The 71,892-nt window shown below is 43.9% G+C and overlaps 2 protein-coding genes across 3 annotated transcripts in view; one reads left to right on the top strand and one right to left on the bottom strand.

The window, feature by feature from the left end:
• The window catches only part of ITGB5 (integrin subunit beta 5), a 115,027-nt gene extending 100,110 nt beyond the window's left edge, over positions 1 to 14,917 (top strand). For both annotated transcript variants that reach the window (XM_021692611.2, XM_021692612.2), the window contains 5 exons: positions 4,273 to 4,495; positions 8,550 to 8,653; positions 12,134 to 12,253; positions 13,565 to 13,731; positions 14,372 to 14,917. In XM_021692611.2, coding sequence (XP_021548286.1) covers positions 4,273 to 4,495; positions 8,550 to 8,653; positions 12,134 to 12,253; positions 13,565 to 13,731; positions 14,372 to 14,467 — 710 coding nt within the window. In that variant the 3' untranslated portion in view covers positions 14,468 to 14,917. The remainder of the gene's footprint in view (positions 1 to 4,272; positions 4,496 to 8,549; positions 8,654 to 12,133; positions 12,254 to 13,564; positions 13,732 to 14,371) is intronic.
• Positions 14,918 to 26,916: 11,999 nt separating this feature from the next.
• On the bottom strand, positions 26,917 to 58,350 carry UMPS (uridine monophosphate synthetase). The gene is made up of 6 exons (XM_021692428.1): positions 58,166 to 58,350; positions 48,778 to 48,931; positions 46,060 to 46,731; positions 44,465 to 44,640; positions 42,694 to 42,808; positions 26,917 to 27,303 (listed from the first exon to the last, which is right to left on the bottom strand). Exons 1-6 carry the CDS (start codon positions 58,319 to 58,321, stop codon positions 27,134 to 27,136), a joined length of 1,443 nt encoding a protein of 480 aa, XP_021548103.1. The 5' UTR covers positions 58,322 to 58,350; the 3' UTR covers positions 26,917 to 27,133.
• Between the last annotated feature and the right edge of the window lie 13,542 nt (positions 58,351 to 71,892).

The following is a 71,892-nucleotide window of genomic DNA, read 5'->3' as shown; positions in this document are numbered from 1 at the left end:
GCCCTCTGGGTGTTGTTAGCCAAGATCAAGTCCCCAGTCCCCCATTTAGTTTTACTGGTGATTGGTAGGTTATCGATCCTTGGGATGGGGCCAGATGACCCTTGTTATTTTAATAACGCGTTCCTTTCCTCCTAGGGCACTAGGAGAGTCTAAGGGCTGACCAGATGATGTGGGGAATCTCCATGCATGCAGGTTGAGGGAAAGGTGTGTTGAGGCCCAACTGCAGGATCTAAGACATTTTAGGGCTAGGATAAAGTGTAACCAGATGGACCTAGTTTTTGAAGACCTATATGGGTCACACTTTTTTTTTTTTTAAGATTTTATTTATTTATTTGAGAGAGAATGAGATAGAGCATGAGGGGGGGGAGGGGCAGAGGGAGAAGCAGACTCCCTGCTGAGCAGGGAGCCCGATGCGGGACTCGATCCCAGGACTCCGGGATCATGACCTGAGCCGAAGGCAGTCGCTTAACCGACTGAGCCACCCAGGCGCCCTGGGTCACACTTTTTAAAGGAGACTTGGAAGCTTTAAACCATGATGGCCAGTGGTTGTATGTTGTGTGCTGGCTCCCCACGGTGGTGGAACCTGCCTGGAGTACTGTGTTGGTCAGACGGAGTGGTCTGCCACAGGTGGGAAGGAGGACATGGCAGTACGTGCCACATCTTTGCTCTGGCTGCTTCAAGCTGTCTTCAAGAATCGAACTGCTTTTGGGCGCCTGGGTGGCTCAGTCGGTTAAGTGACTGCCTTCGGCTCAGGTCATGATCCCAGGGTCCTGGGATCGAGTCCCGCATCGGGCTCCCCGCTCTGCGTGGAGCCTGCTTCTCCCTCTCCCACTCCCCCTGCTTGTGTTCGCTCTCTCGCTGTGTCTCTCTCTGTCAAATAAATAAATAAAATCTTTAAAAAAAAAAAAAAAGAAAGAAACTGCTTCACAAACTGGGGCGATCAGGTGAGCGATCAGGGGAGCCAGCGAGCTACTGACGACAAGCATTCACGAGATTTCAGCCGTGACGCCAGGCCAGGAGCTTGTTGGGACTTGGCTTTGGAGTTGTCAAACATTTGAGGCCAAGAGCCACATAGATAAGGAGTTTCTGTTGTCCCACAGCCCCTCAGTAGTTCCCCAGGTGCTTGCTCACCACACTGGACGGGGCTGGGGCTCTTTGTGCTTTGTCCATTTTATAGCAGTCTTGCACACCGTTTCTTGTCATGTCCTTGCTGGTCAGGTGTTATGGGAGGCTTTCGGGAGGGGCTCATGTCTCTGGTGGTGAGTCCTGTCCCTCTCTTGCCCTTGACCCCTAACTCGCCCTGCTTGAGCCCTAGGTCTGACCCTAGCCCTAAAATCACTGACCTCTGGCTGGGCCTGCATGGTATCGGACGTGCCCAACGCAGCCAGGCTTATGGCTGGTCTGGTGGAGAGTACAGCGCAGCAGGCACCGTTGCCGACCTTCTCAGCAAGCAGATCCTATCACTTCCGTGTCTAGTCGCCATGGGGAGCAAGTTCCCCCTTCAGCACATACACACGCTTCACCTGAAACCCAGCTCTTCAACAGAATAGTAGCCTACCTCTTCTCTAAAATGTTGGCCCTTTGGAAGACGATGTCAGGCTGTGTTTGGCTAATGTTGTATTGCTGCCGCACACCATTGGAGCAGGGAGGGAAACAGCCCTTACTTCCTGAAGCAAAGCAGCCCCTCAGGCCTGGATACCATTTTGCTGCTTGTAAATACAGCACTGACTGTGCCTTTCACTCTTTGTGTGTTTGCTTTATGGGAAGGTGTGATGTACAGCTGCTGGAGAGTGCCAGAGCTATATTAGAAACTTAGCCCAGAAGCACGCTCATCTCTGCAGCTCACTTTGAAATGCATTTTGGAAACTGTACTGATGGGTAGACAGAGGGAGGGGTGGATATCTGGTAAAGCAGCAGGTAACGTGCAGGTGACGTGTTAACGGTGGAATGTAGGTGGCAAGTATATGGACGTTCACCGTACAATCCTCTCAACTCGGCTGCAGGTTTGGAAATTTTCGTAATAAAATTGTGTGTAGGGGGGGAATTACCCCCAAGAGTGACCCATTTTTAATTGAAAACAGGCCCTTGACCAGGGTGACCCCTGAGGCTGGAGAGTGAAGGGGTTGTGCAGATTGGATCCATTTCATTCGGGAAGACTTTCCGTGGGGGGTGGTTTCCTGCCTGCCAAGGCTCGGAACCCGTGCTGTTCATCAACTGGGTGACAGGAGAGGTGTGCAGCCTCCCCATGCATGAGCTGTGCGCCCCGCAGCCAGCCCCCTCCGGCCCCCCGCCCCCGCCTGGTGTAACCCCCCTGGGCCTCACCTCCACATGCCAGCGTCTGGGAGTTCAGCTGCACTCACAGCCTCCTGCTGACCTGGGCCTGGCTTTTCTCACCTTTCCCAGAGGGCTGCCGTATGCCTCGGCACTGCCTGGGAAATGGGAGTGCTCAGGATCGGCTGTGGCTCTGAGCCCCAGTGCAAGCAGAGGCTGTCTGGCGCGGGAGGGTTGGGAGACTCGGTCTCTCCAGATGGCCTCCCTCCCACCTGCAGATTCTAGGCTATACGGAGCTGACAGAGCAGAAGGGGTGGGAAGCAAGTGGCAGGTGAAGAAGCTCTTTAGAATTAGGCCCTGACCTAAATTGTGGGTCACACTCATTGGTGGTCTCACAGAAGGTGCTGGGATCCAACTCCTGGGATAACTGGTTCAGGTGTGGGAGTAATGCAAGGCCTCCACCTGTGTGATACCCATCACCTGCCGCTCCAGTCTCCTGCTGGTATGTAAGTGGGGGCTCAGTCAAGCAAATTAGTGCTCCTTTTAATCTTAGCCTTAGCAAAACAGCATCAGGAAGGAAAACATGCTGCAATAATAGCATAAGGGAGATTTTGTAAAGTGAAGTGTCCCGTATAGCACTGCTTTCTGCCTCTGTTAGTGCAGAGGATCGAGAATCTGCGGTCAGGCCCTTGGTCCCCTTGACAGTTGGCGCGCTCCGTGCTTTTCACCGAGCCACACGTTCACTCGCTCACACTCAAACACGCTTGTCTCTGAGCGGAGTGAGCCTCTGCCCTTGGCTCCTGCAGAACCTCAGGGGAGGCACACCCCCCCGCCCTTGCAGGCTGGGGAAAGGGTCCCTCCTGGAAAGGAGAGCAGGGTGCCCCTCAGCTGGTTGTCCTCTCGGCTCGGGCCTGCTCTGCTCTCTTTCCTCCCGAGAGGCAGTGGGTGCTGGAGGTCAGACTCCCTAGTGGGAGTCCTGGCCCCACGGCCGCTGCCTCCTGGCCTTCCGCAGGACGTCATCTCTGTGTCTCGGCTACATCAGCTGTGGAGCGAGGGTGCTAAAGGTCCCTGCGTGTGGCACGGTCGTCGAAACCGCTCACGTTCGTGCCATGAAGCCTGATGGATATATAGCGAGTGCTGTTCAGTTAGCCTGCACCACCCTCAGCCCCGGCTCCTGAATCCTCCCACTCTGAGCTACAGGTCTGGGGCCAGAGCGAGAATGTAGCAGCACTGCACACTGTGGCTGTAACAAATTACCACGGAGCGAGTGGCCTTTAACAACACAGATTTAAACAACAACAACAACACAGATTTAGTCTCTTGAATTCTGGAGGTCGGAGTCTGAAATAGCTTCCACAGGGCTAAGGTCATGGTGTTGGCAGGGCCATACTCCCTCCCGGGCTCTGGGGAGGATCCATTTCCTTGCCTTCTCCAGCTTCTAGAGCTGCATTCCTCACATTCCTTGGCTCTCTGGCCTCTTCCTCCATCTTCAAAGGCAGCAGCTAGCATCTTGCTTCTGTTGTCCCATTACCACTGGCTGCTGTGGTCAGATCTCCCTTTGTCTTTGTCTTCTGTGGACCCTTGTGATGGCATCGGGGCCACCTGGAGAGTCCAGGAGACGCTTTCATCCCAGAGTCCTACACGGAGTCACAACTGCAGTCTCTTTTGCCGTAGGAGGTGACAATCACAGGTTCTGGGGATTAGGATGTGGACATACTTGGTGGCCATTCTTCACATGACAACTGAGACAGGAAGAAGCTCTCTGGGGTCCTGGTCCTGTGGTGTCCCTTGGGCAAATTCTGAACCAACGTGGAGCACTGCCCCAGATCTAGCTGGGCCTCACAGGCCTGTGGGCCAGGCCCTGTCTGCCCAAACAGCGCCGGAGGGCACCGTCTGTGTCCTGTCCTGTGGGCTCCCCAGTGCCTGGCCCATGGCAGGGCCTGGGGGGTGGGTTATATGTTTGTGCAGGCAGGCACTCATGTGCTACGCATGTCCCTTTAGGCCATGGCGAGTGCCACTGTGGAGAATGCAAGTGCCACGCAGGTTACATTGGGGACAACTGTAACTGCTCTACAGACCTCAGCACATGCCTGGCCAAAGACGGCCAGATCTGCAGCGACCGCGGGCACTGCGTGTGTGGACAGTGCCGGTGCACGGAGCCGGGAGCCTTTGGAGAGACGTGTGAGAGGTGCCCGACCTGCCCGGACGCTTGCAGCACCAAGAGGTAATGGCACCCTCACTCCCGCTTCTCACCCCGGACCAGGCCTGTATTCTGGCCCATCGGGCCCTGGGGCTGGCCGGCCTCCGCTGCCTGGTCTTGCTGGGGAGCGAGACTCTTGCTAACAGTAACTCAGTGTTAACTACACGACATATTAAAATAGTGTTTTTGAAACGCTGGTTCCATGGGGACTTTGTAAAAAAATAAAAACAGAACCAAAAAAACAAGATTGCTATTCTGTTCCCAAATTTAGAAGTTACCAGATTACTGAGTTAAATTAAACTGGTTTGGGTACCAAAATAGTGGCTTTTCAGAGCCTTTCGAGTGCTATTGAGTTTTTCAAAAGGGGATTTAGCATGCATCTGTTTTTTCCAATGAGTTGGAGCTCCTCCCCAACATTAACATTTCCCAAATAACGGTTTACAGGACGCCCGCAGGGCACATGCGGCTTTGAACAACCCAGAATCAGAAGGTTGATTGGATGGGAGGGCATCCGACCTAGATAAGGCCTGCCAGACACAAACCACAGAGGCTTGTGAATTTTCTGCTCCACTTAGAGAGATCAGGGAGCACTGGCTGTGTGCTGCGGCTGAACGCAGATACCGGACGGCGGGCACCGGGCCTCCGCTGCCTCAGCCACAGGGTCATGTTCCCCAGGCTGGCCTCCCGGCGGCCCTGCCCTTCGCCCTCTGCCAGAGTGCGCATGCGCGGGAATTAAAGGGCTTCAAGGAGCTATGCCAGCAGGAAGGCAAGAGTGACCGTTTCTCTGGAATTTTGCTAGAGAAACTGCTGTGTCAGCCTCATCCACGCTAAGGGGCCTGAGTGAGGGAAACGGGCACAGATAATCAGAAACAAATAATACAGACGTCTCTCTGGCTGGGGAATGCAACTGTGCAATTTTCTTTTGGCAGATTTCCCCTCTAAATGTCTGGCTCAGGCTGATAATGGAAGGAGTTCATGCTCTGTGAGCCCGCCGTGGCTCCTGGTCAGTCCTTGCTCAGAAATGTTCTGGGTGGCAGAACTCCTGCTTGGACGTTTGCCTCAAATAATCCAGGCGTGGGTAATTGAAAGCTGGCTGTAGATTGAGAGACAAGATAGACAGGGCCAGATTTTATTTTGTGTAATTGGAGAAGAGCAGGGGAGAGTAAGGGAGAAGAAAAACAGATCCACTTTAGACCCGCTAAGAGTGGAGAAATAACAGAAATCCAAATAGAAACATCCCAGGGAAGGAGGGTAGGATCCTGGATCTGGAGCCCAAATAGCTGTGGCCATCTGAGCATGGAGTCACAGCATTATCCACATTTGATGGCGGCAAGGGCCCTTCCCCGGCTGCCTGAAGCAGAACTCTTTCAGGTGTGTGCTCCTTGTCCTTGGGGCACATGAGGTGAAGGGGGGGAGGGGGCAAACGAGGACAACACACATGGTATCAATAAAAGTAGATAAAGCTCGTTTTCTTCCTTTCCTCTGGAGCCACAAGGCAGTGTAGGTTTGGCATAGGTCAATTAAAAGACCCAACAACCTTTGCTTTAGTCAAAATGGCACAACCCTAGCTGTAAATATTTCAGACCTAGAAAACATAGCACTTCTTATCCATTAAGCAATACCAAAGAAACAAGGAGAGCAAGGAGATGCCATAAGGAAACCACTCTTCCTTTTTCTTTATCTCTGGGCCACAATGACCCTCTGTCTCTTTCTCTGCCCAGTTGCAATTGTTGTTTTAAACAAATTCCCTTTGATAGTGACTGATAGCAGGCTGTTTTTCTACACTGTTTTGCCAAGAACCACCAGGTTTTGAATGCCTTATGTCGTTTTTTTTTTTCCTGGAGTTTCAGAACAGCCAATCTCTACTTTCTAGCACTAACCAAACATACCCTTCACCTCGGGTGAGGTCACACTCAGCCTCAGCTGATTTTAATTAACAGCCTCTCTGAGTAAAGTCTCTCTCAGCAACTTGTTTGTTTAAAAGGCCAGACTTATTTTAACACATGACTACAGTATATCACAAGTTTCAACCCAGTGCGTGGAGCATACAAGTTAGACTGATATGTCCACATGGATAATTAGGGAATGTTTCCTGGACATGGTCCTGTGGTTTAATGTGGTTTAATGACAAGCGGGGTTGCAGCTGGAAGGCTCGGGGAACCCTCCCTGAGACGGAAGGTCGGCTGGGGGGCCACTTGCAGTGTGTTCATCCAGGAGGCCCGAGGAAGGGCCTGAGCTAAACCGCCCCTTCCTGGCCCCCAGCCCAGTCTCAGTGGCCTGCCCTCTGGGACTCCAGCCTCAGGGGAAGGGCAAACATTACCAACTTGTTTGTAACTCCACACTGTTTCCATGAAGTCCTTCCCAGGAAAGTGGGATTTTATGGCCAGTTCTGGGGTAGCTGAATTCTTAAGTCTTACCCGCTTTCTTCCTTAGCGTTCAGAAGGGGGAGTGAGGACTTGGGAGGGGCTTCCTGAGAGGCTGGGCACCTGGGTGCTGGACCCTCTGCCACCACTTCTCCCAGGCCCCATCGCCTCCCCATACACAAAGGGGGTCCTCGTGAAGTACTCTCTGACTCCCTTCCCATGCTCCCTCCATAGTTTCTCTCCTGGAAATGTAGTAACCGGCCTCAGTCTCAAGGAATTAAAAAAACAGATGATGATAATGAAGGCCGTGCATTGTGGTTGTACATCCCTCTCTATTTTTGCCAGAGAGCTTTCCAGACACACAGCCTTGTTGGTTCCCACGGGCCTGTGGAGTGAGCAAGGCGGCATGTCCCCCAGGTCGCTGTGGCTCTGTGGGGTCACCGCCTGCGCTCTGCACACTAGGCTCTTGGGCCCTCACTCAGGCTCCTAAGGAAGCCCCTGTTTCTGGGGTGCTCACCTCCCCTGCAGGCCACTGGGAACCATGGGTTCCCCACTAAGTCCCTGAGAATTCACTGATAGCTGGTTGTTTTGCCCCAACCCACTCCTCCCTGGGGTTCTGTGCTCCCCCCATCCCACCGTCCGCCAGAGGGGTCGGGGCCCTTCTCCACCACAGCAAGCTTTACAGACCCTTCGTCAAAGCTTCGCTACTCTGGCCCCACCTCCTCAGGAGTCATCTTCTCCCTGATGTAAACCGAAGATAGATGGGGAATATCTGGAGCTGGGTTTGACTCTGGAAAGTATAAGTACTGATCCTTAATTGAGCATCTTTGTAAGCATTTTCACACAATGACAATATCTGACGTAAACTGTGCACCTGAGGTGGGAGGAGCGGGGCTCAAAGTGTCTCTCTTTGGCCCCTAACCCGATTTCTCCAGAAGGCACCTGTTGAAATGTAGGTTTCCTGGGAGGAGGCTATCACCCTATATCCTCTACCAGAGTCTAGTGTAGACCAAGTCACGGGGGGTAGCCCAACTCACAGGCAGGCTCCTCTGGGAGGGAGAAGGGGCTAGTGCCTGAGGGTCTCCTGGACAGTGGTTTACCGTGCTCACTGTGAAGCCGAACCCAGAGCCCAGGCTGTGCCCTGGAGATGTGGATCTCATGGGGGTAGTCAAGCCCTAGAAGCAGTGTTTTCTGGAAAGGCCCCTGGAGTCTAATATGTAGGAGAGTTGAGGGCCCTGCCCTGGCAGGAATCTCCCAGTGGCATCCAGGGAATTGGGGTAACTTGAGGGCATCAGGCACTGGCCGAGGGGGTGTGAGGACCCCTCTGCAAGGCCCAAAACACCATTTCTTAATCACTCTGAAGTTCCTGCTTGGGGCAGACTCCTCTCCGGCATCGGATGCAACAGAGTGCAGACGGGTTTGGCTCCTGGTGTCTGAAATTGAAAGGTCTCCAACCTGCAATTTGACATGGAGACCAGACATGCCTTTAAACTCACATACATTCCTCCGAGGACCCTCCGGCTTCCCGTATAACAGCAGTCAGAGGCCAGCAGAAACACTGACTGAGGTCGAAAATGTGAAGACAGGACGAAGTTAGAGCCTTCAGGGGCCCAGGCCTGGCGGGCGGGCGGGCCACGCGCCCGTGGGAGCTCAGCTGCTGGCGGGGAGCTACCGCACAACCTCTAACACCCGCATTTATCCCCTCTTCTCCAAAGAGACTGCGTTGAGTGCTTGCTGCTTCACTCGGGGGGCCCGGTGGAGAACCAGACCTGCCACAGCCTGTGCAAGGATGAGGTGGTCACATGGGTGGACACCATCGGTGAGTGTGCCCCAGCGGCCCTGGCAGCCAGCCCCTTCTGTATCTTGGCAGACACCTCAAGGCTTCCTCCCCAGGGGGACGATTCATCGGCAGGGCCGCCTGGCGGGGAGCAGGGCAGTTCTAGCCTTGCGTTAGGAACCACAGCGTCAGGGTCCTGGGCACTACGGGGGGCTCCCCAAGAGGACTTGGGGTGCCTGTGCTAGGGCATAAGTTCCAGGCCCTCTGCATGTACAACCTTGTTCATAACTCTCTGTGCCATCCCTGGAGTCTGGCCCCCCCTTTTTTTTTTTTTAAAGATTTATTTATTTGACAGAGAGAGATACAGCGAGAGAGGGAACACAAGCAGGGGGAGTGGGAGAGAGAGAGAAGCAGGCTTCCCGCGGAGCAGGGAGCCCAGTGTGGGGCTCGATCCCAGGACCCTGGGATCATGACCTGAGCCGAAGGCAGACGCTTAACGACTGAGCCACCCAGGCGCCCCGAGTCCGGCCCCTTCTTAGCCACATCTCTCAGGCTCTCTGAATGTGGGTATATTAGGACAAGTCGTGTTAGCTGCTATAACAAACAAACCCCAGACCTCAGTGACTTAACAGAATGTAAGTCATTCACTGCAAGTCCACTAAAGACATTCTTGGTTGGCAGGACCTTCCGTGAGGTCGTTCCGGAATGTAGACCCTCTCTATATGAAGGTTGCACTCTCCTCAGGGTCCTTAGAATCCTCTCCACTCATCAGCACATGGGGGAAGACAGAGTGAGGGATCGCGTGAGACGCTTCTGTGGGCCAGGCCTGGAAGTGGTGCCTCTGAGTTCCACCTGCGTTTCACTGGCCAGAACTCAGCTGTCTGGCCTCATTGAGCTGCAAGGGTCACTGGGAAATGTAGTCAAGCTCTGTGCCCAGGAGGCAGGGAAACCATGTTTGATGAACGACTGCTGGGTCTCTGCCACGTTTGGCCTCGGCCTGGTGCAGCTCTCACGATGCCGCAAGGCAGCAGAAGGGGACGAGCTCTCGTGTGGCCCGGATCGCGCCTGGGCTCGCGTGCTACCCTGGCTCTTGTCCCCGCTGCAGACATCTGTCCCTGCAGCTCTCACCCGCACTTTGTTCTGTTCTCTGGTGCAGCAGCTCGCATCTGAGGCTTCTTCTCATTCGAACCACTCCAGTTTGACTCCATCCACCCATCCCTGTGCCTTTGCCTCTGGACAAATGGCTACGAGTCCCTTTCTGGGTGGGAGCCCACAAGGAGGCTCAGACGGAGGTGCCCAGACCTCTGCTTTCCACTGTATCTGGGCTGCCTCCATCCCTTTTCTAGCACAGCCATTGCTGTCCCGGCTGAGGAGTTTCTAAGGATAAGAGATGCAGATCACATACCTTAGCCCTGTGTGCACATGGCTGGCTTTGGAACTGGTCTGGAGCACTGTAATTACACCAAATCAAAGTGGCCCTGTGTTGGAACCCTCACACATTCTGGCAGCAATGCAAAATGGTGCACGACTTTGGAGAATGGTCTGGCAGCTCCCCCAGATTAAACGGAGTTACCACATAGTTCAGTAATATCACTCCTGAGTATATACACAAGAGAACTGAAAACACGTTAACCAAAACTTATGCGTGAATGTTCATAGCAGCATTATTCATAATAGTAAAAAATTCGAAACAACCCAAATGTCCATGAAATGACGGAAAACTAAAATGTGGTACAAGACATGGTGTCCTGATACGTGCTACAAAAGGGACGAGTCTTCCAAGTATTATGCTATGTGTGAGAAGCCAGACAGAAAAGGACATACATCGTATGATTCCATTTACATGAAATGTCCAAAACAGGCAAAAACACAGAGACAGAAAGTAGATTGGTGGTTGCCAGGGGATTGAGACTGACTGCTAACAGGAAGGGTTTCTTTTGGGGGTGATAGAAATGTTCTGGAATTAGATGGTAAGAATGGTTACACAACATTGTAAACATACTAAAACACCTGCATTGTATCTAAAACGACGGGGCAAGGGGACAAGACTATGTACCATGAAAGGGGTTCTGCCTCTGAGGCTCCCTTGCTGGTAGCCTTGCCCTCGACCTTGACCTCGGCTGCGGCGGGCTCTTGGCCCCAGCCTCCCATCTTGGCCCTGACTTGCCTCCTCTGTAGCCTTCCTTGCTCCTGCCCCCCTGGTTTTGACTGACCACTGTGGCCACATCCTGGCTCCTGAGTACGTTGAGTCATGCACTCAGCCAGCCCTTGCTCATTGAGCACCTACTGTATGCTGGGGCTTGTGCTAGACCAGGGGGCCCAGCGGGAAGCCCACGGAGTCTAGGCTCACACCATTTTCCTGCCGCTGCTTCTGCTTGCTACGTGAGGCCTGGCTCACAGTAGGTCTGTCCGCTGACCTGGGGCAGTGGCCCCCACCTAGGCAACACACAGAAGGGACAAGATGCTGCCTTCCTGGGGCCCCCAACTGATGCACCTGCCCTGGAGCAGTTTCAGCTGTCATGTGTAGCTGCTTCTCGTAAAATCCTTCATGAGAAGGTGTCTGCTCAGACTCACTGTTTATCCTTTTCCCTCTCCTGGCTTTTTTCATGCACACATACACTTACACTCACCCAGACCAGGCTTACGGGTGGGGGCTGAGAGAGACAGTCCAGGCCTTCACATTTGATGACCACACTAATTGGCCTGGTTCCAGGTAAAGACTCCTTTGAGCAGTAGGGTTGCAAAGGCGAGAGCTGAAAGGCATCTCACGCCGTAACCTCAGCCCGCCGCAGTTACTCGGGACCAACTGGCCATTGCTGTCGAATGTCCCCTTCCCCTTCCTTACTCCCTTTCCCTCCTAGAAATCAGTCTAACCCTTTCCCAAAGAAGCCTTGGAGTGCAGGTGATGCCTGGACGGGGGCTGGTGGAACAGCAGTGTGGGGCCAGGCGGGGGCTGCTGGCTGCGGAGGAGCGGGGCTGTGGCAGGTGGTGGCCACGCCCCGCCCTGGCCTCCAGCGCTGGCCCTCAGCACCCTTGTCCGAACGTCCTCGTCACCCTTGGTCGTTGTAGTTTTACATCCTAGCACATAGCGGCTGACGCTTGGCCACCGCGGCGGGCTCTCAGCCAAGTGGACTCAACCGTGAGCTCTTGCCCGGGCCCCCCAGGGCATCGGGATGGCTCTTTCCTTTCTGTGTCCCTTTGACGTCCAGGGCAATTCCACGTACCAGCCTCAGCCCCAAGCGTAATGCTGGAGCCTTCTTCCGCTTCCCATCACTCCCAGCCAACACTTGGGAGGTGTAAAGAGCCGCTCTCTTGCATTCCCCAGGGATTGCTCGCACCTCAGGGGATTCATTTCGCTGGGGCTGCATCCTTGATGTGAGAAACCCAAGCTCACTTGTAAGGGCCCAGCCTCCCCCTTATGCCTCTCTGCACCCCCTTTCTTAACTGAGGTGCTCGGCTCCCCACTGTCCATCAGCGCACTGGGTTGCTTGGAGCAGACATTTCTGCTTGGTTTTCTTCCAGTGAAAGATGACCAAGAGGCTGTGCTTTGTTTCTACAAAACTGCCAAGGACTGTGTCATGATGTTCACCTACGTGGAGCTCCCCAGCGGGAAGTCCAACCTGACGGTCCTCAGGGAGCCAGGTGGGTCGGGGCCAGCTCTGTCTGCTGCCCCGGGGAGCTCGGCTTCTGACACCTTCCCCTGCCCTGGGCTTGTGGCCCTGTGTCCTCACTGCCTTTCCAAGCCGCAGAGTGAGGAGGGTCTAAGGCCGCCCCTGCCCAGCTCCTGGAGTTTGGCAGAAAGGTGGGCGTACGCCTGAGGACCCGCTGCGGGTGGGGCTCTGGAGGTCACGGCCTGGAGGCTTGGGAGCTAGAGGGCCTCGTCTCGGAGCAGCCGGAGCTCGGGGGGACGAGAGGCCACAGCACACACTTCACCTGCGTCGCTGACGGCGGTGAGCAGCTAGCTGCAGCTTCCGCAGAGGGCAGCCGGGCGGGTCAGCGCTTGCGTCGGGGAGCGGCCGCCGCACTGCCCCTGCCGGGAAGGGCCAGTGCAGCTCTGGGTTACACGGCCCGCGCTCAGCTCCTGGGCCCCTGCAGAGGTCAAGCCTTCGTGCGAATATCCCTAATTCTGCCTCCTGCTTTGGACCCAGGGCCCAATGGCCTTTTGCTTTGGAGTATTCAGGGTTTCCAGCATGACCCTTTTTCTTCTTCTCTGGAAGGGGGGCAGGGGTGAGGAGAAAAAGGGTTGCTCCCTTCAATTTACAGCATTGCAAACTGTTTTTCCAAATTGAGCCAGACCACATAATATGCCTTCTCGGGGCCAGCGGCAGAGGAAATGCTGTGGTACCAGCCCAGGAGGCAGGCCTGCAAGAATGAGGCTTTGTTTCCAGGTGCTGTCTTTGCGGTTCTTTGAAAATAAGCACATCTGCTGCAAAGGGCCACACTAAGGGCTTACAGATGTTGGCTGGCCCCCAGCCCAGCCCTCGTGGGCTTCATGAAACCTCCTCCCTGCCCAGTCTGCTCCTGAAACCATTTACATGAAGGCCGAGGCAGGTCCAGTCTGGAGAATGGAGACTGGACCAGGCTGGGGCCTGGGCATTCACACGAGGGGAGAGGCTGCTGAGCACACAGTGCACACGGCATGTGGGAGTGAGGGGGGCGGCCGCCAGGGCTCTCGTCTACGTGTTGCCACAGGTAGACTTGCTGTGGTTTGGAACAGGAGCCATCCCTCTTGGACTCTTCCCCTTTATGTGCACTGGAGAAAACTTCCACCCCCCCTCCGCCCCCCCAGGTCACCCAGAAGCACTGTGGGACCTAAGAGAAGAGAGGGAAGGCATTTTTAGAGAGGCACACGTGTCGCTCCAGATAGACCTGAGGCGGGGGTGGGGATGGGGCAGTGTGCAGGGCCATGCTCTCCTGGTGGTTCCGCTCACCCTGCCTCCTGGTCTCCTCCAGAGTGTGGAACTGCCCCGGACGCCACAACCATCCTCCTGGCCGTGGTGGGCAGTATCCTCCTGATTGGGATTGCGCTCCTGGCCATCTGGAAGCTGCTTGTCACCATCCATGACCGGAGAGAGTTCGCAAAGTTCCAGAGCGAGCGGTCCAGGGCCCGCTATGAGATGGTAAGCCAAGGGGATGCTAGAAGTAGAGAAAAAGCCAAGCTTAGAGGTCTGGTTGAGGTCCCACAAGCTTTAAGGCCCGCTAACATCTTTGGCATTCAAATCAAGGAAACAAAACCTGAGAGGCGGTGTGTGTGGCCAGTTCTGGATGGTGAGAACGCACGGCCCAGGAGCACAGGGGGCCCCGTGCAGAGCCCCACAGCAGGCCCAGCTCAGGACCCTCATAGGGCAGAGGCGCGTGGCGCAGCCTCGGCAGGAAGAATCTGGACAGTCCTAGAGAGACTGCAGACTCAGTAAAGGACCTCAAGTTGTTAGTGTCCATTACAGCATCTATTTGTGAGAGTCTTGTCTCCCCTGGCAAACTGCACTTGCCCAAAGGACTGAGCACAGTGAGCACCCCTGAATCCCCAGTTAGTTTCTGTTAAAGTTGGAAGGGACTTCAGAGATCGTCTGGTCCAGCCCCTCGTTTCAGAGATAAAGAGTAGAAGCTCCGTGACCGGGAGGGTCTTTCCCAGGCATGACACCGGCTGCGTGCTCAGGCGGCTGCCTTCCGGGCTGACGGACCAAGGAAGGGCCTCGAACCCTGAGTATGTGTGTTCAAGTGAACGAACACACACGTTCTCTTGCCTTTTGTGTTCTGTAGGCTTCCAACCCTCTGTACAGAAAACCCATCTCCACACACACCGTGGATTTCACCTTCAACAAGTTCAACAAATCCTACAATGGCACAGTGGACTGATAGCTCCTTTTCCTTGGAGGACCAGAGGGGGCTGACGAGAAGTCAGAGACTGATATGCGTTGGACAGTCGCTCAGCTGGATCACGGCCCCCTAGAGGGACGAGCACAGACAGCTTCCCGTGAGCCTGGGCCAGGAGCCCACTCCCTGCACCGGAAGGCGGCCAGTGTGTCACCTGGCTGCCCAGCCACATCCACGCCAGACAGCCACCCCTCCAAGCCCAGGAAAAGGCCCGGGACCTTGGCGCTCTCAGCTTTCCACACCACATCCAGCTCGACATCTCCGGGCACGGCTGGGGGCCTAGGCCACCTCTCCCTTCCAGGAGGGCTGAGCTTCCAGCTTGGCCAGAGGAGAAGGCTCTTGGGAGCATCAGAGTGTGCAAAACCAACACACGCTCTGGCTTCTGTCGTGTTGATCCTTTTTATATGAAATAAAAAGATCATGCATTTATGGTATAGTTCTGATTACTGCGAACTGTCTGCCTGATATCTATCCTTGCACAGGGGTGTGTCGGTGGTGGGATTGTTGAGATGCCTACTGAAGGCGCATAGTTGCAAATGTCAGTTTTCCAATTCTGTCCGTGTTCGTTTAGTACCTTTGTAATGAAAGGGGAAAAGTTTGGGATTGAAAGTAAAGACTAAACCAAAAGATTTTGTGTTTGCCTTACGCTCTCTGTGACACGCGTATTCCTATCCGAAGTGGTCTTAAGTGGTGCCCTAGTGGGGGTTGAAAAGGCTGTGTCCTTCCTCGGGGGACCCAGCACAAGCCAGTCCACTAGTCCAGACCAGGGCTCTTCAAACAGGGCTCCGCTGGGATGCTCGAGGGTGAGCTAAGCCTGTGCCTTTGGACCCTCCCAGTTTTGGTGTAAAGAAAGAGCTTCATGCTAGAAACTGTGAAAACCACCCTACCGGCCTGCCTGCCCTGTTCCAAGGCTGGAAATGGATTGTGCACATGGAGAAAGGTCCAGATGTGACTTCCAGCCACAGTCTCTTTCCACGTGGAGAATAGTTCCCTTCTAGTGCCTTCCCCAGTCAACTCCCACCTCCCAACCAGGCCCAGAGCACAAAACCCATTTCAGTGTGTTTTCCTGCAGGTAGGTCCCTGAAGTGCCCTTAGGTTCCCCTGTCTGAGATGGAAGGGACCGGACAAATTCTCTGATCCTGTCCCCGTGAGAGGAAAGGGTGAGACGGGCCGTCACCTGTCCAGGGGTCAGGACGTTAGCTAATGGCCTCCCAGTACCTGCTCGCTCTTGTAAAATCTCTTTCACTTATCAGTTTTTCTGCTCTTGGCATCACGTCAAGGCTATTAGGCTTTCATTCCAAATTTATCTGTCCTCAGCCTTGGACCGATTTCCCTGCCTTCATTTTGGCAAACACGGAGGGAGACAAGTGCCTGTCGGTAAACAAGGCCTCTTACCTGGGGCAAATACTAACGGATTCTGAGTTTCCTTTGTTCTGTGTAATTAGGGTGAAACAGACCTCGTGACTTGGTGAAGCTGCCTTAAAACCTATATTGTAATAAAGCAAATGTAAGTAAATATATAAAAGATAAATAAAATAGTGGCTTTGAGACTAAATTAAGAAAAATACAGTTTGGGAAGAAACTGGGTTTCTCTTCTGTTTAATTGTGGGTTTACCTGGAGACAGATCGTTAACTTGTTCAAAGGCTTGTTTTCTATCAGGCAGCTCTGTAAGGGCGCGCAGTTCCTGAGCCACAGACTCTAAAGGACTCTGCTCCTGGCGTCCACCTGACAGAAGTTAGGAGATTTCATCTGTGACCCCCACCCTCCCGCCCCGTGCCAACTGCTCACAGTGCCCTGCTGCCCTCTGCTGGGGGCTCCTGGGACTAGCAGTTGGGAGACCGGCCCCCTGAGATTCTGCCCCAACGTGTGATTCTCATTCCTTTCACCGCCGCCCCATCACCACCAGCACTCCTCCATGGACACAAATAATGGAGCAGGGGCTCTCAAACCGTGGGCAGACTGACACTACCCTTCCTGCCGCTTTGGAAGCACGCGATGCGAGTTCTAATGATGGCAGAGGGACTAGCAAGGGGCACCTGGCAGTCTCTGGAAAAGCCTTTCCTTATATCTGGAAGGATGGTCAGGGATGCACTTGTTGGAAAGAGGGAGGGGTGGGGCTATTTGCCTTGTAATTCATCTATAGTGATTTTATACACCGGGTTTCCAAATGGTACTTGTTTTGATTAACTGATTTTGAACAACTTTTTCAAATTGCAAAAGTAATATATGGGAAAAGTGGAAAATAAAGATATCATAAAGAGAGAATCTTTTTTTTTTTAAAGATTTTATTTATTTGAGACAGAGAGAATGAGAGACAGAGAGCATGAGAGGGAGGAGGGTCAGAGGGAGAAGCAGACTCCCTGCCGAGCAGGGAGCCCGATGCGGGACTCGATCCCGGGACTCCAGGATCATGACCTGAGCCGAAGGCAGTCGCTTAACCAACTGAGCCACCCAGGCGCCCAAGAGAGAATCTTTTATAATCATAGCAAGCAGGGTAACTACTCCAGCTTTTTGTGTGTGACTTCAGTCTGTTTTTTCTATGCATATATATATATATAATTTTAACCAAATTAGGATGTGACTATCGCTCTCTTTAAAAGGACCAGGGACCCTCATTCCACTTGGTTGACTAGTTCTTAGTCAAACTAAAGTAACAGCAACCTCTTTGTGGGGGAAGAGATGTGTTTTTTAACTTTAATTGGGATCGTAGCTTGAGGTTGATTATCATGAAACTCGGGATGGATTTCAGGTGACAGCAAACAGATGGGGGAAATGGGAGGGGAAGAGGGGCCTTTCTCTCTGTTCAAGGATCACCTGTTAACTGGCTAGCTCCTACCTCTCTCCAGAGCGTCTCCCCGCGTGTAGGCTCCCGCTTGCTTCTGAGAAGGGCAGCTGGGGTGCTGTGACTTGCTTGGCGACTGGTTGCGAGGGGGCAGTGAGGAGAGGAGGAAGCTGACAGTGCTCGGCTGACACTCAGGAGGAGGTAAGGGTTGAACCCGTGTGTCTGAGGCGCTGAGGGACCCTGGGAGGGGTGTGCTGAGCCAGGGCCGGAGATGCGGGCAGGGACGGGGCGCACTTGAGGCTGGCGGAGTAGCAGGCGCTCGGCTGTGGCTTTCAGCGTGGCTGTGAAGCGGGCCCTCTGGTCCCTCTCACTGGGGCCAGTGGCCGAGGAGGGCTCCTTCGGTTTGTCTCACCTAGCTTCTGTCCTCCCCCAGCTCAGGGCTCCCAATGTTCAGGCCTCAGACCCTGGGGGGCAGGATGCAAAGTGCAGGGAGGCCAGAGGGTGAGAGGTGGTGGTGCTGGTGGGGAGAGCCCTGTTTGTAGAACCCTCCTTCTAGGGGCGCCTGGGTGGCTCAGCCGTTAAGTGTCTGCCTTCGGCTCAGGTCATGATCCCAGGGTTCTGGGATCGAGCCCCGCATCGGGCTCCCTGCTCCGCGGGACGCCTGCTTCTTCCCTCTCCCACTCCCCCTGCTTGTGTTCCCTCTCTCGCTGTGTCTCTGTCAAAAACAAAAAAAGAACCCTCCTTCTCAGCTACCAGCACCCCTCCAGCTGAGCTCGCAGCTTTGGGAGGAACTCTTGGACAGAGTTCCAAATTTAAGTATGTATACGCTATCTATACGTATACGTATAGGTATACGTACTCGTATAAGTACTCTTCGTATCCGGTTTCTTTCTCTTAAGAGTTCAATGCCAGGAAGTTCTAATGCTTCCTTTTGTCATATGATGGAACCTGCAGGGTCGGGCCTGTTTGGTATCTTGATTGTCAGGAAGCTGGGAACTAAATGCAACAAAATATAACTTACCTTTAATTCTTACTGAGATCTTGATCTCTCCCCTGAACTGTCCCCTCCACCGCCCCCTGCTCAGCCCTCACCCCGTTCCCCCTCTCCACACATGCTTTTAGATCCTTCTGACCATGTCCTGCTGTATCATTCCTTCATCTTAAGGGCCTCCAGTTCTTGTTGCATAAAGGCAAGATCTAAACTGTAAGTAACCATAAGCCCCAACCTTCTAGGGTAGGAGGATACTTAACCTTTTTGTGTCGTGGACCCTTTTCAGCGTTCTGGCAAATGCTACCGACTCCTTGTCAGAATAATGCATGTAAATGTGTAAATAGGTAACGTACCAAAAAGCCTGACCTACTTATCAGAGCAACTGGTTACCATTTACCATCTTAGTTTTACTCAGAAACACCCTAGAAGGCTCACCAATTAAAGCTTTGTTGGTCTTAACCTGCTTAGAATAGCAAACCCCTGAGACTAAAAGCAGCCTCTCCTCCTCACTTGGCCCTCACAGTAGGCCCACAGGGTGTTCAGGGAAGGCAGTTCTGCGTTTTACAAAGGATGAAATTGAGGTCAGTCACCCCCAGGGTGAGACGGTTGGCAAGGGAGACCCCAGCTCAGGGACCCCTTCTCTATTTTGATGCTCTTTCCTCCACACGGCACCTTCTGGAAAACGTGTGACTGACTTCTTATCCTAGAGCTCACATATAAGTGAAATCATGTGGTACTTGTCTTTCTCTGTCTGACTTATTTCACTTAGCACAATACCCTCTAGGTCCATCCATGTTGTCATAAATGGCAAGAGCTCATTCTTTCTTATGGCTGCGTAATATTGTATATGTGTGTGCGTGTACGCACGCACGCCATGTCTTCTTTCTCCGTTCATCTATCAATGGGCCCTTGGGTTGCTTCCATAACTTGGCTATTGTAAATAATGCTGCAGTAAACATAGGGGTGCATGGATCTTTTTAAATTAGTTTTTAAATTAGTGTTGTCATTTCTTCAGATAGATACCCAGAAGTGGAATGACTGGATCATATATTTCTACTTTTAGGTTTTGTTTTGTTTTTTTTGTTTTTTTGAGGAAACGCCATACTATTTTTCACAGTGGCTGCACCAATTTATATTCCTACCACTGTAGGTACGGTTCACTTTTCTTCACATAATCACCAACACTTGTTATTTCTTGTCTTTTTGATACTAGTCAATCTGATAGGTGTGAGGTAGTATCTCACTGTGGTTTTGATTTGCATTTCCCTGATGGTTAGTGATGTTGAGCATCTTCTCATGTGTCTGTTGGCCATCTGTAGGTCTTCAGAAAAATGTCTATTCAGGGCTTCTGCCCACTTTTTAATGAGGATGGTTTGTTTTTCTTGGTTTTGAGCTGCTTGAGTTTTGGATATTAACCCCTTATCAGATATATCATTTGCAAATATCTTCTCTCATTCTATAGGTTGCCTTTTCATTTTGTTGATGGTTTCCTTTGCAGTGCAAAAGCTTTTTATTTTGGTGTAGTCTCTATAGTTCACATTTGCTTTTATTTCCCTTGCCCAAGGAGACATCCATAAATAGGTCGCTAAGGACAATGTCCAAGAGATTACTGCCTATGTTTTCCTTTATGAGTTTTATGGTTTCAGACCTCACATTTGGGTTTTTAATCCATTTTGAGTTTATTTTTGTATATGGTAGAAGAACGTGGTCCAGTTTTCCCAACACCACCTATTGAAAAGACTCTTCTCTCTATCATATATTCTTGCCTCCTTTGTTGTAGATTAATTGATAATATAGGCATGAGTTTATTTCTGGGCTCTCTATCCTGTTGCATTGATCTGTGTGTCTGTTTTTGTGGCAGAACCATACTGTTTTGATTACTACAGCTTTGTAGTATATCTTGAAATCTGGGATTGTGATACCTCTAGCTTTGTTCTTTCTCAGGATTGCTTTGGCTATTCAGGGTCTTCTGTGATTTCACACAAATTTTAGGATTTTGATAAAATTTTGGTATTTTGATAGGGATTGCTTTGAATCCGTAGATTGCTTTGGGTGGTAGGAACTTTATAATGATATTAATTCTTCCAAACCACGAGCATGTAATATCTTTTCATTTGTTGGTGTCATCTTTAACTTCTTTCACCAGTGTCCTAGTTTTCAGAGTATAGGTCTTTCACTTCTTTGGTTAAATTTATTCCTAGGTATTTAATTTTTTGGGGGGCGCAATTGGGATTGTTTTCCTAATTTCTCATTGTACTACTTCATTATTAGTGTATAGAAATGCAACAGATTTCTGTATATTAATTTTGTATCCTTCGACCTTACTGAATTCATTTATAGGTTCCAATAGTTTTTCTGGTGGAGTTTTTAGGTTTTCTACACATATGGTGTCATCATCTGCAGAGAGTGACAGTTTTATTTCTTCCTTACCATTTTGGATGCCTTTTATTTCTTGTCTGATTGCTGCAGCTAGGACTTCCAGTACTATGTTGAATAAAAGTGATGAAAGTGGACATCCTTGTCTTATTCCTGATCTTAGAGGAAAAGCTTTCCATTTTTCAACATTGAGTATGATGTTAGCTGTATGTTTTCCATATATAGCCTTTGTTTTGTTGAAGTATGTTTCCACTAAACCCATTTTGTTGAGAATTTTATCATGAATGTATTTTGTCAAATGCTTTTCCTGCATCTACTGAGATGATCATGTTTTTTTATCCTTCCTCTTGCTAATGTGATATATCATGTTGATTGATTTGTGAATATTGAACCACTCCTGCACTGGGTAAATCCCACTTGATCATGGTGAATGATATTTTAAAGTATTGTTGAATTCATTTTGCTGATATTTTGTTGAGAATTTTGTATCTTTTTTCATTGGTTTTTGGTTTTGTTGTTGTTTTTGGCAGTGGGTAATGCTGACCTCACAGAATGAATATGGAATTTTTCCTTCTCCTGTTTTTTGAAATATATTGAGAAGAATAGATATTAACTCTTCCTTAAATGTTTGGTAGAATTCACCTGTGAAGCCATCTGGTCCTGAGCTTTTGTTTGTTGGAACTTTTTTGATTACAGATTCAGGTGGCTCAGGTCATGATCTCAGGGTCCTGGGATTGAGCCCCTCTCAGGGTTCCCTGTTCAGCGGGGAGTCTGCTTCTCCTGCTGCTCCCCCTGCCTATGTTTGCTCACACACACTCTCTCTCAAATAAATAAATAAAATATTTTTAAAAAAATAAATTTATTTCCTCCTGATTCAGTTTTAGAAGGCTGTATGTTTCTAGGAACTTTATCCATTTCTTCTAGGTGGTCCAATTTGTGGCATATAATTTTTTTGTTGTAGTCTCTTATAGTCCTTTGTATTTCTGTGGTGTCACAGTTATTTCTTCTTCATTTCTGATATTGAGTCCTCTCTTGTTTTTCCTTGATGAGTCTGGATGAAGGTTTATTGATTTTTGCTTATCTTTTTGAAGAATCAGCCCTTGATTTCATTATTTTGTTTTGTTTGGTCTCTATTTATTTTTGCTCTAATCTTTATTGTTTCCTTTTCTACTAGCTGTGGGCTTTGTTATTATTTTTCTTGTTCTTTTATGTATAAGGTTAGGTTGTTTAAGATTTTTCTTGTTTCTTGAGATAGGCCTATCACTATAAACTCCTCTCTTAGAACTGCTTTTGCTGTGTCCCAAAGATCTTGGATTACTGTGTTTTGTCTCCATGTATTTTTTATATCCTTTTTGATTTCTTCTTTGACATACGCATTGTTTAGTAGCATGTTGTTTACCCTCCATGTGTTTTTTCCAGATTTTTCTTGTAATTGATTTCTAGTTTCATACTGTTGTGGTTAGAGAAGATCCTTGGTATGACCTAAACCTTAAATTTATTGAGACTTGTCTTATGGCCTAACATGTGATCTATCCTGGAGAATGTCCCATGTGCACTTGAAAAGAATGCATACTCTGCTTTTTTTTGGATAGAATGTTCTTTATATATTTAGGTCTATCTAGTCTAATGTGTTGTTCAAAGACGTTGTTGCCTTGCTGATTTTGTCTGGATGATGTATCCATGATGTAAGTGGGGTGTTAAGGTCCCCTATTATTACTATACTATTATCAATTTCTACCTTATGTTTGTTCATTGTTTGCTTCAAATATTTAGGTGCTTCCAGGTTGGATGCATAGATATTTATAATTGTTATGTCCGCTTGTTAGATTGATCCCTTTATCATTATATAATGCCCTTCTTTGTCTCTTGTTACAGTCTGTTTTAAAGTCTATTTTGTCTGATCTAAGTATTGCTACCCTGGCTCTCTGCTTATGTTTTTTCCATCTCTTCACTTTCGGTCTGTATGTGTCTTTAGGTCTGAAATAAGTCTCTTGTAGGCAACATGTAGATGGGTCTTATTGTCTTATTATTATTTTTTAATCCATTCAGTCATTCTTTGTCTTTTGACTGGAGCATTTAGTCCATTTACATTTAAAGTAATTATTTTTTTTTTAACTTTTTTTTTTTTTTAAGATTTTATTTATTTATTTGACAGAGAGAGACATAGTGAGAGCAGGAACACAAGCAGGGGGAGTGGGAGAGGGAGAAGCAGGCTTCCCACAGAGCAGGGAGCCCGACGTGGGGCTCGATCCCAGGACCCTGGGATCATGACCTGAGCCGAAGGCAGACGCTTAACGACTGAGCCACCCAGGCGCCCCCATTTAAAGTAATTATTGATAGGTATGTACTTTTTGCTGTTTTGTTAATTGTATTCTCTTCAGGTTGTTTTTGTAGCTCTTCTGTGTTCCTTTATCTCTGCTCTCTTCCCTTGAGGTTGATGGCTTATGTGAGTGTTTTGCTTGTGTTCCTTTCTCTTTATTTTTAGTGTGTCTATTACAGGGTGTTTTGTTTAAGTAGGCTCCACACTCAGTGTGGAGCCCAATGTGGGGCTTGAACTCACAACCCCAAAATCAAGACCTGGGCTAAGACCAAGAGTTGGACGCTTAACCAACTGAGCCACCCACACACCCAATTATAGGTTTTTGATTTGTGGTTTCCATTGGGTTCACATACAACATCTTATGCAAATAGCAGTCTGTGTTAAGTTGATGGTCACTTAAGTTCTAACACATTCGAAAAGCACCAAACTTCTACTCCCCCCTCCATGTTCTATGTATGTCACATTTTACATTTTATTTTGTTTACCTCTTTACTAGTTTTTGTGGGTATAAATGATTTTACTACTTTGATGTTTTAACCTCCACACTGGCTTTATAAGTGGTTAATCTACCTTTACTATAAGCTTGCTTTTACCTGTGAAATTTTTTCTTTCATGATTTTCCTCTAGTTAGGGCCTTTTCTTTCCACTTGAAGAATCTCCTTTAATGTTTAAGACTGGCTTAGTGGTGATGAATGCCTTTAGCTTTTGTTAGTTTGGGAAAATCTTTACCTCTCCTGGGTGTAGAGTATTGGTTATTGGGTTTTTTCCTTTCAATACTTTGAATATATCATCCCACTTCCTTCTGGCCTGCAAAGTTTCTGTTAAAAAATCAGCTGATAGCCTTATGGGGTTTCCCTTGTATGTAACCGTTTTATCTTGTTGCTTTAAAAAATCTCTATCACTATTTTTTGCCATTTTAATTATTATGTGTCTTGGGGTGGACCTCCTTGGGTTAATTTCTGTGCTTCCTTGATCTAGATGTCTGTTTCCTTTCCCAGATTAGACAAGTTTTCAGTTATTATTTCTTCAAATTTTCTGCCCTCTTGTCTCTCTCTTCTCCTTCTAGGATCCCTATAATGTGAATGTTATTACACTTGATGGTGTCACTGAGTTCCCTTAACCTATTCTCATTTTTTTATTACCTTTTTATTTTTGCTATTCAGCTTAGTTGCTTTCCTGTTTTCCAGATCCCTGACCTGTTTTTCTGCATCATCTAATCTGCTGTTGATTCACTTTAGGGTATTTTAAATTTCAGTTATTGAATTCTTCAGCTTTTTTTATATGTTCTATTTCTTTGTTGAAGTATTGAGTTCATATACTCTTCTCAAGTCCAGTGAGTATCTTTATGACCATTACTTTATCAGGCATATTGTTTATCTCCATTTCATTTAGCTCTTTTACTATGATTTTTGTCTTGTTCTTTCATTTGGGACATATTCCCGTATCTTACCATTTTGTCTAATTCTCAGGATTAATGGTTATGACTGCCCTCTCCTCTCAGGGGCTGTATGTGTCACTACCTGTGTCCAGGCTTCTGGTGTTACAGATGACAGCCTGCTACTAGTCTGATTCATTTTTTTGGTTAAATCTTTATCCTTGAAGTTCAGTAATTTTTATAGGATATGCCTAAGCCTATGCCTTTGTCCCTAGCTCCTGCCTAGAATTTAGTGGGCTCTTTTAATCTGCAAACTCAAGTATTTTTTTCAAACTAGAAATTGTCAGTTATTCCTAAAATGATTTCGTCTCCTCCCAGAATGTCGTCTTTTATTCATGCATCTGTCCTCTATGGCTCTCATCTACTCCCTTACTATTTCCATTTCTTTGTGTCTGTTCTGAATTTTTATGATTTCTTCCACTTGATCTTCCAGCCCATGAATGTAGTTCTCAGTATTATATACCATCTTTAAACTCCCCATCGCACTTTCAAATTCAAAACTAAAATTAAGTCCTCCCAAAACTTGGGTCTTGTTTTTGTTATTTTGGTCTCTGAAGTGTGATGTTTCCTGTGGCAACTATTTCTCACCAGAAGTCCTGTGCTCACGAAGACTCAGAAACATTTTGCTGGGCCCCATTCCAGGTACAGAAAATTATGCAGTGAACAGAAGAGTGAATCCCTGCTCTCTTGGAGCTTGCACCTGTTACGGGTGCTTTTCTTTGCTTTCCTCCCCTGGTTGCTGGATTTCCTCAGGCACTTTCTTTTGTCTACCCTTGGCTCTGTACACCTCGAGAGGTGGGGCAGACCCTCCTAGAGCAGCAAACCTATGGTTGGTAGAAGGCCTAAAACTTCTAAGGGCCAGCATTACAGTAACTAGGACAGTCTCTGTCAGAAACCTCACTTCCTCCCAAGCAAGGAAAATCCAGTTGACCCTCTGGTGTATGCGCATGCATGCATGTAGACACACACACCACTTCTCCACAAGTCCTGAGCCTCCTCACTATTGTTCCATCTTCCTACCTACCTTAATGGAGGCAATATCCGGCACCTGTCCTCTTCTTCAGAGATCCCGGCAGAGCCTGTGGTCGTGTTCCAGGTTTTACCTGAACAAACCCATCAGCCATTTTGTCCAGTAGAGATAAGGGAATGGGAGTTGAGAGGAAATAACATTAAAGGTGACTTCAGGGGGCGCCTGGGTGGCTCAGTTGTGAAGCGTCTGCCTTCGGCTCAGGTCATGATTCCGGGGTCCTGGGATCGAGCCCCACATCGGGCTCCCTGCTTGGCGGGAGGCCTGCTTCTCCCTCTGCCTCTCCCCCTGCTTGTAGTCCCTCTCTTGCTGTGTCTCTGTCAAATAAATAAAATCTTTAAAAAAAAATTTAAAAAGTAAAAAGGTGACTTCAGGCTGCCATCTTCACCCCCCAGTGCCTTTTTTCAGACATTTAGACAGTCCCTGGGGGCTTTTCCTAGGGATGACTCCCATCAACATGATTAAGGTTGAATTGGGACCGGGACTCCTGTTAGCCACAGGCTAATCCCAGGACCGAGACTCCTGTTAGCCACAGGCTGCCGTGATGGAGAGCCTCCAACTGCAACTGCCACATGGCCCTGCTCAAACAAGATCTTGAACAGGCAGAGGAGGGGCCATTTCAAAATGCTCACCTAAGCTCACACCCCATTCCCCTCCCTCCAAGATGCTTCCTGAAAAGACAAAAGCATGGCATATATAGAATTGGGGAAAATCTCTATCAGTACTGGAGAAGAGGGATCATCCAGAAACTCAGAAGAACTGATGGGAGAAATCGTGTATTTGGGAGCAGAGGAGAAGGGCCGCTCCGCTGGTTAGGGTACGTGCATGAAGGTGGGGCCTGGGAAGGTGGATGTCCCTGCCCTCCCCTCAGCAGAAACCCAGACCTGCTGATAACAATGTCAACTCTGTGGCTGGGCTTTCTCTGTCTTTCTAGTGAAGGCAGACTTCCCTGTCCATGACCGTTGGGATAATTAGGCAGGATCCTGGGCAAACCTTCAAATGGAACCTTAGAGGTCTTGGAACTGCTGTCTTTTTAAGGAAATGAAAGAGCAGCCTGTCTACTTGTAATCCGAGGCGGGCAAGAGGAAGGCGTGAAGGGTGCAGCAGAGGTCCACAGGTGCTGCCTCGGTGGGGAAGTGAGTGAGGGCGCCTCACGCTTGGGTGAGATGAAAACCAGACACTGGCTCCAGGCTTACAGCTACTATCCTCTTCCCCTCCTCCTCCCTCTGGATACCTGTACTATCACTTTTAAGTAGGGAAGGAGAATAGCTAATATTTAAATATTATTTGGGCATCACATAAGACACAGAATAAAGGACACATGAAATACTGTCCTGGTTTGAGCCTTTTGAGGTCTTAAAATTTTTGTGTTACAGCAATTAATCAAAATCAAAAAAGTCTGATCTAGGGATGGGGGGAAATGCTTAAATATGAAAGACCCCAACACGCGCAGAACTGTGATTGCCTAATCAGTATCAGTCTGATTAAAAAAAAAAGCTTGAACATGAATTTATTATAGTAACAATGCAGTGATTATTCATTATTCAGTATTTCCTGAAGACGGTGAGAAACCCAGAAGTCATTCCAACACAGAACCCATGAAAGAATCCAACCCATTAAGTGTTGCTTGTTATTTCAAGCCACTGCATCTCAGGAGACCATGTATTTTCAAGGTCTTCACAAAAATGTATCGAGACACTCAAATACCAAGTCTACTCAGATACCAAGTCTACTCAAATAAGCTTCCCAAGCAGCTTTTCGGTACAACTCCGCTGCTTCCAGATGATTAGATGATGATGTTATGCCCCGGCCTACAATGATGATATCAGACCCTCGTTTGCCAATAACTTCTCGTGGGCTATTGTACTGTTGGCCAAGATTATCCCCTGCAAAAACAGAAAAGTCACTGTTTAACACAATACAAAAAATAAAATAAAAATCAAGAAACCAATCAAATGAGTTTTCTGAGTAAGAATCTAACCAGCTTTAAATAAATATGTATCATATGTGTTCTCCACGCCCCTCCTGGACAGCAAGTGATTAAAAGCAGGTGAAGGGACTCCTTAGGCCAGAGATCCCATGGCAGAAAAAGATGCTAAGCAGCTCCTCTTCAGTGTTGAATTTTAGAGCATTTATCACTAACAGTATCAAAAACCAGTAAATCTCCTATGTTGCCAAGAACGATTCATTACCAAAAAACAAAAAAAACAATAAAAAGTGGCCTCACAATCAAAGACGATTATATTATACATCTCAGGATCACTGTGACACTGTTGGAAAATTCCTCACAAACCTCTAACCTGACCACACCAAAATGAGTCTTCTGTCACAACCCTATCCAGTGCTCAGACTGTATACAAACCCTAATCCTTAATTTTGACTTTTTACTTCCTTTACTCTATCACATTTGTTTTAACTTAAATAATTTGTGTTTTTTAATCAAAGTATAATTGACATACAATATCCTATTATTCAGATGTATGTCATAATGACTTGATATTTTTATACATTAGGAACTGATCTCCAAGAGAATTCATTGCTGTAAATGTTATTTTAATGGAGATTGTACTGAATCTGTAATATGCAGTATTATCTGTATGGTAATAACACAAAGTTATTACCATATTCACTATATTCCCTATGCTGTACATTACATCCCCCATGGCTTATTTACTCTATAACTAGAAGTCTGTATCTCTTAACCCCCTTCACCTGTTTCACCCATTCCCCAACTGCTCCCCCAACTAGTAACCAACACTTTGGTTTCCTGTACCTATGAGTCTGTTTCTGCTTTGTTTGGTTTGGGTTTTTTTAGATTCCAGTATAAGTGAAATCATAAGGTATTGGTCTTTGACTTGTTTTACTTGGCAAATACCCTCTAGTTCATCCATGTTGTCACAAATGACAAGATTTCACCTTTTTTAATGGCTGAGTAACATGCCATTGTGTAACCTATACCGCATCTCTCTCCATTCCTCTGTTAATGGACACTTGGGCTGCTTCCATATCCTGGATATTGTAAATAATGCTGCAATGAACATATGGGCACATATCCTCTTCAAATTGATGGTTTTGTTTTCTTCTGATAAAATACCCAGAACTGGAATTGCTGATGGCATGACAGTTTTTTTTGAGAGACCAGTACTGTTTTCCACAGTGGCTGTCCCAATTTACTTTCCTACCCAACACTAGTAGACTAGGGTTCCCTCTTCTTCACATCCCTGTTCTCTGATGATTAGTGATGCTGAGTGTCTTCTCATGTACCTGTTGACCATCTGCACGTCTCCTTTGGAAATATGTCTATTCAAATCCTCTGCTCATTTTTAAATCAAGGGTTTTTTGTTGTTTTTCTTTAAAATGTATAAGTTCTTTATATATTTTGGATATTACCCTTTTATCCTTATTTGATGTATTATTTGCAAATTCCTTCTCCCATTTGATGGGAGCCTTTTCCTTTATTTGATGGTTTCCTTTGCTGTGCAAAAACTTTTTAGTTGGATGTAATCCCAGTATTTCAGTTTTTGTTGCCCTTGCCTATGAAGACTGATCCAAAAAAAATATTGCTAAACCTAATATAAAAGAGCTTGCTGCCTATGTTTTCTTCTAGGAGTTTACAACTTCAGGTCTCACATTCAAGTTTGAAGACATTTTGAATTTATTTTTGCATACGATATAAGTGGTCCAGTTTAATTCTTCTGTGTGTAGCTGTCCAGTTTGCCCAACATCATTTATTAAAGAGACGGTCTTTTCCCCATTGTACATTTTTTTTTAAAGATTTTATTTATTTATTTGAGAGAATGAGAGAGAGAGAGAGAGAGAGAGAGAAAGCATGAGAGGGGGAGGGTCAGAGGGAGAAGCAGACTCCCTGCCGAGCAGGGAGCCTGATGCGGGACTAGATCCCAGGACTCCAGGATCATGACCTGAGCCGAAGGCAGTCGCTTAACCAACTGAGCCACCCAGGCGCCCCTCCCCATTGTACATTCTTATCTCCTTTGTCAAAGATTAACTGACCATATAATAGTGTTTATCTTTGGTCTCTCCATTCCATTGATCTATGTGTCCGTTTCCATGCCAATACCGTATTACTTCAGTTACTATAGCTTTGTAATTATAGTCTGAAGTCAGGGAGCATGATACTTCCAGCTTTGTTCCTCTTTCTCAAGACTGCTTTGAGGGCGCCTGGGTGGCTCAGTTGGTTAAGCGACTGCCTTCGGCTCAGGTTATGATCCCGGAGTCCTTGGATCGAGTCCCACATCGGGCTCCCGGCTCAGCAGCCTGCTTCTACCTCTGACCCTATCCCCTCTCATGCTGTTTCTCTCTCTCTCTCTCTCAAATAAATAAATAAATAAATAAATAAATAAGACTGCTTTGACTATTTGAGGTCTTCTGTGGTTCTATACAAATTTTGGGATTCTTTGTTTTAGTTCTGTAAAAAATGTCAATGTTATTTTAATGGAGATTGTACTGAATCTGTAGACTGCTTTGGGCAGTATGGACATTTTGTAATTCTTTCAATCCATGAGCACAGAATACTTTTCTATATATTTGTATAATCTTCAATTTCTTTCATCAAGGTCTTAACAGTTTTCAGAGTACAGGGCTTTCACTTCCTTGTTACATTTATTCCTAGGTATTTTATTCCTCTGGATGCAATCGTAAATGGGTTTTCTTCTCTCTGTGATAGCTTATTATTAGTGCACAGAAACAACTAATTTCTGTATGTTAATTTTGTAACCTGAGAAGTCTACTGAATTCACTTAAATTTTTTGGTGGACTCTTTAGGGTTTTCTGTAGACATACCTCATTTTACTGCACTTCACTTTACTTTGCAGATACTGCATTTTTTACAAAGTGAAGGTTTGTGGCAACCTTGCATTCAGTAAGTCTCTTGCCCCCATTTCTCCAACAGCCTTTGCTTACCTTGTATCTCTATCACATGTTGGTACTTTTCACAATATTTCAAACTTTTTCGTTATTGTTATATTTTTTACAGTCATCTGCAATCATAGATCTTTGATATTACTAATGTAATTGTTTTGGGGCACAACAAACCGTGCCCATATAAGATGGTGAACTTGATGAATGTATGTGTTCTGACTGCTCCACCACCAGCCATCTCTCTCCCTCTTCTTGTCCCTCCCTATTCCCTGAGACACAGCAATATCGAAATTAGGCCACTTAACCGTACAATGCTCTAAGTGTTCGAGGGAAAGGAAGAGTCACGTGTCTCTCACTTTGAATCGAAAGCTAGCAATGATTAAGCTTAGTGAGAATGGCATGTTGAAAGCCAAGATGGGCTGCAAACTAGTCTTCTTGCCCCAAACAGCAAAGCTGTGAATGCAAAGAAAAAGTTCTTGAAGGAAATTAAAAGTGCTACTCTACTGAACACATGAATGATAAGCAACACCACCTTATTGCTGATATGGAGAAAGTTTCAGTGGTCTGGATAGAAGAGCAAATTAGGGACAACACTCCCTTAACCCAAAGCCTAATCGAGAGCGAGGCCCTAACTCTCTTTAACTCTATGAAGGCTGATAGAGGTGAGAAAGCTGCACAAGAAAAGCTGGAAGCCAGCAGAGGTTGGCTCATGAGGTTTAAGGAAAGAAACCCTCTCTATAACATAAAAGTGTAAGGTAGGGGCGCCTGGGTGGCACAGTTGGTTGAATGTCCCAACTCTTGGTTTCAGCTCAGGTCATGATCTCAGGGTCTTGACATCAAGCCCCGCTCCAGCTCTGAGCTCAGTGAGGAGTCTGCTAGAGTTTCTCTTTCCCTCTCCCTCAGCCCCTCCCCCAAGCTTGCTCGCTCGCTCGCTCTCTCTCTCTCTCTCCCCCCCTCCCTCCCTGTGTGGAAGATTTAGCTCAGGTAATTAATGGAAGTGGCTACACTAAACAGATTTTCCATGTAGGTTAAACAGACTTCTATTAAAAGAAGATGCCATCTAGGACTTTCATAGCTAGAGAGGAGAAGTCAATACCTGGCTTCAAAGTTTCAAAGGACAGACTGACCCTCTTGTTGGGTGCTGATGCAGTTTGTGACTTTAAGCTGAAGCCAATACTTACTGTTCCAAAAATTCTAGGGTCCTTAAGAATTATGCTAAATCTACTCTGCCTATGCTCCATAAATGGAACAACAAAGCCTGGATGACAGCATATTTGTTTACAACATGGTTCACTGAATATTTTAAGTCCACTGTGGAGACCTACTGCTCAGAAAGATTCCTTTCCAAATATTACTGCTTCCTGAGAGTGTACTTGCTTACTAAGAGTTTTGTTGGAGATGTACAATGAGATTAATGTTATCATGCCTGCTAATACAACATCCATTCTGCAGCCCACGGATCAAGGGGTAATTTTGAGTTTCAAGCCTTATTAAGAAATACATCTCATGGGGCGCCTGGGTGGCTCAGTCAGTTAAGCATCAAATCTTGGTGTCAGTTCAGGTCATGGTCTCATGACTCCTAAGATTGGGTCCCACACCAGGCTCCACACTCAGAAGGGAGTCTGCTTGAAGATTCTCTCCCTCTGTTGCTCCCCCCACTCACTCTCTCTCAGGTACGCACATGCTCTCTCTAAAATAAATACATAAATTTTTTTTTTAAGATTTATTTATTTGACAGAGAGAGACACAGCAAGAGAGGAAACACAAGCAGGGGGAGTGGGAGAGGGAGAAGCAGGCTCCCCGCTGAGCAGGGAGCCCGATGTGGGGCTCGATCCCAGGACTCTGGGATCATGACCTGAGCCAAAGGCAAACGCTTAACGACTGAGCCACCCAGGCGCCCCAATACATAAATCTTTAAAAAAAAAAAAAAAACATCTCGTAAAGCTATAGCTGCCATAGACCGTGATTCCTCTGATGGATCTGAGCAAAGTAAAGTGAAAACCTTCTGGAAAGGATTCACCATTCTAGCTGCCATTAAGAATATATGTGATTCATGGGAAGAGGTCAAAATAACAGCATTAACAGGAAGAGTTTGGAAGTTGCTTCTAGCCCTCATGGATGACTTTGTGGGGTTCAAGACTTTAGTGGAAGAAGTAACTGCAGATGTGGGGGAAACCGCAAGAGAACTAGAATTAGAAATGAGGCCTGGGGCGCCTGGGTGGCTCAGTTGGTTAAGCGACTGCCTTCAGCTCAGGTCATGATCCTAGAGTCCCTGGATCGAGTCCCACATCGGGCTCCCTGCTCAACGGGGGGTCTGCTTCTCCCTCTGATCCTCTCCCCTCTCGTGCTCTCTGTCTCTCACCCTCTCTCTCTCAAATAAATAAATAAATAAAATCTTAAAAAAAAAAAAAAATGAGGCCTGAAGATGTGACTGAATTGCTGCCATCTCATGAAAAAACTTGAACAGATGAGGAGTTGCTTCTTACGGATGAGCAAAGACCCAAGAAAATGGTTTCTTGAGATGGAATCTTCTGGTCAAAATGCGTTAAGACTGTTGAAAGGACAACAAAGGATTCAGAATACTACCGAAACTTAGTTGATAAAGCAGTGGCAGGATTTGAGAGGACTGACTCCACTTCTGAAAGACGTTCTACTATGGTTAAAAATGCTATCAAACAGGGGTGCCTGGGTGGCTCAGTCGGTTGAATATCTGACTCTCAATCTCAGCTCAGGTCTTGATCTCAGGGTCGTGAGGTCAGGCCCTGGACTGGGCTCCACAATGGACGCGGGGCCTACTTAAAAAAAAAAAAAAAAAGCTTTCAAACAGCACTGCATGCTACAGAGAAACCCTTCATGAAAGAGTCCATCAGTACTACACACTTCGTTGTCTTATTTTAAAAAATTGCCAGAGTTGCCCCAACCTTCAGCAATCACCACCACAATCAGTCAGCAGCCATCAAAATCAAGGCAAGACCTTCCACCAGCAAAAAGATTACAACTTGCTGAAAGCTCAGATGATGGTTAGCATTTTTTAGCAATAAAGTTTTTTTTTTTTTTAAAGATTTTATTTATTTATCTGAGACAGAGAGAATGAGAGAGACAGAGAGCACATGAGAGGGGGGAGGGTCAGAGGGAGAAGCAGGCTCCCTGCCGAGCAGGGAGCCCAATGCGGGACTCGATCCAGGGACTCCAGGATCATGACCTGAGCCGAAGGCAGTCGCTTAACCAACTGAGCGACCCAGGCGCCCCACAATAAAGTATTTTTTAATTAAGGTATGTACTTTGTTGTTTTAGACATAAAGCTACTGAACACTTAATGACCCACAGTAATAGAGTACTACACCAGTAATCCCATTACACCATCTGCATTTCCATTATATGCACTGTGAAAGCGAGAGGTTTCCTTGACTTGCTTTACTGCAGTATTTACGACAGTGGTCTGGTACCGAGGCTGCCGCATCTCTGAGGTATTCCTGTGTATAGTATGATAGCATCTGCAACTACGGAGTTTTACTTTCTCCTTTCTAATTTGGATGCTTTTTATTTTGCTTGCCTGAATGCTGTCAGTTGGACTTCCAATGCTGTGATGAATATTTCTTTACTGAGGTACAATTGAGATACAACATTAGTTTCAGGTGTACAACCATAATGATCTGAAATTGGTATACATTGCCAACTCATCACAGTAAGTCTTGTTGACAATTAGGACCTTGAGTAATTACAAAAAAATCTTTGTGGGAGAACTTTTAAGACTTACCCTCTTAGCAACTTTCCAAAATGCAATACAGTGTTATTAATTACAGTCACCATGCTGTACATTACATCCCTCTTATTTTATAATGAAGTATGTACTTTTTTACACCCTTTACTTTGGCCCACTCCCCACCCTCAGCCTCTAGCAACCACTAATCTGTTCTCTAGATCTATGAACTTGTTTTGTTTTAGATTCCACATACAAGTGAGATTATATGGTATTCGTCATTCTCTGGTTTATTTCACTCAGCATAATGCCCTCAAAGTCCATCTATATTGTCGCAAATGGCAAGATTCCATTATTTTTAGGTCATTATATTCCATTGTGTGTGTATATATTCTATTGCAAACATCCACTGACGGACTCTGAGGTTGTTTCCATATCTTGGCTATTATAAATACTTCTGCAATGAATACGGGGGTGCATGTATCATTTTGAGTTAGTGTTTTTGTTTTTCTTGGATTAATACTCAGAAGTGAAATTACTGGGTCATACAATTTTAATTTTTTGAGGAACCTCCACACTGTTTTCCATGTTAGCTGTACCAATTTACATTCCCAGCAACAGAGCACAAGGGTTCCCTTTTCTCCAGTCTTGCCAACACTTCTTGACTTTTGGATAATAGCCAATCTGACAGGTGTGAGGTGTTATCTCACTATGGTTTTGATTTGCATTTCCCTGATGATTAGTAATGGTTAGCATCTTCATGTGCCTGTTGGCCATCTGTATGTCTTCTTTGTAAAATGTCTTTTCAGATCTTCTGCCTATTTAATTGGATTGTTATTCTTTTTTTCTGGCTACAGAGGAATACGAGTTTAGCATATACTCTGGGTATTAACCCCTTATCAAATACATGATTAGCACATATTTCCTCCCATTTAGATGGTTTCCTTTGCTGTGCAGAATCTTTTTAGTTTGATATAATTCTACTTACTTATTTTTCTTTTGTTTCTTTTAGTTTTGGTCAGATTAAAAAAAAATCACTGCCAAAACTGATGTTAAGGAGCTTGCCACCTATGTTTTCTCCTAGAAGTTTTATGATTTCAAGCCTTACTTCAAGTCTTTACACCATTTTATTGAAGAGAATGTCCTTTCCCCATTGTATATTCTTAGCTCCTTTGTCAGAAATTGACCATATATGCATGGGTTTATTTCTGGGCTCTCTACTGTATTCCACTGATCTATGTGTCTGTTTTTATATATCAATATTGTTTTACCTACTATAGCTTTGTAATTATAGTTTGAAATCGGGGAGTGTGATGCCTCTAATTTTGTTCTTTCTCAAGACTGCTTTAGCTATTTGGGGTCTTTTTTGGTTTCATACAAATATTAGTATAGTTCTGTTTCAGTGAAAATTCCCACTGGAATTTTTATAGGGAATGCATCAAATCTATTGATTATTTTGAGTAGTATGGGCATTTTAACAATATTAAGTCTTTCAATCCGAGAGCATGAGTATATTCCCATTTGTGTCATCTTCAATTCTTTCATCAATGTCTTCCAGTTTTCAGTCTTTAACCTCTTTGGTTAAATTTATTCCTAAGTAATTTATTCTTTTTAATGCCATTGTAAATGTGATTGTCTAAATTTCTCTTTCAGATACTATGATATTAAGTGTACAGAAATGCAACAGATTTTTATATCCTGCAACTTGACTGAATTCGTGTGTTAGTTCTAACAGTTTTTTGGTGGAGTCTTTAGGGTTTGCTGTATAATATATAATCTGCAAATAGTGACAGTTTTATGTCTTCATTTCCAATCTGGATGACTTCTTTTTTTTTTTGACTAATATCTGTGGCTAGGATTTCCAGTACTATGAAATAAAAGTGGTGAGAGTGGGCATCCTGGTCTTGTTCCTGATCTCAGAGGAAAAGCTTTTATCTTTTCACTGCTGAGTATTAGGTTAACTGTGGGCTTTTCATACATGGCCTTTATTATTATTGAGGTATGTTCTCTCTATATCCACTTTAAGTCTTTATCATAAATGGATACTCAATTTTGTCAAATGCTCTTTCTGCATGTGTTGAGATGATCATATGATTTTTATCCTTCATTTTGTTAATGTGCTATATCACAATGAACCACCCCTGCATCCCTGGAATTAATTCCAGCAGATCATGGTGTTGAATCTCCTTGTTTTAAGATTTTATTTATTTTAGAGAGAAAGAGAGCATGCACTTGCGGGGCAGAGGGAGAGAATCCTCAAGCAGACTTCCTGCTGAGCACAGAGGCTCACGCAGGGCTCGATCCAAGAACCATAAGATCACAACCTGAGCTGAAACCAAGAGTTGGACGCCCAACTGTGACTGAGCCATCCAGGTGCCTGGTGCATGATCCTTTTAAGGTATCAATGAATTCAGTTTGCTATTTTGTTGAGGATTTTTACATCTATGTTCATCAAAAATATATATAATTTTCTATTCTTGTGGCATTCTTGTCTGGTTTTAGTATCAGATTTATTTTGGGGCCTAACATACTATCTACCCTGAAGAATGTTCCATGTGCACTTGAGAAGAAAGAGTATTCTATTGCTTTTGGATGGAATGTTCTGTATATATCTGTTAAGTCCATCTGGTCTAATGGGTTAAGGCTGATGTTCATTTACTGGTTTTCTGTTTGGATATCTATTGATGTAAGTGAGATATTACAATCCCCTATGCTATTCTTGTATTGCTGTGTATTTCTCCCTTTAGGACTGTTGATATTTGCTTTATACATTTAGGTGCTCTTATGCTGGGTGCCAAAAGATTTATAGATGTTACATTCTCTTGTTGGACTGACTCCTTCATCATTATGTAATGATGCCCTTGTCTGTCTTTGTTTGAAAGTCTATTTGGTCTGATAAGTCTGTTTCTTCTGATTTCCATTTTCATGGAATATCTTTCCCATCTCTTCACTTTTAGTCTATGTATGAAGTATACTTTGCTTACATCTGAAGTGAGTCTCTTATAGGCAGCATATGGATAGGTCTGGTTTTTAAAATCCATTCAGCCACTCTTTTGACTGGAGAATTTAGTCCATTTAAAGTAATTATTGTTAGGTATGTACTTACTGCCATTTTGTTAAATTGTTTTCTGGCTGTTTTCTGGTTGCTCTGTTCTTCTCTTGCTCTCTTTGTGATTTGATGACTTTAAGTGGTATGCTTGGATTTCTTTATCTTGTGCATCTACTAAAGGATTTTGCTTTATTGTTTATGTAAGGCTTATATTTAACAACTTACGTCTATCTTAAGTTGATAAAAATTATGTTTGACAACATTCTAAAGTTCTACATTTTTTCTCCCTTTCCATCTTTTACATTTTCGATATCACACTTTATACCTTTCTATCCTACATATCCTTTAATTATTGTACTTATAATTATTATTACTTTTGTCTTTTAACTTAGGACTAATCTACTACCTTTACTATATATTTACTTTTCCAGTGAGATTTATTCTTTTATACGTTTTCTTGTTACTAATTAGCATCCTTTTGTTTCAGCTTAAAGAAGTCCCTTTAATATTTCTTGTAAGGCTGGTTTAGTGATGATGAACTCCTCCTTTAGCCGTTGCTGTTGCAGAAAACTCTTTTATCTTTCAATTCTAAACTCCCCGAGTAGAGTTCTTTGTTGGAAGACTTTTCTTTGAGCACTCTGAATGTATCTCACCACTCCCTTCTGTCATGCAGTGTCTGCTGCAAAAATCTGATCGTCTTATGGGAGCTCCCTTGTATACATACAAGGGAGTTGTTTTGCTCTTGCTGCTTTTAAGAGTCTCTCCTTGTCTTTAACTTCTGCCATTTTAATTTTTTTCCTCCAAATTTTTAAATTTCAGCTAGCTAACATACAGTACAACTGACATTTTGTATCTTGCTGTGGACTCTCTGGATTCATCTTATTTGGAACTTTCTGGGCTGCCTGGATCTGGATGTGTTTCCTTCTCCAGGTTAGGGAAGTTTTCAGTCACTACTACTTCCAATAATTTTTCTGTCCCTTTCTCTTTCCTCATTTTGGGACCCCTATAATGCGAATGTCAGTCCACATAATGTTGTCCCATAAGCTATCTTCACTTTTTTTTTTTTTTACTTTTTTTCATTTTGCTGCTCTGATTGGGTGAGTTCTCCTACCTTGTCATCAAGTTCATTGATCCTTCTGTTTTCTCTAGTTTGCTAGTGAACCCTGCCTGTGTATTTTTCAGTTTAGTTATTGTATTCCTTAGCCCTGGGACTTCTATTTAGTATTTTCTTATATTTTCTTTTTGTTGAAATTCTCACTGTATTCATCCATTTTTCTTCTGAGTATGGTGAGCATCTTTTTTTTTTTTTAAAGATTTTATTTATTTATTTGAGAGAGAGAATGAGATAGAGAGCATGAGAGGGGGAGGGTCAGAGAGAGAAGGAGACTCCCCGCCGAGCAGGGAGCCCGATGCGGGACTCGATCCCGGGACTCCAGGATCATGACCTGAGCCGAAGGCAGTCGCTTAACCAACTGAGCCACCCAGGCGCCCTATGGTGAGCATCTTTATGACTATTTTGTTTTTTGCATCTTTATGACTATTACTTTGAACTCTTTATCAGGTATTTCATTAATTTTTCTGAGGTTGTGTGTGTCTTAAATTTGGAACATAAAACCCTTTGTTCATTTTGCTTGCCAACTCTGTTGGTTTCTATGCATTAGATGAAAAAACCCCCTCTCGCAGTCTTGAAAAAAATGGCTGTGCATAGCAGATAAGCTTGGTCATTCAAACCTGCCCTCTCAGTCATCTCACAAACCATTGTGATTGTTCAAGAAGTCTATTATATTTTCAATGGCTCCAGCAGTTGGAAGTATGCCAAGACTTGTCAGCATCCCAAAGGGAAGGATCTTAGCACCTAGATTCAGGCTGATTGGAAGCCAGGCCCTCAGACAGCTTTTAACATCAAATATAAATAGTTCTGTGAGACCTCAATTATAAGCCCCACTGGCCACCAGAGCCAGGTTATTTGGAGGTGTCTCCCCGGTGGCAATAGCAAAAAACCAGGGCTCCAGATAAGCATCTACCCTCTTCTCTGGGAGATACTGGCAAGCTGTAACGAGGGGGAGTGTAAAGATGGTGTCTACCAGCTTTGTTCCCTGAAAATGGCTCTGCAGGTCCCAGGTATGTGCCAAACCTGAAGCCTGCCCTTCAGTCTGAAGCTCCAAAGCAAGCAAATCATAGAAAGACTGGTAGTGGTAGCCTGCCAAGATCTCTCTGATATGTTCCAGGTCTCATGGAACTGTTAACAAAGCTCCTCTGGCCTTCAAAGCCAAGTGAATAAGGGATGTCCCCTGGGCACCAGCTATGTGTAAAAACTCCCTTTTGGAGATACTGGTACTGTGCTATGCCAGGGGTAGAGCACAAAGATGGCGCCCACCAGTCTCTGTCCCTGAAGAATGCTGCAGTAGGCTCTTAAATGTATGTGTGAAATTAGGTGCCTGCCCCCTAGGCCAGCACTTTATTATTAATAAATGAGCCTTTTTACTTAAAAAGTCCGGGCAATATCAGCTACCTCTGAGCTGGGACTTAGGGTGGGTGAGTGCATGTGGGAGAGCCCTTAAGAGCCATTTCTCAGATCACTAGTCTTGTGGATACAAGCCCTGTTGGTTTTCAGAAGTTGAGAGTACCTGATGTGCAGCTCAATCCCTTCACTCCTTAGGGAGATGCTCCAAGCTTTGACTTCCCCCCTAAGTCAGCTTTATGGTGAGACTGTGTCCCAGCCTCTCCTACCCACTCTGATGTGGTTTTCTTCTCATTTGCCGAACAAAGTCCTTGTTCAGCCAGACTTTAGGTTTTTTCAGAGAAAATATCCCATACGTAGCTGCAGACTCAGGAGGAGAGTTCAGGATCTTCCTTCTTAAGCCAGAGCCCCACATTTCCCTTTTTAAAATTCTGCTGCTCTTGAATCCTTCTGCTAAATGGCTTATGATGCTTTAAATATTCCTAAAAGCCTAGATCCTATCTAGTCAAATTATGGGGTCTTAAAATGAACATTAGCAGTTGATAAGCAGAGTGCTTACTCTGTGTCAAGACATTGGGTGAAGTGCATTACACACCTCACTAAGCTTCTCAACAACCCTATGAGGTCAACACTGTTAACATCCCCATTTTATACTTGAAAATGACACCAAAATAAATGACCTGTCCAAAGATACATGGTTACTAAATGGAAGGAAGGGCCAGGGATCCAAACCTGACTCAAAACATTTAGTGCAAATTAAAATGTCAAAACCCCCAATACCCTTTAACCTGGGGGTTCAGCCACCATTCATTAACTTATCTGAATTTTCATTATCCTGTTAGTTTTCTTCCTGATTAACTTTGTTTTTTTTGAAGATTTTATTTATTGGGACGCCTGCGTGACTCAGTCAAGCATTTGGCTCAGGTCATGATCTCGGGGTCATGGGATCAAGCCCTGGGTCAGGCTCTGTGCTCAGCACAAAGTCTGCTTGTCCCTCTGCCCATTGCTCTCTCTAAAATAAAAAATATTTTTAGAGAGCGAGCAGGCGGAGGGGCAGAGAGAGAGAATCCCAAGCAGACTCCCACTGAGCGCAACACAGGGCTTGATCCCATGACCTCAAGATCACAGCCTGAGTGGAAATCGAGAGTCAGATGCTTAACCGACTGAGCCACCTGGGCGCCCCTTTCCTGATTAACTTCCTGTAATGTTTTCTGCTTAAACTATACAGTTAAGCCACCAAATCCCAAACAGGCGGTACCTTCCCAAATGTGGTTATATTGTTTATCTACAATAATTAACTTTGAAGGAGCTAATGGGAATCTGCTAGTTCTAGTATTCCAGGGTATAAAAAGAAAACCAAGTTTACCAAACTCATACTTTCAATCATTATGTTCTCAGTATTACTGTCCCAGTCAGAACACCAACCCTTTCAACTGTTCTTATACAGCATATTTTTCATTCCTCCAACATTTGTATGAGTATTTATAGGCCATTTATGAAGCACAGGAACACTGTACTGGAGGATATGCATTCTTCAGAAAGCTCTCATTCTCAAAAAGTTTTTAGCCTAGAAGAATATTCCAGAAATACTCTACATGTGCAAAAATGTATACAAGGATGTTCACTGCTTATAAATGTATCAACAGGGGAAATGGTTAAACATATTACAGCCCAATTATAACTAGGAAACACTATGTAGTTGTTAAAAGGTAACTCTGGGGCGCCTAGGTGGCTCAGTTGGTTAAGCAATTGCCTTTGGCTCAGGTCATGATCCTGGAGTCCCTGGATCAATCCCACATCGGGCTCCCTGCTTAGCAGGGAGTCTGCTTCTCCCTCTGACCCTAACCCCTCTCATGTGCTCTCTCTCATTCTCTTTCAAATAAATAAATAAAATCTTTAAAAAAAAAAAAAAAAAAGGTAACTCTGGATGTGGCTCCCACTCTATGTGCATTTGTGAGTATATGCAAAGCCAAAGGTCTGGAAGGATACATAACACACCAATTATGTGATTATCTCTGGAGGGGAAAGCTAGACTGGGGAATGAATGGTGCAATGGAGAGATGGGTATGACTTACGTAAGAATGACTAGTATAAAATCTGCAGGTAACTTCTGAACACCTGACAAATTCCACTGAGGGGTGACAAGCTAGTTGTTTTCCTTTTAAAGTTTTGCTGAGAACCCTACTGTTCAAAGTTCCAATTTCCAACTTCTTAGAAAGAGATGGAAAATGGGATAGAATAAACTACCATAAGTGTGATAAGCAACCAATCCAGGAAAAATGTTTCTAAGTCATGGTTTCTTCCACTTTACTGAGTCCCATAGGACATATAAAAATGCTTATTTTTTTTAATTTTTTTTATTATGTTAATCCCCATACATTACATCATTAGTTTTAGATGTAGTGTTCCCTGATTCATTGTTTGTGCATAACACCCAGTGCTCCATGCAGAATGTCCCCTCCTCAATACCCACCACCAGGCTAACCCATCCTCCCACCCCCCTCCCCTCTAGAACCCTCAGTTTGTTTTTCAGAGTCCATCGTCTCTCATGGTTTGTCTACCCCTCCGATTTCCCCCGCTTCATTCTTCCCCTCCCGCTACCTTATTGCATTATTTGTTTCGGAGGTACAGATCTGAGATTCAACAGTCTTGCACAATTCACAGCGCTTACCAGATAAAAATGCTTATTTTTATAACCCAGTTTACTCCCTTTACTACAGACTGTATTTGTCCTGTTTTTTAGCCACTCTACTTTTATCAGACTGGTGAAAGTGTTAAGTTTGAGAGACATGAAAGAACCATATATCCCCACACTCAAGAGTTACAACAGACATTAGCACATCAACAGTTCTGCAGCATCCTCTAACAAAGAAACAAATGTTGGATTTTGTTTAGCCTAGAGCATTCTTCCTTAATCACAGAATACCTTTTATGGCAGCATATTTGGAATATTAGTTGGGAAAGACTAAACTAAAATAATCAGTTTCTAGGCATATTTCAACAAAAAGCAGCTTTTAAAATTTTCACCCAAATTAGACTGCAAGCTATTTTGCATATCTAGGTCAGTATCAGCAGGCCAAAGGGCTCATTCATTACAGTTTTTCTCTTTAGCAACTTCGTAATAACACAAAATTTTATTGTGGGTAAAGAAGCATTTTGGAAAAACCATCACCAATAAATAGATTTACCTCCTGCTTCTAACTGAACTCCTGGAGTCAAGTGAAGAAATTCTGGATTCATGCTTACTCGGGAGCCAGAAATAAAACCAAGCACAAATTCAGGATGCTCCTCCGCCATTCTAACCTAAAAGGAATGTAAAAGGACAAATTACAAGAAAGTAATTACACAGAATAACAGTTCTACAAGTAAAAAAAATCAACTCAATTAAAAACTTTTGCTATTTTATAAATGCCTTCTGTTATTTGATATGAAACACATCTAAAACAGGTAATCTTAGATATGAATCTACATACTTGATCCATGAAGACCCTGAGATAACCCCTTCTCCCAATTAATCATACCTTAAAAACATGAAAAAATCCTATACTATGTGCATCTAAAATTGAGACGCTAAATAATAATGCTTGGGAACCCACCTACTTCAAAAGAGGGTATGTGGAGAGTATCCTAGAATACATTAATAATGGTAGGAAACCAAACTGACTGCTTCCTGCCTACCTACACAGAGTACTGCTCTATATCCAGACACCCACCATATAAAATAGCTATGTTGTCAAGGGCTAAAGAAATCTCACCTTTTACTGCATTCCTTTAACATCTACCAATAACCGATCACCATTTCCTCACATTTATAGAAGTTTCTCTAGATGGTCTTTCTAATCTGGCTCTTCCACGAGGCTCCTACTGTCTATTTGTGTCACCAAATATTACCACCTACCAACAAGCCATGTCTTGTCCTTGAGCCGAGCCAGACCCAGCCTCCCAGAATGCCAAATATTAGCACTGACTCATGGACTCTCTGCTAGGAGATCTGGGAAATCACATTTATGGTCAATTCAGAGGTGGGCTTAAAACCTGGCCCCAGGGCCATATGATTTCTTCACAGCTCCAGACAGTATTTGAAGTTATATAAAAATGAATTCCCATGTAAAAAATAACATTTTATTAAAATTTCTATTACTTTTAAAAGTAATAGTCTTTAAAATATCCGTAAAGGAACTTTTTAACTAGATAATTATCCATCTCATTTTATTCTGGTGTGCAGGGGTGGGTGTTGGGTAGTAACAATATGGTGTTATAAGAACTTTCAATAACAGAGGGTTAATGGAGAAAACCCTAAGTCAGAACTCTAGAGCTTTCCCACACAGTTACAATCAATAGCAGAGACTGAAGAAGATAAAACTTAATCTGGGCTGCTGTGATAAGAATGTGCATCTCTGGGAGACTTGGGAGATTCTGAGAAACTGCACGTCTGGGAAGAGGCTCTTCAATTTCAATACATGGCAAAATGAAAACAAAACAAAACAAACCCAAAAAACCTCCAGCTATCTAAAGACCAGGTAAGGCTAGGCAGATATTTGACCAAATACCTGTATCTCAATGTTTCTATCTCTTGGGTGCCTGGGTGGCTCAGTTGGTTAAGCGACTGCCTTCGGCTCAGGTCATGATCCCAGAGTCCTGAGATCGAGTCCCACGTCAGGCTCCCTGCTCAGCAGGGAGTCTGCTTCTCCCTCTGACCCTACCCCCTCTTGGGCTCTCTCTCTCACGCTCTCTCTAATAAATAAATAAAAAAAAATCTTTAAAAAAAAAAAAAAAATGTTTGTATCTCTTAAGTGCCCACTACGAGATATAAAAATGCTATTATCCGGAAACTCTAGCCCCCTAGCATTACTGCCACCCTAACAGCTGATTTTTGGGGGGAGGGGTTCCATAAATCTCAAATTTAAGATGGTTTTCTTGCCCTGTAACTTCTGTCACGCCAGCCCCTCCATCACCTACCGCCGCGTCAGTGTAGCTGCCTGTAGCCAAGGAGCCGGCAGAACTCATCTCCGCGACGAGCAGGCACCCACGCTGCAAAGGCAGGCCGACTTCGCTCAGGCCCCGCACTACCCCCGAGCCCGGCACCACGTGAGCATTGACCAGATCTGCCCAAGAAGCTATTTTAAAGACACCACCTAGGAAGTTGAAAAGAAGACAGTCAGTTTTCAAACAAAAACCACTAACTTTTTGCCCAACCGACTACAGTCTGAAGTAATCTTACAGTAACATGCTAATGAAACAGTGAGGCACTCTGAGAACTGCAGTGATTACCAGGGGACCTATGGGTCCATCTGCGAAAAACTATCTGTTCATCTGGTGGCCAGCTGAAAGAGCACAATGAGCAAAAAGTCTTACAATTTCTGCACTTAGTTATCAGCAACACTGAGAAGACTGGTTTTCCTTGCAGGCTGAAGGTTCTGACACCAATAAAACATGCAAAGAGAAATGGGATTCCAGTAAAGAAGGGCATTTGAGGCCGAAGATACCAGCATTCTGAAATTCCTCTGAAGATGACCAATGTTCATTCTGCAGGAATCTCTCAGCAACTTTACCATCTCTCAAAGGTTCTACTTGCTCCTGAGGTCTCTTAATTTCAACAGGCAACTATAGTCACTTTAAAAGCTGACAGCAATACCCTTAATCAATTTCTGAGAAAACTATATACAAACCTGTAGAGTTTGTGTAACTCTTACATCAGTTGATAAACTAAAGTAAGCAATGTGATGATGGCAGAACATCTTAAGCACAGGAAGAAAGTCACAGGCAAATCTATCCTAAAGAAATAGCTTAAGCATAAGCATGTATTTAAGAAAAATTGCTATCTATAAGATGTCTTTAAGAGTTAACCTTTCAATAAACGTTTTAGCCTGTTATTTAAAAAGCTGCCCTATACAATATGACAGAAACGTCCACAGAATGGGTAGAAAATTAAGCAGTTTTTCTTTAAACCAATATACGCTCTATTTTAAGTTCCTATTTAACAACAAAAAAAGTATACCAATAGATCTTTTTTTGCCCAAAACAAATGTTACAACTTTACACTTCTATTTCATTGTTTCCTATATCTGCAACTTTCATTTTTCAAATATTCAGAACTCACTGTGTTCTGCCAAGGCCAACGCCTGTCATTTTTGTCTGCCTAGCACGTGCATCCCTTTCTTCTGGCATCAGCACACCCATTTTCTTTGGGGAAACTACCTTCGACCAGAGCTCAGTTCAAAAAATTTACAGTTAACAACCTCACATCACCAGAGGCAGGGCATATATTACTAAGCTAATAAAGCTATTCTATAAACCCAGGCCTGAGTGACTAGTTTGGGGTAGGCATGAGGAGTGTGCCCACCTGAGAAAGAAGTCAAGAGAGAAGAAAGCAGAGCTGACAGATGACAAGAAGGCAAGTCCAAAAGACTTGTGCTTGAGCTCCTAGATCCAACCATGCTTGACAGATTCTTCTATGGCTGGACTTTCAGTGATGGGAGTCAAAACATTTCCTTTTGTTCTTCAGGCAGTTTAAGCTAAATTTCTGTTTTTGCAGATTCCTAAATAGTGCTTACCTTCATACTGTTTTTTTACTGTGTTTCCTATATCTGCAAATTTCCGGTCTTCAAATATTAAGAACTCGTGGCGTTTTGCCAGAGCTGTTAACTCCTTCATCACATCCAGAGTAAAATCATTCAAAATATCTACATGAGTCTTAAGGACGCAGATGAGGGGTCCTAAAGCATCTGCTAGCTGCAACAGCTCTCTGGACTCTGAAATATCAGCAGACAGACAAAGATTGGTCTCTTTCTTCTGCATAAGCCTGAGAAGCTTCGATGCAACTGGGTGGATCCTGGGCAGCTCTGCCCGTGCACCAAAGCTGAGTTCTCCGGGAGCTTTGTTTATAGGAAGGAGTAAATCGTTATGATTAGCTGCCACAAAAACATTCTCCTGAACAAATCTCTTCACTCTCTCAACCATCTCAGCATCAATTTTTTTCTGCTGCTCAAGAATCTCCAGCATTTTGGACAATGTACACACTGAGTGAAGATGGATCCCATGGGCCTGCAACTTGTCTTTGCCTCCTTGCTCTCTGTCCAGGAGCACTATGGCATCAGTGACCTTCAGTCCCTCCTTCCGAAGAACCTCAACAGTTTCCAAAACACTAGACCCACTGGTAACGACATCTTCAATGATCAAACAGGTTTCTCCCGGATTAATAGCTCCTTCTACAAGACGCTTAGTACCTAGAAAACATTATGTTGATTTCAATTTAAAAGTATATTATTTCAGCCAACTCAAGATGTATCTGGCATTATAAATTTGGCATGTATTTATGAAGAGGTGGATGATTGAATCTTATTTTCTGATAATCTACTTTAGAGCTACTTTATCTTTATTCCTGATAAATCTTCAATGAGCCATGATTACCATTTTGTTCAGTGTTCCCCTACTGAAAATTGTCAGTTACATATATAGAATATTTACAGCAAAACTAGCAAATTACTTTATAGGGTAAATAAGCACCACTTAATGTGTTCATGATCATAATTTCAAATAGGAGTTTCTTAAAGCAAGATAACCTAGATCAAGGAAAGTTATGAAACAATAACCCAGTACCATCAATGAAATCATTCTTTTTTCCATCAATAAACAAGTTCATTACTCAAGATCAACCAAACAACTGGCCTTTTGAAGAAATAAATTCAGGAGAAAAAATATTCAACAACCATTTAGATCTATCACTACAACTTTATGGATTATATAATGCAATGAGTAAATGTACTTGCCCACTCCAACCCCCACCATAGACTACTTGCAGATAATCTACAAAACGTAAATAAGTAAGGCTATAGACTTTATAGACTCATTTTCTAGAGATTCGTTTTCTAGTTTCCACTATCAAATTTATCTTATGTTGAAACCTAAGAATTGGTGAGCAATTTGCCCACTGTTTGAGCTTTACCACAGGTACCATTCCTGCCCTTCCCCATTCTTTTCCTCCCCTTGAACTGGCAAATTGAACTGAACCAGCTTAGACTAGAACACAAGACTATGATACTTATATATATATTTACAATTACTGATCTTATTCTAAGAAATATTTTTAAAAACATAATAGAAACAATAGTTTCCTTATGGGCAGGGTCCATACCGATAAACACTGTGCCATCAAGCAGCAAAAATATTTTGTTTTAAATGTAGAATTTCAAACAAAACTAGGCAAAGAAGTATAACAAACCCCCTAAATACCTCACCACTTAACTCATGGTCAATCTTGTTTCAGCTACATCCCCACCTCTTCCCTCCCTCCATAATTTTTAGAAGCAAACTCCAGATGTCATGATTTTCATCATAAAAAATTTTTAGAATGCATCTTGTAAAAGGTAAGGACTCTATTAAAAAAATTAACAGAAATATTATCACACCAACATAAAACAAAAAACCCCATTAATTCCTTAATGTCATCAAATATGAAGTCCGTTCCAATATTTTTAGATTGATTTTTTAAGTTTATTATTTTTTTTAGTAATCTCTACACCTAAGATGGGGCTTGAACTCATGACCCCAAGGTCAAGAGTCCCATGCTCCTCTGACTAAGCCAGCCAGGAGCCCTGAGACTGATTTGTTTTTAAAGCAAGCTCACATGTAGGGGCGCCTGGGTGGCTCAGTTGGTTAAGCGACTGCCTTCGGCTCAGGTCATGATCCTGGAGTCCCTGGATCGAGTCCCGCATCGGGCTCCCTGCTCAGTGGAGAGTCTGCTTCTCCCTCTGACCCTCCCCCCTCTCATGTGCTTGCTCTCTCTCATTCTCTTTCTCTCAAATAAATAAATAAAATCTTTAAAAAAAAAAAGTTAATTATTAAAAAAAAAAAGCAAGCTCACATGTATAAAACATACCCTTATAATTTACTGCGAAGGACCCATGAAAATATATCTTCATTTAGAGAATTTTATGTGGCATTTCTCTTTATGCAGTTTAAATTATAAACATAACAGGCAAGTATGTGCTCTTAGAACATTCTGCTGCTGAGAGAAGGACTGGTTAAAAATGTTAGGTTTCACAGATATAATACCAAAAAAAGTGCACTTTTTTACATTGTTTAGTCAATACAAAACGTTGTACCCCTAGAATCTAAAGGAAAGGAAGGTGATTTACAGTAACAGTTAACCAATTCTAAAGGACCTATGAAGAATATCCAAGGTGACTTTGACAAACATCAGTGCCTAGAAGAAAAAATTCTAACATTAGCAGGTTATGTATAACTTAAAGCTTATAATACTTTTATTTTACCATAATCCTTTGTTTCTTTCCTTCTAATAAGCATTGGAATTTGGTTGGTTGAACAGATAACTGTAGCCAACGGTAAAGCTGTATAAGGTACTCCACACACACTGTCAAAATGGATTCCTGCATTTTGGGCAGTTTGGAATAAAATATCTGCAACCTGTAAGAAAATGAACACATAAACTATATATTATTCTCTTAAATGGTGTGTATAAATCATGTTAACATAACACTAAAGACAGTAATAACCAAACAGGAGGTAGCCTCAAACTTAATCAGAAAATATGTATGCCTTTTTTTGTTAAATGATCCTCTCTATAAATCCCAGTTTACAAATATAAAAACCTAAGAATGACCCCACTTGTCTAGATGACTCAGGGTCTGCTCTGAGGGCAAACACAGGATGTGCCGGGGAAGGCTCTGATGTTGACTCCAAAGACTAAGAATGGCTCCCAGTCCTCCCAGCTTCCCTTAGTAATCCATTATGATTTGACTATCTTAAACCTTTCTTTATACCTGCTAACTATATTTTGACTGAAAGAAGTCTTTATTAAAAAGTTTCGGGGCACCTGGGTAGCTCAGTCAGCTAAGTCTGCCTTGGGCTCAGGTCATGATCTCAGGGTCCTGGGATGGAGCCCTGGGTCGGGCTCCCTGCTCAGTGGGGAGTCTGCTTCTCCTTCCTCCCCCTGCTCATGCTCTGTCTCTCTCTCAAAGTATTTTTTAAAAAGTTTCATAAGAGAAATTAAGAGAACAATACTACTCAATCTGCATCAAAAAGAATAAAATACCTAGGAATAAATTTTACCAAAGTGAAAGGCCTGTACACTGAAACTTTTAAGACACTGGTGAAAGAAAGTGAAGACAGAAATAAATGCACTGGTATTCCTTGCTTACGAATTATAAATGTCCATACTACCCAAAGCAGATACAATGCAATCCCTATTAAAATTCCAATGGCATTTTCTTTTTTTTTTTACAGAAACAGAACAATCCTAAAATTTGTACGGAACCCCAAAAGACCCCGAACAGCCAAAGCAACCTTAATGATAAGGCTGAAGGCATCATACTCCCTGATTTCAGACTACTACAAAGCTAGAGTAATCAGAAGAGTATGGAATTGGCATAAAAACAGATACACAGATCAAAGGAAGAGAACAGAGCCCAGAAATAAACCTATGTGGTCAATTAATTTATGGCAAAGGAGCCAAGAACATACAATGAATGGGAAAAGGACAATCTCTTCAAGAAACAGTGCTGGGAAAACTGGACAGTCTCATGCAAAAGAATGAAACTGGACTGCTATTTTATACCATACACAAAAATTAACACAAAATAGATTAGACTTGAATGTAAGACCTGAAACCATGAAACTCCTAGAAGAAAACACAGGTGGTAAGCTCCTTGACATACGTCTTGGCAGTGATTTTTTGGATTTGACACCAAACCCAAAGGCAACAAAAAAAATAAATAAGTGGGACTACATCAAACTAAAAAGCTTCTGCACAGTAAAAGAAACCATCAACAAAATGAATAAACAGAGAAAATATTTGCAGATCATATATCTGATATGGGGCTAATATATAAAGAACTCATATACCTCAGTAACAAAAAACAATCAACCCAATTAAAACATGGGCAGAGGACCCAAATAGACATTTTCCCAGAGAAGACAAATTGCCAACACCTATATGAAAAGGTGCTCAGCATCACTAATCATCAGGGAAATGCAAATCAAAACCACAATGAGGTATCATTTCACCCTTGTTAGAATGGCTATCATCAAAAAGACAAGAATAGGGGCACATGGGTGGCTCAGTCAGCTAAGAGTCTGCCTTCGGCTCAGGTCACGATCCCAGGATCCTGGGATGGAGCCCCGCGGTGGTCTCCCTGCTCAGTGGGGAATCTGCTTCTCCCTCTGCCTCTCCCCCAACTTGTGCTGTCCCTCTCACTCTCTCTCTCAAATAAATAATAAAATCTTAAAAAAAAAAAAAGACAAGTATAACAAGTGTCAACAAGAATGTGGAGAAAAGGGAACCCTTGTGTCCTGGTGGTAAGAATGTTAATTGGTGTAGCCACTATGAAAAACAGTATGGATGTTCCTCAAAAAATTAAAAATAGAACTACCATATGATCTGGCAATTTCATTTCTGGGTATTTATCCAAAAAACCAAAAACACTAATTTGAAAAGATATGTGCACCCCTATGTTTACAACAGCATTATTTACAATAGCCAAGATATGGAAGCAAGCTATGTATCCATCAACAGATGAATGGATAAAGAGGATGTAGTATATATACACAATGGACTATTACACAGCCATAAAAAATGAGATCTTACCGTTTGCAACAACATGGATGGACTCTGAGGGTACCAAGTGAAATAAGAGAAAGACAAATACTATATGATTTCACTTGTATGTGGAATCTAAAAAAACCAAAAGAGGGGCACCTGAGTGGCTCAGTTGGTTGAGCGACTGCCTTCGGCTCAGGTCATGATCCTGGAGTCCCAGGATCGAGTCCCGCATCGGGCTCCCTGCTTGGCGGGGAGTCTGCTTCTCCCTCTGACCCTCCTCCCTCTCATGCGCTCTGTCTCTCATTGTCTCTCTCGCAAATAAATAAATAAAATCAAAAAAAAAAAAAAAAAATTAAAAAAACCAAAAGAACAAACAAAAAAAGCAGAAATAGACCCACAAATACAGAGAATGACCTGGTGGTTGCCAGAGGGGGAGGCAAGGAGATGGGCAAAATGGATGAAGGGGGGTGGGAAGTACAGGTTTCCAGTTATGGAATGAGTAAGTCATGGGAATTAAAGGTACTGAAAGGGAATAGTGACAGGTGGTAGCTACACTTGTGATGAGCATAGCAGGAAGTAGAGTTGTCCAATCACTATGTTATACACTTGAAACTGAAACTAATATAACACTATGTGCCAACTATACTTCAATTTAAAGACAAACCACCAAAAAAAAAAAAAGAAAGAAAAAGGAAAAAAGAAAACAGACTCAAAAATATAGAGAACTGGTGGTTACCAGAGCAGAGTGGGGTGGGGGAACAGGAGAAATAGCTGAAGGGGATTGAGGGTTTAAAATAAATGTCACTGGGAAGAAAAGTACAGCATAGAGAATATAGTCAATAATATTGTAATAACTTTGTATGGTGACAGATGGTAACTACACTTACTGTGGTGAGCCTTTCAAAATGCATGTAATTGTCAAATCACTACGTTGTACACATGGAACTAATATATGTCAATTATATTTCAATTAAACATTTTTTTAAAAAGGAAAAAACCCTAAGGACTCCACCAAAAAACTATTAGAACTAATAAGTAAATTCAGTAAAGTTGAAGGATACAAAATCAGTATACAGGTATCTGCGGTGTTTTTTTGTGTTTTTTTTTTTAAGATTTTATTTATTTGAGAGAGTGAGAGAGAGTGAGAGTGCACGAGCAGAGGGAGAGGGAGAAGCAGATTCCCCTGCTGAACAGGGAGCCTGATGAGGGTCCTGGGATCATGACCTGAGCAACCAAAGGCAGATGCTTAACTGATTGAGCCACCCAGGTTGCCCCTGTGGTGTTCCTATACATAGATAAAGTAGCAGAAAGAGAAATCAAAAAAACAATCCCATTTACAAGAGCATCAAAAGGAATTAAATAGCTAGGAATAAATTTAACCAAGAAGGTAAAACATCTGTGTACTGGAAACTGTAAGACTGATGAAAGACGCTGAAGATGACCCAAGTAAATGAAAAGATACATTATGCTCATGGATTAGCAATATTAATTCTTGCTAAAATGTCCATATTCCTCAAAGGGAACTACAGATCCAATACAATCCTTATCAAAATCCCAATAGCATTTTTCACAGCGCTAGACCACATAATCTAAAATTTGTATGGAACCACAAAAGACCCCAAATAGCCAGAGAAATCTTAAGAAAAACAAAGCTAGAAGTAATCACAATCCCAGACTTCAAACTATTATACAGAGCTAAAGTAACCAAAACAGTATAGTACCAGCACAAAAACAGACACACAGATCAATGGAACTGAGAGCCTGGAAATAAACCCACTCGTATATGATCAATTAATCTACAACAAAGGAGGCAAGAATACACAATGGGGAAAGACAGTCTCTTCAATACATGGTGCTGGGAAGATTGGACAGCTACAGGCAAAAGAACTAAACTAGGCCGTTTTACACCATAAACTCAAAATGGATTAAAGACCTCAACCTAAGAACTGAAACCATAAAACTCCTAAAAGAAAACAATGGCAGTAAACTCTTGGGACAGGGGTTTTAGCAGTGTTTCTTTGATCTCTCTCTTCCGGCGAGAGCAACAGAAGAAAAACAATACATCAAAATAAAAAGCTTTTGCATAGGGAATAAAACAATCAACAGAACAAAAATGGATGGAAGAAGATATCTGCAAATGATATATCCAATAAAGGGTTAAATTGAAAATACATAAAGAACTTGTACAACACAATACTGACAAAACAAACAATCCAATTAAAAAATGGGCAAAGGACCCAAATACACATTTTCCAAAGGAAGACATACTGATCATACAGGCAGCCCAGAGGCACATGAAAAGATGCTCAACATCACTAATCATCAGGGAAATGCAAATCAAATCACAATGAGTTATCACCTCACACCTGTCAGAATGGCTACGATCAAAGAGATAAGAAATAGATGTTGAAGGGGAGCCTGGGTTAAGCGTCTGCCTTCAGCTCAGGTCATGATCTCAGGGTCCTGCGACAGAGCCCTGTGTTGGGCTCCCTGCTCGGCGGGGAGTCTCCTTCTCCCTCTCTCTCTGCCTGCAGCTCCCCCTGCTTGTGTTCTCTCTCTCTGTCAAATAAATAAATAAAATCTGAAAAAAAGAAAAGAAAGAGATAGATGTAGAGTTTAAAAAGGGAGCCCCTGTGCAATGTTGGTAGGAATGTGAATTGGGGCAGCCACTTTGAAAAACAGTATGGAAGTTCCTCAAAAAATTAAAAATAGAAATGCTATACAATCCAGTAACTCCACTTCTGGGTATTTACCTGAAGAAAATGAAAACACCAATTTGAAAAGAAAATGTACCCCAACATTATTTACAAAAGACAAGATATGGAAGCAACCTATGGACAGATGCATAAAGATGTGGTACATATACACAATCGAGTATTACTCAGCCATAAAAAAAGAATGAAATCTTGCCAATTGCGACAACATGGAAGGACCTAGAGGGTATTTATTATGCTAACTGAAATGTCAGACAGAGAAAGAAAAATACCATATGATTTCACCTACATGTGGAATGTAAAAAACAAAATGAACAAACAAAACAGAAACACTCATTGACACAGGGAACAAATTACTGGTTATGAGCAGGGAGGGGTTGGGGGGATGGGTGAAATATATGAAGGGGTTTAAGTGATACAAACTTCCAGTTATAAAGAAGTCATGGAGATGTAATATACAGCATAGGGATTACAGTCAATAATATTAATTAAAAAAAAAAATCAGTGGAAGCATACCAAAATGTAAAAAAAAAAAAAAGTTTCGTAAGTACAGAGCCTATTGTGTGAAGAACTATTTTATAATATCCTTTTCCATATAAACCACCACATTTTAATGCTAGAATGCATACTCTTATCCAACACCACCTTACTTAAAAAAAAAAAAAAAAAAGGCACTTACTTAAGAATTGCTTAGTGAAGGGGTGCTTGGGTGCTTGGGTGGCTGAGTCGGTTAAGCGTCTGCCTTCGGCTCAGGTCATGATCACAGGGTCCTGGGATCAAGCCCTGCAGTGGGCTCTCTGCTCAGTGGGGAATTTGCTTCTCCCTCTCCCTCTGGCCCCCCTCCCACCCCCACCTCCACTTGTGTGCACTTGCTCTCTCTCAAATAATTTTAAAAATCTTAAAAAAACAAGAATTGCTTAGTGAACCAGATCTTCAAAATTTTTTGCACCTATACGTCTAAAGACTTGAAAATTCTGTAAATATTTTTTAAGTTGCAAAAGATGTAATTTCTAGAGTGCTAAAAAATATTTCCTAGAACTGTTGTCACTGTTTTGAGTGAATATGATGGGATTCAAGTGCTACGGTGATTTGATACTGACCACCTCCATTTTATTTATTTTTTTTAAGATTTTATTTATTTAACAGAGAGAGAGGGAGAGTGTGTGCGCAAGAGAGCACAAGTTGCGCAAGAGAGCACAAAATTCATAATGCTCAGTATTCATATGCGGCTAGCAGCAACTCTATTGGACAGCACATTCAGACCCTTCTATTCAGTACGGGGACCATCAGAGGGAGAGGGAGAAGCAGGCTCCCTGCTGAGCAGGGAGCTCAATCCCAGGACCCCTTCATCACGACCTGAGCCCAAGGCAGATGCCTAACCAACTGAGCCACCCAGGTGCCCCAACCATCTCCATTTAAGAAAATATGAACATGCTGGACTATGAAAGTTGGAAAAATTTGACATTTTTGGAACTCATATTTCATCCCACTGCACAGAATTTTATTCTAATGCAATTAAGTTTATACTTAGAAACCTTTTATTTTAATTTTTTTTAAATGTTTACTTATTTTTTTAAAAGATTTTTATTTATTTATTTATTTGAGAGAGTGAGAGAGAGAGCGCAAGACGGGGTAGGGTTAGAGGGAGAAGCAGACTCCCCGCTGAGCAGGGAGCCCGATGTGAGACTCAATCCCGGGACTCCGGGATCATGACCTGAGCCGAAGGCAGTTGCTTAACCAACTGAGCCACCCAGGTGCCCCCTACTTAGAAAACTTTTAGTGATCACTCTATAATACTTCTCCACAGTAAAATATATATAAATTCAAATTTAAAACTGTAAATTTTCTATTTCTATTAATTACCATAACCATAAATCTCTAAGTATTAAAAACTTTTGTGTTATCATTACAACTGTTACAAGCATGAAATTAATTAAAACAATTTGCAAAGTTTGATAGAAGTATAAGAATGGATTATTTTGGAAAATACTTTTCTTAGTGAGATGAAGTTCCCCTCATTTGTTTATGTGTCTACTTAAACTGAGTATTCCTTACAACTAGGAAGTTAGAGTTTAGTGTAAATTCTACTGGGTTTTTTGGGGGTGCAAATACTGAGAAATCCTGTTTGCATAAATAAGCAGATACAAAAGGAGTTCCATTCAGCTAGGTCTCTCAATGTTTTCAACTCTTTTTTTTTTTAATTTTATTTATTTGACAGAGAGAGACACAGCGAGAGAGGGAACACAAGCAGGGGGAGTGGGACACCTCAAATCTGAGGTCAGTGCTCAGTCAGTGGGAGAGGGAGAACCAGGCTTCCTGCCGAGCAGGGAGCCGATGTGGGACTCGATCCCAGGACACTGGGATCATGACCGGAGCCGAAGGCAGACGCTTAACGACTGAGCCACCCAGCACCCCATGTTTTCCACTCTTAACTACCAAAAATCATATACACACCAAGACCTAGTATCAAAATAGATAGTCATCTATCAACTGACTTGTCAAAAAAAAAAAAAAAAAAAAGGCCTATTTTTCTCTCTGTAGTCATTCACCTTCTCACAACTGAAGAGATGCACCATAGCATGATCCTGGATGGTGAGAATAGTCCAACCCACTTCAAGTAGTGCTTCAATCCTTTTTATAATAACCTCACAAAGTAAGGTTCCCAAAGGGTGAGAATAAACCCTTAGGTGGTGGAGGAAATTCATATGTCTTCTTGATAAATCTTCCTCTGAGGACGGAAATGTTCTCTATCTGCACTGTCCAATGTCCCACCAGCCACATGTGATTATTTCAGTTTTATTTACTTTTTAAAAAGATTTTATTGGGGCACCTGGGTGGCTCAGTTGGTTAAGCGACTGCCTTCGGCTCAGGTCATGATCCTGGAGTCTCCGGATCGAGTCCCGCATCGGGCTCCTGGCTCGGCAGGGAGTCTGCTTCTCTCTCTGACCCTCCCCCGTCTCATATGCTCTCTCTCTCATTCTCTCTCTCAAATAAATAAATAAAATCTTTAAAAAAATAAATAAAAAAATAAATAAAAAGATTTTATTTATTTGAGAGAGAGAGAGAGAGAACATGAGCGATGGGGGGGGGGGGGGGGGGGGGGGGGGGGAAACAAACCCCCCGGAGAAAGGGGGGCATGACAGTGCTCCATCCCAGGACCCCAAAGGCGGAAGGCAGAGGCCTAACCAACTGAGCCACCCAGGTGCCCGGATTATTTCAATTTTAAAATTCATAATGCTCAGTATTCATATGCGGCTAGCAGCAACTCTATTGGACGGCACATTCAGACCCTTCTATTCAGTACGGTCAGCAGCTCCGGCTGGCAGCTTGTTAGAAAGGCATAACCTCAGGCCCTGCCTTGGATCTACCGAATCAGATTACGCAGTTTAACAAAATTAGCAGGTGATTCATATTTACTCAGATTGAAACACACGTACTAGAAACCTCTAATTTGTACAAAGTTTTTTCCTTATTTTGACCAAAAAAGTGCCTCCATGAAATGTTTGTCCTCTGGCCTTCATTCTTGCTCCTGGCCACAAAGTGCACTATCAAATCCCCCTTTCTAAGCAATAGCCCTCCCAAACATTTAAGCTGCTACTAAATTCTTCCCCCATCCACCTTTTCCTTTGTCCCCCACATCTTATTTTCTCAGAGTTAAATACACAGAACTCATTGGACTATTTCTGTGCTGTCAAGTGTGCTCCAAACTGGGCTTCCTTACTCTAGCAAAGCACATGTCAGTCTCAAGTCAACGAGCAGGCTGCTCTCTAGGTCCTGATAAAAATAAAGGAAACTCAACTTTTCATGTTTGTGGGCCCTGCTCCTGATCTCCCAGGGAAGCAAACCCTCAAAGCTTGGTTTCTGCCCAAAGCACACACTGTACAACTGATTCATTAAAAAAAAAAAAAAGTACATTCCAAACATAAAAATTTAAAAACATCCCTGGTTCCCATTAAGATTAAAGTCATACAGCCTTCTACATACGTAAGATAAAATGTGTAACTTTCTAAAATGCCTTTCATCATGGTGATTTCTAACTCTACGTAAAAATACCGTATATAACCCTGCACCAAATGTTCCTTCCCTAGAGCGCTCTCTGTGAAGATATGTGTACCGAGCAGCTGTCCTAACTCGGGCCCGAATAAAACTCTTTTCCTTTTTTTTTTTTTAAGAAAGGTCTGTTCATTTTACATGAACGGTCCTCAAGAGCCTAACAGTTCCTGGCGTCTGGGCTTCTTACATCGACTCCCTAGGACTACAGCTTGTTAGTACGGCTGCCTGCTTGGCTCTTTTGCTCTCACCCACAGCCTAACTCCTTCACCTTCTCAACCTCCTGGTCCCCATTCCGGCCACCCAGCCCCGTCCTTCCCTTTCCCGGGCTGGCACCTGACTTAGCAGACGCGGTCGAGACACGATGCCACGCAGATCGATATAAACAGGGGAAGAGAGCCCGCTCTTCAGTACGAAGTTCCCAAACTTGAACGCCTGCACGTCGTACAGACCCGTTACCAATGACCCCAAAGCTGCTTCTGCGGCTGCCATCTCCACGCGCTCCCGCTCCCGTTCTAAACTCCAAAAAGCGCCAGGCCGGCGGCGCCCCGATGTCGTCACCCGAGGAAGCCCCGCCTCTTCCGCCGTCTCTTCCGGCGGCCTCGGAGCTCGCCGGGCACCACTCTGGTGCTTCAAGTAGCGGGGAGCGTCTGGTGGCGGAAGCGCTCCGGACGCAGCGTTTTATGTTTCAGCCTGCTGCCTGTAGATCGGGTCGCAGGAGTTCAAAGCTCCGAATACCTAGATTGACCTCCGAGTCATAAAGCCGAGCATCTCTAGAGAGATTGTTTAAATCCTGTCCGTTTTATAGCTGAGTGTCCCCGTAATTATCGCCTGTAGTTATTTGCCAGTATTATCACGACTCCTCCTCTCTCATACCCCTTCCTCCCCCGACCCTGGTTTCACCAAATAGACAGGTCTCGAAGACGGATCTTTACTCAATTCTTAACTAGCTTCATGGCATCTAGCACATGACAATGTCAGAGCAACTTGCACAGGGGACCATAAAGCGCTTAGCAGGCAATTGTTGATTGCCTCTTCTGTCGGAACTGTCTGTCCTGGAGGAGGACGTGTGTTTATTCCCGTCAGCTCAGCTGCTTGGTAGGTAGTAGTTAAGTGTACAGCAGATGAGGAAGGGAGGGAGGAGAGTAGAGGAGGATGAATTGCTCCCTATCAAGGTTATCCAGGAGGATAATTTTGCCAGCCAATCTGAAAATCCAAGCGTATTTGGTCTTTACAAATAAATCCCTTAAAGTGGGGGAAATCCCCATTATGTGTAGAAGGCAATACTTTAAGGGAAATAACCCTTAAAACCTTAGGGCTTGTGATGGTTACTCATTAAACTGATTCTGATTTCTGTATTTCTATATAATTTTTTAAGATTTTTTTTTTTTTTTACTTATTCATTCGAGACACATACAGAGAGAGAGCATGAGCAGGGGGAGAAGCAGAGGGACGGGGAGAAGCAGACTCCCCGCTGAGCAGGGAGCCCGATGCCATGCGGGGCTCGATCCCAGGATCCTGGGATCATGACCTGAGCCAAAGGCAGACGCTTAACGACGGAGCCACCCAGGCACCCCTGTATTTATATATTTTTAATGTATTTTCTTTGATGAGATTGTGCTGACCAGCCAGTGTGAAGAACCCATGTTTTTGAGACTTGTTTCTTATTTCAAATAAATGCAGTAAAATTTTGATGAAATAGAAGCCAAATGTTAAAACATTTTTGTTCTTATTGGCAAAGTAAGCTAGTCAAAACACTTCAATCTCTAACACTCTAGCTAATCGACATTGTACTCTGAATTAGTCTCATTTACACTTGAGGGGCACCCGCAGACCTTATCATGTGTGCATAGGCTAATTCAGACGGAAGAGTCCACACCACGATGCATAAATTTGTGAGATCCAGCTCAAATGGCCTGACAATTTTCCAACAAAGCTGGCACCTGGAACACCAGAATGAAGTTAACAACACACACCTGAGACTTACTTGACTTTTTTTTCTTTTTGGATAGAGAAATGCCTTAGGCTACTTCTCCAGGCTACAAAATTGTTGCTTTCTTTCCAAAATGCAGGCCAAAAAGTGTTGTAATAATAACGTGCCATTTTCAACTTGTCAAAGGCCTTCGTATATTTAGGGAAGAGAAAAAAATTACTCTTTCCTTTGAACAATGGTTTTAATTAGAAAGAAAAGAAAAAGACAACCAGAAAGAATATCTTTAGTATTGTATATTTATAGGAATGCATAACTTGTGAGATGTACATTTTGAAGTTTCATCCATAACTTATAACATTTACTGTAGTAATAATAACAAGACAGCAGGTCATCACTTTACAACATTACACATGAGTGATTTTGACTTACAGATAAAATATTTACAAACTACCTTTACAAAACGACATTGTGTGCATACAAAATGAACTGCAGAAAAATTTAAAAATAATAAGACAACCAAAAACCCAGAAGATACACTTAAGGCAGACCAGCAAGACACTGAAATAATTAAGGCTGTGGAATTCTTCTGCACCTTGAAAATATAGAGCTATTTATCAATACTGTGGAGTGATTTTAAATCAATTGTTACAAGCCCGATGGAAGTATGTACTTATATGTATATGTGTAATGGTCCCTATGGGGAAACCTATCCACTTATGGATAAGGCCCTTTATCTGAATGGCCAGAGAAGCCCACTCCAACTTGGTGGGGAGGGGGTCACTCAAAACCAAGTGCAGCTTGCAAACCAACTATTAATAATGCAAACATAAAGATACTCCTGACCCTAGGTAAACAGCCTCAGCTATGGCCTTATTGTGTTTCAGGCTTTGTTCATTTGGCTTTGTGGACTTCAAAGGACAGCAAACAATTCCCAAATGAGTAGACTCGAACTCCACCCAGCAGCCCTAATGGTTTTGAATGGCCCTAAATGGTTTTCCAGTAGAAAAATTGACCGACCTGGGCTGTCTTCAACCGGATAGATTTCTGCATATGAGCAATAACATATACATACATATTATACACTATATACATGTACAGATGTACATATATCCATATTCTCCAACAGTTTGCACTTTGATCACTACCGTTCTCTGACTAGGATCTCATTCTGACGGGTATGTTTAGTTTTTCACAGTCTTCACATTTGTCCTAACTACTGGTGTTACTCACCTTCCCCATAGAGCAGGCTGGAGTTAGGCAGAAACAGAAGTAAAAGCACCAGGGTCAAAAAATCAGACACAGAGATGACAGATATGGCTTAAGTTAGTAAGAGAAGATGTATGTTTTGTTAACTTCAAATTCATAACCACAGTCTCTGAGATCATGGTAACAACTGTCCCCATAATACTCCAGGATGTGGATTCATTTCCTGATAGAAGTCAGGCATTGATGCAACTCTTAATGCCAGCTCTCCTGGGCTAGCAAATTGGCTTGCTTAAGTTGGGACACCAGGAATTTTATTTGCACTATTCCCCCACCACTCTCCCTTTTTTCAACTACCCTCAGCAATCTGAAGAAACAGTTGCTCCTGACCATTTGAATAAAACTAAATCTGACCACATTTTAGAATCTCCCAGCAAACAGGCTGACAAGAAAACACAATAGCCTATGAGTATTTCAGGCTTTCACGAGTATTAATTTTAAGCTTTCCATAAATGTCCCTTAAAGATGAAAATTTGTCTTAGAGTAGTTGCTTTGTCTTCTCCTCTAACTTCTACACATATGGAAAAATGCAGAAATGCCTTTCATTGACAATATGGCCTATGATATTTCTGTGTTCTATTTCTGTATAGATTTCTCACATGAATAATATTACCTATTAAAAATGTCTAGTGCTATGGACAAATTTCAGCTCTTTTTAACCCTTTAAATTAACGAAACAACTGAAATCCTTATAGTTTTTAGAAAATAAATATTAACAGAGTAGCTTCCCTTTTCTTAGTGGAGTATATATAAACCTTGTCTTTTCTAAACCCACCCCAGATTTAATTATTAATTTCCAAATGATCCCTAGACTTTAAATAGTAAATAGAAAAGCCATAATGTAAATAAATCCATTGGAAGCCCACATACTATGTTAGCCTAACCCAGACTCCACAGAGATGCTACACAGGAGAAAAAGGAATAAAGCCCACATTCCTCAAAACTGAAGAAGGGAGTGGTGAGTTTGCACTTTGCCTTACTACAGAGACCCCTAATGTTTGTAATATTTCCTCCTCTATCAAATTTGTGGGACAACGTTTTAGTTAATACACAGATATAACCACCATCTAGTTTATAATACCTTTGTTCCCTCATGTTCTCACAAATCTAAATTCCCACGCTCTTTCTCATAGGCAAGCAAACAAGGAATGACCAACTCTTGGGCATTAAATCATGGAGAGTACGGGAAAGCAAATATGCTACTCCTGAAACACCTAATTATCTTAAAAAGAAAAAAAAAATCCAAGGTTTTCCCTCCAAAATCCAACAGTTCAATTCATTTCTACACCTGTGCATGCAATTTGCCTCTTATAATGGATGCCGGTGAGATTCTGAAGAAGTGAGTTGAGATATCAAACAATACTTTATTCTCACTTCTGCCCTTTCAGTGAGGAAAGTGGTTGTTTGAGTTCTTCTCTGTCAATTTTTCCAGAGCGTAAAACTTGAGAAGAGAGAGCAGCATTGCCCTGGAGGGCATCCTACTCTGGCTCTGCCATCAGAAATACCGGAGAAAACAGTGTATTCACATAAGACCATCAGCTCTCCTAACCTTTTTCTGTAGACAAGCTTTTAAATGATTGAAATTACAGGCTAAGACCAAATAACATTTAGACAAAGAGCACCTGGTACTTCCAATTAAAACCAATTTACAGAACTTAATCTCATGAGTTTGCAAATGGTATCCTAAAATATGAGTATTGAAAACGCGGAATGTTCAAAGTTACTCTCAGTAAAATTCTTAGCACTGGCAGGGTGTAGCACTTTAAGAAAATCAAAGTATCCTTTAGACATCCCAACTATGCTATTTTTGCAACATTCCTATGAGATTAAAGTCCCTCCTCCTACCCCCCCATTCCCATTTTAACAATGGGGACGTTTGGGACAGAAAAAAACAAAGACTTTCTGTAAGAAAGGGCGAATCAGGAATAACTGAGGTTGAAACTCAAGAATTCCTGGCCTCACCCTATATTCAGATGTTTTCATTTAAAAGATCTTTTAACATAAAGGAAAAAAATGCTGCAGTATCAGTCAATCTAAATACAACCAACTTCTTTATCTCCCATCCTCCCCTCTGAAAGGCACTACTATTTATAAAGGCTTTGTGAACGACAAAGCGGTGAAGCCAGCTTTTCCTCTGCTTCCTCTACTCCCCCAAGGGTGTTTATGGCTGTGAGAGTCCTGAAGGACACCTCCAACATTACAATTTTTTTCCTAAAAATTTTCCCAACATTCAGCTATAAGTGCATATAAATCTATTTAATTTGAAACAAATATAAAAGATGCAGTAAATCATTATACCTTTAAAAAATTAGTATGAGTTGTCCCTGATCTTTTCCTTCTTTCTGCATCCCACCCTTACAAAACAAAACAAACCCCAAAACTCTATGCAATGAATATAAGCCAAGCAAGAAACTTACGAGTTTAACCAACATTAATTTTTCCCATTTCAACTGGAAGTTCACTCTCCAGTGAACTTAACTGAATTCCTAGTTAAGTTTTGATTTTAAGAACTATGACGGTTATGGTGGAAGTGGAACATTTTCTCTTCTCCCCCTCTCTCTACGACAAAGTAGTAAATATCTGCCAAAACAGGTACAAGAAACTTGTTTCTAATCCTTCTTCCCTCACCACCCTTGCCCACAGAGCAACCTCATGTACATTTCCCAGCCCCACCTCCGGGGATTCCTTGTTATTTCCAGCTGGCTAAAGAGAATTCTCCAAGCAGGACTGCTATCTTACTCCTGTTGGCAGGGAGCAGGGGCTTTGCAGACAGGACACCTCTCTGTTAGTTCTCTTCAGTGACCAAGCTATATAAAATACACACCCTTTCTCCTGGAGCCTCTATTAAATTAATCCTACTCTAATGATTGTTCTTTGGCTCTAGTTAACAGAATCATACCACTTTGCATTTCTATGTCCCGCCTCTCCTGTCTCCTCACTTCCCCAACATGTGTACCTGGAGGGGAGGGGAGATTCCGCACAACCCCACACCTGGGCCGCCCCTACTCTGATGGCAACGCTGTATATAAAAGCTTTGGCTCTAACATTCTGTCAGCTGCCCTCCCACAACACGATGTCGTGAACGCTCTCCTGTGCCCTCCGTGCACCACCGTCCAAGGCCCTAATCTTCTCCAGCAGAAACTCAGCCCATCTCTTCCATGGTCATAACTCAAAAGGACTCAGCAGGGAGTTCTTCAGTCATTGCACACAGTGGACGAAACAGACCTTGCCAAGCCACGCCTGATGGCTATTTGGAATCCTCAGCACCTGCCCTCCGTCCTGTGACGAGCCCTAGGGACCAGGCCTTCTTCTTTTAGGCTCGATCTCACAATGAAGACATGTTTACTAAAAGGTTTTTTTTTTTTTAGTAAATATGTTTTAAATTTTAAAATATCATGTCAGATAGTATTTGTATATACATGTAGATTTAAATGGAGACTAGGGGGGTTAGTCAGGGGTGGGCTCTGAGGGAGGGCGCCTTGGTGACCCAGGGCCATGTGAAACTAGGAACCAAATATAGGTGGAATCAGTTTCCATGTATTTGGTTAATCCTAAAAATACGAAGTGCTATCTAGTCTTATTGCTTGTACTTACTACTAATTGATTAATCTATAATCTTCGATAGGATGAGCTGGAGGGTGCATGAGGAAGGTGACTCTGAAAGCAATGGAAGTGAAAGATGAGTATTTTTAATTTTACATTTCCACTGTGGGAATAAGTGTTTTTATATATTAAAGTTCAGGCTTAGTGTCCACCATCCTTTTTCATTTAGATCGACTTGTAATTCTATTGATTCCTCATAAACCCTCTGCTTGCACTTCTGTGCCGCACGCTTTTAATTTTCTCAATCCTATTATAGGAGAGAAGCAATGCCATTAAACCTAATTTGAGGACAAACACTTGAGTTATATTTTTAAAATAATATTTGCATAATAGCAATTTTCAAAACCCATCCTAGAAAACAAAGGGTGGATCATGTACCAACACACACACACACACACACACACACACACACACACACACACATCAAAAAATCTTCCCCCAAAACAAAGAAAGAAAAACAACCATGAAATGTCCAGACTGAATTTTTTTTTCCACTGGGGGGTGGGGGGAAAGGGCAGTTCATAATCACCTCGTGTGGAGAATACGCGCCAAAAAGCAGTGTTGGCCTCAAAGTGCAATCAGTCCTTTTGGTCCAGGGAAATATCAGCGGCTAAGTGGAGATAGGTACGGCAATCACAGTTAAAACTCAATGCTCTGTCAGAGTGACGTATCAGATTTTATTCCATGGCTTCAGAAAGGACTTGGGACCAGGCCTTTAAAGGCCTATATGGCTGCCTCCTTTTGGTAAGCACCCCTTAGCTTCCAGAAGGGGTTAGAAATAAAGCAAGCCGACTTTCTGAGGACTACATTCTACGTCTGTAGAAGTCGGAAAGTGTTGTTAACGTTGTTCATAGGAACCGTAGGAAAGGTTTCTATTTGCCCTTTTGTGTGAACCTGTTATATTCATTACCTAGTTCAAACCGAGTGTAGACATAAAAATAGCCCCACAACTCTTAACCATATTTGGACTTATTTCCTGGCAGGCTTTCCTGCCGGATTGACTCTGAGCTGCCAGTGAATTTGGGGGTAGTGTTTCATATACAGAACCTATGCTAATCAAATACTTGTGACTGAGAGAAAAATCTTCTCATTCACAGATTGCAAAAGGGTCACATTGCTTTCTCTCAATGCACGGGTTCTGGTAAAGATTTCTATACAAGATTTATAAAATGCTCTAAAAAACTTGTCATCTAATTGTGCTTAGTCAAAACAATGTAATGCTTCGGTAAATAAATTACTGTCTTAACTGGAGCACTCAAAATTACTTATGATTGATTTCATATATACCTCTATATTATAAAACTCTGAAACCTGAATGGGATATACTTTACTGTATGTGTATACGTATCCTATTAAGAAACTATATCTAAGTAATCTAAACCAGAATAGTTGACATACGTGACATCTCTGTTAAATAGAACTTTTCTGCTTAAAATTTCAGCAGGGTTAGAAACCTTTTACACTCACTACCGTGAGCTTTAGCTTTGCCCATTTCACCACTCGTTTTGGAACACACGGTTAAAATTTTATAACGGCTCGTATTCTTGGTATCCTTGCCCCCTCTCTTTAATGCTCTGGGTGACTCTTTGCATCTTTCTCTCTTCTATGACCTTCTGGAAAGCCCTGGGTTGAGGGTAATTTCACTGCTGCCCAGACCCTGAATAGCCATGGACGCGGTTTAAGAGGTCCGTCTCTCAAGCCAGAGAACTGCGTGGAGCAAATGAACAGAATTATTTACAGACATTCAGTCTTGCTTTGGTTCACACTGCACTTCCATGTGGAACCCCAAGGGCGAGGAGACGGCTACGTCCCTTGGTTTACCCGGTTGACAATGTAGCTCTTGACATTGGGGACAGGCCGCACGTCGTTCTGGTGCTTGCGGCGCTCTATGAAGCACGCCAGGCGGGAGGTGTCCAGGGGGATCTTGGAGTAGCTGCCGTTATGGGGCTGTAGCCAGGGATGCTGCAGGCACGTGGCTGCCGTGGGCCTCCTGCGGAAGTCTTCCTGTAGGATCACATTGATGAAGTCTCTGGCGGCGTTGCTCACGCCACAGAAGTATTCGTGTGGGAAGCTGAAGTCCACCCTGCACACATTGATACAGGTCTCCTCCTTACTCTCGTCCAAGAAGGGGGACACCCCACTCAGCATGACGTATGTCAGAACCCCGATGCTCCAGATGTCTGTGCCCAGGGAGACGGGGATTCCTTGGATCACTTCTGGGGCAGCGAACTCGGGGTTGCCCAGCAGGTGGTGGATGTGGAAGTGACCCGAGATCTGGACGGCATCCTCCAGGTCGATGAGCTTCACCCGAGGCACTGGGATGCGTAGGTCAATGAGCAGGTTTTCGGGCTGAGGAGACCCAGGCGTGAGGGAGAAGAGAAGGCAAGTTCAGCTGTCTGTCTTGACTACCAGTAGGACTCTGGTGGTTCAGACATGGTTCTGCTAGCCTTTGAAAAAGCCTATGGAGCATGAGAAATTGCCTATGCAAAGTGGCCCGGGGGCCTCCAAACTAGACCAGATTCTGAGGTGGGGTAGTGTTTCAGAGAAGCTGTTTGACACTGAAAATCATGTCTTCCCAGCTACCCCTTGCTTCTGCACGGACTCAAAAAAAAAGGAATGGATTACTCATTTTGGAAAACAGGGGCTTCTTTGAGAACACCATAAAAAACTGACATTTATTGGCTTCCTTCTAAAATGTTAGACGAGGCGGGAAAAGCTTCCCTACCTTCCCTCGCCCCAGATGTCGCGGTGACTCTTGGTGTGTTCTCGTTAATTCACGAATAACACACTCGAATTGTGTGACGGCCTAGTTCCTGTTTAATATTTGTCAGGATTCTAACCTAAGTCAATAAAATCAATCAGAATGGACCTCCCTCAAGGGTAATGACTGACAGGTTGGACGCGGCCATTTCCCTGCAAGGGCAGCTCTTTCTTATTACCTTTATGTCCAGATGGGCCACTCTACAGTTGTGAAGGTATTGCAGTGCCTCCATGATGTCTCGGATGTAGAAAGCAACTTTCTCCTCCATCAGCTCATCGTGATTCATAAGGTAGTCTAAGAGCCGGCCATCATCCATCCTGAAAGCAGGGAGGAAAGGGCCAAGGAAATACATTTGTAAAGAAATGGAAAAATAAAACACATACACATCGGTCTGAGCTCTAAAATCTCTCCTGCTCCCCCTTATAAAGGAAGATGGATGCTGCCACACATGTGTATTTTAGTTAGAGCCCAAAATCAACGTTCAGAACTAAAATTAATTAACTAATTTAAAAGTTACACATGTGATGTGCTCCACGGAAGAAACCTGTGTAAACTTAAGACACATTCTATGTTGTTAAAGTTAAAAACTGCTCATGAGGAAAAAGGTCTGACCCCCCCCGCCTTTAAGAGGTTAGACTGCAAAAGAGAGAAAGTCTTAGGAGAGAGAGAAAGAGAGAGAGAGAACGCTCTCTCTCAATATTCTGATGAACCGGAACCCGGTGGCTGCAAGCCACTGCAAATATGTTTTGCAAATTGCTTTTATTTGTCAGTTTTTAGTTGGGGAAAATGGAAAGTGGGCAAAGTTTGTCCTTGGCAGTCTTGACCCTTTTGGGGATCCTTTGCCTTTTGAGCAATTTTCCAATCTTAAAAACCGTGACTGAGAACCTGGTAGGGGGAGCCAGCCAGATCCAGATTTGAGTCCTGATTCTGCCACCTACAGGCTGGGGGTTTGGGACAAGTCACTTAAACCCTGTGTTGGGTTCTTCATCTTTAAACTGGGAGTAACAGCAACAGCAATACCACCTACTTCATTATGAGGGCTGCGCAAGAATCAAGTGAGACAATGAGGCATTTAAGCATAATTGGTAGCAGTCACAAGTGCTCAGTAAGTAGTAAGGCTTTTCAGGCCCCCTGTGCCCTCTCTAGCATCTGGAGTCCCCAGATGTCAGACTGCTATTCCAACGTGCACTGAGCTGTCAAAGGCACATCCCCGCGAAATGCTCAGGCAGAGCAGCTTGAACCAGAGGCAGAAAACATCTTTGAGCACAGCTGAACTCCCCCCACCCCAGCCAAGTTTCCATTCTCTTCTCTAGCGTGTTCCTGCCCCCTAGTCTCTTCTCCGAAGCCTAGGACCCGGCCGGGGTGGGGTGGGAGTGATGAGCGTGGAGTGGAGGGGGACTGGGTTTGTGAGATGCAACCCCCTACACTTCTTGCAGCGCTGCTCCAAGACCTGCAAGCCTTCGCACCAAGTTCACCCTCAGAGCTTTTGGGGAATGCAGATGCCTAGGCCCCATCCTAGCCTAGGCAATCAGAACCTCAGTTGCCTGGCAGAGAAAAGCTCTACCAGTGATTTGGGTGGCCACCAAAAGGGGTACCTCTGGTCACAGCATAACCAAGATTTAGCACAGGGTTTACCTCGGGCACTGCCTATCCACTCACCTTTCCTGAATCTCGAGTCCAACAAACACCTTCCTATGTTCTCACAGCAACCCTCTCCAAAACACGTGTTTCCTTCTCAGCATTTACCATGTTCAACTGAAATCATTCACTTAGCGATCGGTCCTCCTCATCAGACTTTGAACTCCTCAAGGGCAAGAAGCACCCCTTCTCATCTTTGTTCCTTCCAGCCTGGCCCAGGTCCACACAGCGGCTGGCACACATGGAGTGCTCAGTAAATGTTTGCTGAACTAGCTCAATCCACTGTTCATCTCATTTAATCCCTGGAACATCTCTGAGAAGTGGAAATAATTCTTCAGACTTCACAGATGAGGACCCGAGGCCCAGGAATCTAAAGACCCTGCCCCAAATCCCAGAGCTGGGATGAGAGCCCAGGCTCTTCATTCCAAGAATGGTTTCCTTCCCTTGCACTGTGGCAGTCTGGTAATCAGCACCTTCCCCTGGAATGATGCAAGCTGGCAAATCCGAAGGAGCCAAGGTTCTGGGTCCGCCATATTACCTTGATATACAAGTGATAATACTTGTCTAATCACCTGGTATTAGGTCCTGGAAGGCTGTTTGTAAGTGTATTTGTTAAATCCCAAGTGACAATCGACCTACTACTACACAGCTATATAAGAGATCACAAAAGAATTATAAATATTAATAGAGTTGGTTCTGTCTTCTCTTGTTTCTTTTCAACCAATTCAAAAATGTAGCCGAAGATGTTTGCCCTTTGGCTGTCTTTTTTTCAACACAAATAAATGTATAGGTGACTGCCTCAAAGGCCCTCATCCACAAACACCTAGACAAACAAGCACCCAAGAGCCACAGTAAAATGACAGCTGAAAAGCTGTACGTGGAGGCGCCTCTCTTGTGAACAGAGGCTCCTGTGGAGACGTACACAGCACCAGTCTTGGGCGCAGGGTCATCAGCACGCATCAGATGACATCTCTATGAGGGCTCAATACTCCTGAGAGGACTTTGTTCTCTTTAGCCTCTGTTAGATCTCTGTGAACCACAGGACACGATCTCTGTTCTTAGCTTGGGGGAGGTGGGGGGAGAACGTGCTTTACTTGATGTGTTCTGGGGCCAAGTATATGGTTGCCCGAGTTCCTAGAAAATCTGGAATGAGTGGAATATTTTGAAGGTCAAGGTTCCACTTTAAAAGGAATTTCCTGGGTGGGAGACCATGGATGCCATGGCAGTGGATTGATGCTCAAACCCCTCTTGCATGTCAGGTCCACCCCTGGCAACAAGCCTATGGTCAATAAGCTCTTCCTACATCCCTGCCCAGCCCAAGAGTCCATAGGAGAAAGAACATGAGAATCCGAGGGAGAGAAATATGGGTTCAAGTCCCAGCTTCTCCATTTCTTAGTGGTAAGGACCTTCCTTATCCTTGATTTTTCTAATCTGTAAATGGGAACCACATTTTTATAAAACGGACGGGAGGACGCACGTGATGTACAACACTTCGTACACCCTAAGACATTGTATAAAATGTAACTGCCATTGCCGGGGGACAATAAGTAACCCAAACAGCTGGAGACCCCCTGAGACGCCTGTACTTACAGTTCTAGAATCAGGATGTAGGACGTGGGGGACTCATAGGTGTCGTGGAGAGTGATGTACTGGGGGTGTTGCAGGTGCTGAAGCAGGGCAGCCTCGTGGGCAGCCTGCTCTTTTTTCTTCATTTTTTTGCTAACAAATTTCACGGCAACATCCTTGCGGGTGGCTTTGTGAATGCATTTCTTCACTATGGAGAAACGGCCTCTGGAAAGAGAAAGGGAGAAAGCATTTTGCTAAGCTTCCTCCATCAACGAGGTATTATTTTATTCAAGGATGTGTAAACTTTTATCTGAAGTGGTTAGACAGTAACACTTATTAGGAATCCTACTTTCCTATTTTTAAATTATAATGTTATCATTCGGAAAAGCCATGTTTCCTTCCTTAGCATTTCAGAGTTCTCTGAGATGCGAAAAACGAGTATCATTTTTAGTCAATAGATTTCTCTGTCACTTTGAACAGCACAGGTTCAGTTTTCTAAGCAGAGTATCTTTTTGTAAAATACAACAATAATAATAATGTTCATGAAGGAAGAATTGTAATCTATGATAATTTCAAAAACATTTTTCTAAGAGGCAATTTTTTCCTTTATTTTATATTTATTATCTTGGTATTACAGAAACTCTCTAATATACACAAAAGTAGAGAGAATAGTATAATAGATCTGTGCACCCAGCAGCCCGCTTCAGTAATTACCAGCATTTTGCCAACCTTATTCCACTATTCCTTTCCTACCTCTTGCCTTTTTTTTCTGTAGTATTTTTAGCAAAATCCAGATATCATATTATTTCACTCATAAATACTTCAGTCATTTCTAATTGACAAGGACATTTAAAAATGTATAACCACCATGCCATCTTCACATCTGACAATATTAGCCACACCTAAAATAGAACGGTTCCCAGACTCAGCTGTAGCCCAGTAGGAGGTAGAAAGAAAGTGAAGTAGAAGGGGGGAACTGGTCAGCAATGGGAGCAGAGAAAGGGAGTCAAAGAGGTGACAAGAAATGCCATCCCAGGCCCGTCCCTGAGGCGCTCTAACCTATGAGTAGAGGACTCAACCATCCAAAGAGCAGTCCATTCCTCCAGCGGAAATGGAGGCATCCAACACCATTGGCACCACAAAGATTGTCCAACTGACTCCTTGACCTGGCTCTGTGCTCACCAAGCGACTTTCAGACAATAATAGTCAGATAGTGTTTCTCCACTATAGATTTTTGACAAAAGAAGAGAATATGTTGGGATGCCTGGGTGGCTCAGTCAGTTAAGCCTCTGCCTTTGG

This window comes from Neomonachus schauinslandi, chromosome 1 (assembly GCF_002201575.2).
Source record: "Neomonachus schauinslandi chromosome 1, ASM220157v2, whole genome shotgun sequence".
Taxonomy (NCBI): domain Eukaryota; kingdom Metazoa; phylum Chordata; class Mammalia; order Carnivora; family Phocidae; genus Neomonachus; species Neomonachus schauinslandi.
Note: the sequence above shows the minus strand (reverse complement) of the source record. Positions and strands in the feature narration are given on the sequence as shown.

Bases quoted from the DNA above. Each gene is read 5' to 3' on its own strand.
- UMPS (XM_021692428.1), bottom strand. From the start codon at position 58,321: ATGGCAGCCGCAGAAGCAGCTTTGGGGTCATTGGTAACGGGTCTGTAC. The intron at 46,732-48,777 runs GTAAAATAAAAG...AATGTTTTCTAG, and splicing joins GAAAGAAACAAAGGATTATG to GTACTAAGCGTCTTGTAGAA. The intron at 42,809-44,464 runs GTAGGTGATGGA...CATTCCTTTTAG, and splicing joins GCAGCTACACTGACGCGGCG to GTTAGAATGGCGGAGGAGCA.